This window comes from Amblyomma americanum, chromosome 1 (assembly GCF_052857255.1).
Source record: "Amblyomma americanum isolate KBUSLIRL-KWMA chromosome 1, ASM5285725v1, whole genome shotgun sequence".
Lineage (NCBI taxonomy): Eukaryota > Metazoa > Arthropoda > Arachnida > Ixodida > Ixodidae > Amblyomma > Amblyomma americanum.
Genome location: NC_135497.1, coordinates 231,047,721 through 231,119,663, shown reverse-complemented (window position 1 = coordinate 231,119,663; position 71,943 = coordinate 231,047,721). Strand labels below are relative to the sequence as shown.

Sequence of the window (71,943 nt, the reverse complement as noted above, 5' to 3'; positions counted from 1 at the left end):
ATATTCAACAAATGCCTGCTGGATATGACCGCTTTCTCCAAATAACGCCCCGCCCCATTCAATCTTTTCAATGTGGTTTCGCTGAACATGCGTTTTTTCGATTCCTAGCGCTCACTTTGACGGTGTCTCCCCAACAGCTATATCTTGCGCCCTAGCCCGCACAAGCGCGCCACGATAGCGGTCTTCTTCGAAGAGTTCAATCTTGTGTTTTATTTTTTCTACTGTGGTCCATGCATTTGCCAAGCTATTCACTTCCTTTTTCGAGAAGTCTAGCCAGTAAAGATCTTAAATTGTCATCCTCACGCTTCTCCTCTTGTCGCATACATCTTGACCTTTCGATTGCTGCTATCGTTATTTGTTGTTTGCGAAGTTCCCACTGCTGCCATATTTTCAGTTCCCCGCTCGTCTCTAATTTGGTTCCATATCTCCGCATACAACGCGGAATAATAATTTGCAAATATCACCGAGCTATATTAAATGTATGCTCTCTTGTGGGAGCTCCTTTAATATCGTTTCGAAAAACGCAAGATGTTTAACAAATAACAAAATGCCTTTTACTGTGTGTGTGTGTCAGTATGGCTACATATGGAAACTGCCAGTCGCTCGAGCACAAACTTAGCTAGGAAGATGCAGCTTTTCGCTATCGACCTCGTTTAGCCAGAGCTAAACCATCAGCAAATTTTTAACCTGCCGAGGTGGCTCACAGGTTAGAATGCTCGCCTGCTCAAGCCCAGGACGCAAGCGCTGTTCACTGCTCCGAATGCCGTGTACAGCGCGAATGAGAAAATTACTGTGTTTTTCTTTTCCTAAAAAGAGATGTGTATTTTTTTATTATCTTGGCAGTGCTCTTGAGCTACGCCATCCTTATCGTGCTGGCTGGTGCACGTGCATGGGCCGCCTTCAAACGGCAAAGAATTCGTTCGTTTATGAGGGAAGTAAAGGCGCGACAACCGCCGCCACTGACCGGTGCCATGAAAGCAGTGATGAAAAATTTGGCAGTGGCTTAGCTTGGCTATGTCAGTACATACGTAGCGAAAGCTAAGGCATAGCATGGTTAGCCTTGGTTAATCTTGATTGGAAGTCTAGGTTAGTCTGGTTGTCTAGCTATGCTGTTGTCGCAATAAAGATGACAACGGTGGCTGAGGCTCACGCGAGCTCTCCTTTTCAATCATCCGACTTATCAGGCATGCGACACAGCTGCGAAGCGAGCCGAGGCGAGCGCATCGACGAGGAACGCTGTACAGCGTAACGTCATACCAAACGGCGGCGGCGAGCCGCGTGGTGTGAGATCACGCCCGATGGCACGGCGAGTGCGCAAAGCACAGTAACCATCTCACATATCTCGGTGGACACCCGAACCGCGCTGTAAAGGAAGGAATAAAGGAGGGAGAGAAAGTAAGTGCGGTTCGGGTGTCCACCGAGATATGTGAGGCCCGTTGTGACGTCATGTGCCTTCTCGGAGTGCGGCTACGGCGAAACCGCGGCGGCTGCGTTTTTATGGAGGCAAAACGCTAAGGCGCCCGTGTGCTGTGCGATGTCATTGCACGTTAAAGATCCCCAGGTGGTCGAATTTATTCCGGAGCCCTCCACTACGACACCTCTTTCTTCCTTTCTTATTTCGTTCCCTCCTTTATCCCTTCTCTTACGGCGCGGTTCAGGTGTTCGCTGATATATGAGACATATATTGCGCCATTTCCTTTCCACAAAAACCAATTATTGTTATTATTATTAAATCGCGTTCGCGGCCAGTGAAGCTTTTGCTATAATAACGTATTGAACGCAAGCTTATGCCTCAGGCTAATCTGATAAAATAAAATTGGGTAAAAAGAATTTCGGAAGAGACGCGATGATTGAAGGCTGTGCGGTGTGCGCTGATATCTCACAGATATTATGCAGTTCTAGAAGGAAAACCTTAAGAAAAACCACTCCTTGCACGACCGTTCGGAAGTACTGCATGAAGGTATGAGGCGAGTATCTGCCTTGACCCAAGTTATCACTCTGGCTTCAGGACTGTGGATCTTAGGCGACACTATAGTCGCTCTTCTATCGTTTTGTTAGAGAGGGGCAAAGGCCCGCGGATCAATCGGTTTAGTAAAATTTCTCTTTGTCGCCAGACACCGCCTACGGTGGCACTACCGAGTTGAATTGTTGCTAGAATCCCTGTCGGATCCCTCCGTTTCTGCGTGTTTCACGCGAGGGGCGTCCACGTGAGTAGCCATGGCGCCTTGCAGTCCTTCGAAGGCTCTAGACTTCGATGTAGCCGTCCTAGCGGAGACTAGCCCGGAGACAGTCGTCCTGAGAGTAATCCGTTTAATACAGACTACAATGGTTGCACATAAGTATGCTGAAGAGCGCAAAAGCGAAAACCTTGCCCTGTTCTCATTCTGCCTTAATTTTTCAGTTTCTACTATTTTCTGTGTATGCCCCGCCGCGGTGGCTCAGTGGTTAGGGCGCTCGACTACTGATCCGGAGTTCCCGGGTTCGAACCCGACCGCGGCGGCTGCGTTTTTATGGAGGAAAAACGCTAAGGCGCCCGTGTGCTGTGCGATGTCAGTGCACGTTAAAGATCCCCAGGTAGTCGAAATTATTCCGGAGCCCTCCACTACGGCACCTATTCCTTTCTTCTTTCACTCCCTCCTTTATCCCTTCCCTTACGGCGCGGTTCAGGTGTCCTAAGATATATGAGACAGATACTGCGCCATTTCCTTTCCCCAGAAAACCAATTATTATTATTTATTACTATTTTGTGCCATTTTTGTTTTTGTTTTTTATTACGCGAGAGAGCATAGAGCTCGTTCGGACGAAAAGCCGTCGGCGTCGTAGTAGTAGTTGTAGTAGTCGTCGGCACGCACGTCGGAATTGTTCCTACCCTTACGGCTTTTATTCGGATCACTAGGAGGTGATGGTCGCTCCCTACATTACCTCATAGTGATCCGAATAAACGCTCTGAGGGAAGGAATATTTCCGACGTGCAGTGCCGGCGAATATTACTACGGCGTCGACGGCCGTCGCCACGCGCCGTCGTGGAGCCGAACGGGCCATGGCGTTCCGTGTACCGCTTGGCAATGCTGTGACACGCTGTCGCGTCCCACTCTTGAAGACGAAGCTTAAGCGTCCTCCATTTTATTTCGATTTTTATATTTTACTTTTTATGTTAATTACTTATATATAATTAACAACTTTCTTGTTTTTTATATCTGTTTTTTTGCATTACATGTGCGTTGCTTAAGAACTGTGGCTTAATCAACTAAATTCAACTTTTTTGTTTTATTTACTACACAACTTATTGACAGTTCGGGTGGACAGCATCCGCCTACAACTTCCGCCCACGCCACTCAAGAGCCTAGAAAGGGTTTCGCCTTAAAATTTATCATTGCCGCTAGACACCGGCTAAGGTGGCACTACCCAGTTATATTGTTGCTGCAATCCCTCTAGGACCCATATGTGATGGTCCTGCGTGTTTCTAGCGAGGGGCCGTCCCCGTCAGTAGCCATGGCGCAGTCGCCGCCCCCTAGAGATCTTTAACGTGCACTGACATCACACAGCACACGGGCGCCTTAGCATTTTGCCTCCATAAAAACGTAGCCACCGCGGTCGGGTTCGAACCCGGGAACTCGGGGCCAGTAGCCGAGCGCCCTAACCACTGAGCCACCGCGGCGGGGTATATTTTTGCGAGTATAGCGTTGCTTTCGCGGCAACTTCTTGCGTCTGCTGATAGTAGTTGGTTCATTTGTGATCCAGCACAATCGCTGTGAGGCTGTTGCGTCAGAGCGCCGTCGCCACATCAATTTCCGGTTATGGGGCGTCTTCGTGAGCAGCCCTTAATCTTCCTTTCCAAAGAGCTGTTTTTTTCGGGAGGTAGTGCTCCTAAGCCATCGCTCATGCCTTTTGTGTCCGCTTCGGACGGGCGCGTAAGGGTCGTTTTTCGGCGGGTCTAGTTGGTGTAGCGAAATGGCACTTTTTGTGCGTTATCTCTTATTGCGATCACACGGTGTACATCTCGGCATTCAAGGCGCAGTTCTCACATCTTGTCTGTCCCTTCCTATCGTCTGTATAATTGTCCAACGTCTACAACACATCCATTCACATTTATTCACTGTATATATTCTCCTAAGCACATTGCAGATGTGGTTGGTGCCAACCACTATATATGTGACTACTGCCCTATTTAGCCCACTTTGCAGTCACTGCTCACTTCATCGTGTTCTTTTTTATATAATTTCCACGAATAGCGACTAGCATGCAAATAGCGACAAATTCTGAGCTGTACTTGTCCGATGTCCTCTTGTTCTCAGTTCTGATATGGGCACTGTTTTCTGTACTTTCACCGCTCAAACCTTTCGTCCCAACTGGTTCGACTGTCCATGTAAGTAAACTTTTTCTAAGACGCTGCCTTGGGGCACTGTTCACCCGGGGTCCAATAAGGGACGGCCATCGCCTCGGCCCGGTCCAGCAGCCATCGCTGGCCAGTGGCCGTGTTGTCGGTCAGCCGCTCCTTGTCGGGCTTGGGAAGAAAATGGGTGCCCTTGCAGGAGTGGCCTAGCGCTATCCCTACCACGCATAGCGCGTTGACGATACGCGCATGTCTCCTTATGCACATGATGCGAGCACACCGGCAGCATGCGAAGAGACGCCTTCATTGGGCAAGGTGTAAATGGCGAATGTTTTCTTCAAGAACAACCACTTATAGTGGGCTGCCAGTTATACAATCGAAAATAAGGTTAACTTTTCGCACCGACTCAATGCTTGATGTCACATCTCGAGAGCACCACGTGCACGCCAGTTCACCTGCGAGCTGGGCTCGTTAAGTCAGCAAGACGAGCTTACTCTCAAGATCCTTACCAATTACAACGAAATCTGTTCCGTGTTGCTTCGTTTTACCTTGTGATTACACCGTTAGGCATCTGAAAGCCCTGCAGTTGAAAGTGTTGACCACAGAGCTGTGCCGTCCGCCCGAGGAACCGCAGAAGCACAGTGCGCGATTGTCTGCCACCTCTACTCGAAGCCTGTTTCTGACTGCGAACAAAACATATAAGCGGTGCTTAAAGTTTGGCCCACTGAAGAGGTGTCTCCAGTGATTTGAACATCGGTGGTGAGGGAAATAAAAGTCAGAGAGAGAGGGGGGATGGCGGACTTTTTTACACACCATTTTACACAAAGGGCAGATGTGATTCTTAAAAGTTGTTTCTTCTAGATTTGATGACACAGACCTAAGGCAAACGATTACTAGCCTTTGCCAGTGCACTCGCAGCGGTTGTGTGTTGCTTATGTGTAAACTGGAGCTGAGTGACCAGCTCTAGACTGACTCGTGATGGGAGGGCGCAGGTTTCTCTTTTCCTTCCAGCCTTTCTGTAGTGCTTCCGAATATTTATTTTACTCAGTCTAAAGGCATTAGAAAGCCTGTTAATAATTCTCATTAAAAATCACAGTGAAATTTCTGAAACGTTAGAGCAGAAATGTTCCGACCAACACTCACAAGAAGAATAAGAATGGGCTAATGGTTCAGACTCACGCAGTCGCTACATACTAGCACTACGAGTATCGGATCCCTTGTCAATAGTGGCAGGGGATCTGAGACGCAACAAGTACCCTCGATTTTGAGCTCAGCCTATAGGATAGACAACAAAAAAAATGGCTGTGGTTTAGCTCTGGTGGTGGTGGAAACTTTATTACATACAGAGGAGTTTAGGACGCGCAGGTCCTTGGGCCCCCGCACGGCCCCACTGCACTCAGACGTTAATGTCCCGGAGGATCATAACGCTGGCAGCCCGGCCTGTGGCGTTGGCTTGCTTGGCCGGGTCCTCGGAGCGCAGTAGGGTCTCCCAAGCCTCCTGTTGTGATCGGAGGCCCAGACAGCGGGAACAGACGAGCCCGGCAGGCGCCATCGAACTATGCTTGACCCAAATGTGCTGTCGCCCTGAGAAGAGGATTAGGAACGGCTCCTGGCGACTGTGAGCTGTGACGAAAGGCCTCTCATCCGGTCGTCAGGATTATGGAATGCGGCATTGCTCCCAAACTGCGCCCTCACGTGGACCGGCAGAAAGACGCGAACAAAGGCGCCGAACCCGCCTCGCTCGCTTGCACGTGCGGCCAGACAAAGCGGGGGCGGACACGGCTGATTCATCTTACCCTCGGTAATGCCCGGGGGCGTCAGGACGCATCTTTACACGGAGAGGATCACCGCCTGCTAAGCCAGCTACCTGGTGCACATGATCAACCCGTCGGGAAACACATTCCAGGACGCCCTTTCCCACGGAGGGGGTCACCGCCTGCTAAGCCTACGACCTTGTGCACATGATCAACCCGTCGGGAAACACATTCCAGGACGCCTCTTTCCCACGGAGGGGGTCACCGCCTGCTAAGCCAACGACCTTATGAACCTGCTCAACCGGTCGGAAACAATTCCAGGACCTCAAGGCGCCAGGATTCCTTATTGCCTGTGCACGTGTTTGTGGGGGCGGTGCGGTCACGGGGTTAGGGAAGAGACTATGAAGAGTGTGTCTTCCCATTGGACGCTTGATCAGCCACCGGTTTCCCTAGCTAGGTGCCTAGAAAATATCCACTGTATTTAAGCCGCGATTTGGCTGGTTTCACGGGACTCCATCTCTGACTTTTGGGTCTCCCTGCTTCTGTTGTAAATATGTAGCACTTCATCTCTGACTTTTGGGTCTCCCTGCTTCTGTTGTAAACATGTAGCACTTCATATCTGACTTTTGGTCTCCCTGCTTCTCTTGTAAATATGTAAATAAACCTTCAAGTTAACCAACCCTCCTGAAGGCTTCCCTCCGTCGTCTGCAGAGTTCATCGTCATGCGGTGAAGACCTCGGTCCCGATACCCAAGCATATCAACTGGTTGGCAGCGGTGGGATGGTCTTCGCCTGGTCCTGACTCTGGTATGGTAAGTGCGCGGTCTTTCTCTTGGAGCACTGCCAGGTTTTACAACTTTGGAAGATTGTTAGCCTAGGTAATCGAAGGTTGGTATAAGAGGCAGCCGGGGCTCCTCTGACCACGTGAGTAGAAACTTGCCGTTGCATAAATAGTCATGGACTGGAAGAAGCTGCGCAAACCAGACCTAGTTCTCGTATGCGGGGAATTGGGCATTGATTGTGGGTCGATCCGTAGAAAACCTGAATTGATTAGGGCAATTGAGGATTTCGGTGCGGACGAGGAGGAGATAGTAGAATGTTGGGAGCTAATTAAGGATGAGTGGGAGAAGGAAAGGGAACAAAAGAAGCGAGAGGATGAAGAAAAAAGGAAGCGCGAAGAGCACGAAAGAAAGCGCGAAGAGCAGGAAAGGGAGCATGAAAGGAAGCGCGAAGAGCAGGAAAGAGAGCATGAAAGAGAGAACGAGAAAAAACGGCTGGATCTAAGGATAGCTCAGGCTGCACAGGCAGAACGCACTCGGCTAGAGGTGCCGAACACAGTGGCAAGCCAGGCAGCATCAAAAATAAAAATAAAGGACCTCTTGCAACCGTACAAACTTGGAGAGGACATAGGGCTCTTTCTCGTGAACTTTGAGCGGGCATGTGAAAGTTGCGAGTTCCCGACCGAGTCTTGGCCGCAGAAACTTCTGACCATTCTTCCATGTGAGGCGGCCCAAGTACTCGCTCGTCTGGCAAAAGAAGAGGCGGCAGGCTATACTAAAGTAAAGGCAAAACTCCTAAAGTATCGCCTGTCCGCAGAGGCCTTTCGGCGCTGCTTCAGGGAAGCCAGAAAACAGCCTAACCAGTCATTTCCGGACTTTGCGTATAACCTTAAGGCAGACCTGAAGGAATGGCTAAAGGGAGAACAGGCTTACTGAACTCACGATAAAGTAATAGAGGTGATCTGCCTGGAGCAGTTTTTTGGCTCTTTGAGGGAAGAAATGCGCGTGTGGGTGCAGGACAGGCCGGGAAATAAAACCCTAGAAAGTGCAGCAGAGCTGGCCGAAGAGTTCTATGCCAAGCGCGTAGCAGAGGGTGCGCGTGCCCCCGTAAGCCCCAAAGTAGAAAAAAAATTTCCACGGATCCAGACAGGAGGGGCAGCAAGCCGCAAATGGGAGCGGAACGAGGGCCACAAAGCAGAATCAAGCAACCCCACAAAGGGGGCGACAGAAAAAGAGAGGGATAAGGCTTTTGAAGCCAGAAAGAAACAAGTGTGTTTTCGTTGTCACGAGCCCGGTCACTTCACCCACGCTTGCAGGAAGCAGGAAATCGTTCTCTCCTTGGTGGAGGCGGGCGATGAGAACATGCGCCTGCTAGAGCCATACCTGAAAGACATGCAGGTTAATGGAAAACCGTGCCGGGTTCTGAGGGACTCCGCGGCCACCGTGGACCTAATCGACCCCACGTACGTGAACGCAGCTGATTTTACTGGGGAATGTGCAGGGATTAGGCAGGTGGCAGAAGAGAATAGCGCATGCTTGCCGATCGAGCGAGTTAGAATAGAGGGCCCGTTTGGCGTTCTGGAAATGGAGGCAGCGGTGTCACGAAATCTGCCGGGAAAATTTCCGTGCCTCTTTTCAAATCGGTCGCAGCAGATGCTCCAAGAAGGGGGTCGTAGTTTCGGCGATCGAACCGTCCAGGCGCTCACTCGTGCGAAGGCTCGCGAGGTTGCAGCTGAAGTAAATCGTTGGAAGAACGAAGGCTCTCCCACGACGGGTCGGGCAGGGGCAAACCCAGGAGGCGATGCTTCTGAGACGAGCGGAGAGGCTCGCGGCAGGAACAGATGCGACGCCGAGTACAAGGACTCAAAGGGGGTCCAGTTCGATCAGCTCGTGGTGCCGCAGAAATACCGCGCAGGCATCCTTAAATTGTGCCACGGTGGGGGTTGGTCTTGCCACCTTGGAGAGAAGAAAACTAAAGGTAGGCTTCTAAAGGAGTTTTATTGGCCTGGCTGCGTCAGGGATGTCAAGCAGTTTGTAAAGTCCTGCGACACCTGTCAGCGTGTCGGAAAGCCAGGGGGTTTAAGAAAGGCTCCGATGAAGCTAATGCCCGTGATTAGCGAACCCTTCCGTCGTTTGGTGGGGGACGTAGTCGGTCCTCTAACCAGTGACTCAGTCGGATTACCGCTACCGAAAAGGGCGGGAAAACGGGAATGCCGACGGTCTCAGTCGTAGCTTTCCTGCATAATCTGGCGTAAAATGCCCTAATGCTCGAGAAAAGCTACCGTATCAATTTTTGGTTTTTGTTTTGTTTTTTTCTTGCTTCTCCGTACCTACCTCATTGCTCAACAAAAAAGTTTCTTACCAAATTCCAAACGCATGTCTTTTGCGAAGAAATGAAAAACAAAGAGGAACTAGTTTTGGTTCAGCAGACTTCCGGGCGTGAGCTGTTGGCGAGGGTTAAGTCGTCCAAAATTTGCAGCCATATTGCTCTGTATTAAAGACCTGGCAATGTTCTGAGGCTGGCTGCGTGCTGCCTAGCCGGAGGTAGGGGCTGAGCTCAGATCGGATCGCTAATGCTCCGTTAAGGACCCTTGCCAGATGTGCAGGTCAAGTGGACTGACTACTACGAGGCCGACTGGGACTCTGACGCCCATTCGTGGTGCACCGACCAGCTGCAACCACTTCGTGGGGTCTTCTTGGCGGCGGACGGATTGTTGTGATCGGAGGCCCGGACAGCGGGAACAGACGAGCCCGGCAGGCGCCATCGAACTATGCTTGACCCAAAGGTGCTGTCGTCCTGAGAAGAGGATTAGGAACGGCTCCTGGCGACTGTGACGAAAGGCCTCTCATCCGGTCGTCCGGAGTATGGAATGCGGCATTGCTCCCAAACTGCGCCCTCACGTGGACCGGCAGAAAGACGCGAACAAAGGCGCCGAACCCGCCTCGCTCGCTTGCACGTGCGGCCAGACAAAGCGGGGGCGGACACGGCTGATTCATCTTACCCTCGGGAATGCCCGGGGGCGTCAGGACGCATTTTTACACGGAGAGGATCACCGCCTGCTAAGCCAGCTACCTGGTGCACATGATCAACCCGTCGGGAAACACATTCCAGGACGCGTCTTTCCCACGGAGGGGGTCTCCGCCTGCTAAGCCTACGACCTTGTGCACATGATCAACCCGTCGGGAAACACATTCCAGGACGCCTCTTTCCCACGGAGGGGGTCACCGCCTGCTAAGCCAACGACCTTATGAACCTGCTCAACCGGTCGGAAACAATTCCAGGACCTCAAGGCGCCAGGATTCCTTATCGCCTGTGCACGTGTTTGTGGGGGCGGAGCGGTCACGGGGTTAGGGAAGAGACTATGAAGAGTGTGTCTTCCCATTGGACGCTTGATCAGCCACCGGTTTCCCTAGCTAGGTGCCTAGAAAATATCCACTGTATTTAAGCCGCGATTTGGCTGGTTTCACGGGACTCCATCACTGACTTTTGGGTCTCCCTGCTTCTGTTGTAAATATGTAGCACTTCATCTCTGACTTTTGGGTCTCCCTGCTTCTGTTGTAAACATGTAGCACTTCATATCTGACTTTGGTCTCCCTGCTTCTCTTGTAAATATGTAAATAAACCTTCAAGTTAACCAACCCTCCTGAAGGCTTCCCTCCGTCGTCTGCAGAGTTCATCGTCATGCGGTGAAGACCTCGGTCCCGATACCCAAGCATATCACTCCCAAGTCGGAAGGTGCTCCAGGCCCCGCGTTGGAGGATCCGCCGGGCAGCGGAAAAGGATATGATCGAGAGTGGCTTTGGGGTGGTGGCAGAGGGTACAGGAGGGGTTTGAGTGGACTTGGTGATAGCGCGAGCGTATATAAGGGGAGGGTAAGGTGTGTGTTTGGAGCCGCCTCCAAAGTGTCTGATGATATTTGTCGAGGGAGGGATGGGGTGGGGGGTACAGCCGACGCTCGGCTTTGCAGGCCTACGTCAGCTCATTGAAGGAATGCATGCGCTCCCGTGAGAACACCAGATCGGAGGCCGCCGGTGCCCGGTTGAGAGAACCTCGGGCTAAAGCGTTGGCAGCCTCGTTTCCGGGATTCCCGGAGTGGGCAGGCACCCATATGAGCTCCATGTGGCGGGGCGGGTGTGCGACGAGGGAGTTCAATATGCCAAATGCAGGGACGTGAACTCTCCTGCGGGCGAAATTTAGTATGGCAGTTTTAGAGTCCGATAGTATATACCGAGCCTCCTGCGCGTGATGGCTAGGGCAATAGCGGCCTCTTCAGCCTCCTCCGAAATGGCAGTAGGAGATATGTGAAGGGTAGCAATCGGTTGTAGGGAGGGGTTCGTGATAGCTACAACCGCGTCCTCGCCCGTGCATGCGGCATCCACCCAAACGGCATCCGGTTCCATGCCATAGTGTTTGTGAAGGGCCCGTGCGCGAGCTCTGCGGCGGGGTTCGTGGTAGGTGGGGTGCATATCTTTAGGGAGAGGTTTAATAAGTAGTTCGCGGTGAATGTGGTGGAGGACCGGGAGCTGTGTGGGATCCGTGGTTGGTATCCTGATTCCGAGGGTGTGTAGGATGTGTCTGCCGGTGGTGGTTCTCGCGAGACGTATGTATTGTGTCTGTCGGTGGGCCTCGATAAGGTCACTTATCGTGTTGTGTAGGCCTAGCTGGAGGAGTTTTTCGGTTGAGGTATTTAGGGGTGGGTGTAGTGCTGTCTTAAATGATGTTCGGATCATGGCATCCAGGGTGGAGATTTCTGTGGCCTGGAGTTTCGGGTAGGGGAGCGTGAAGAGAAAGCGGCTGAGGACGAAGTCATGAATGAGACGACATAGGTCATGCTCCTTCATGCCCCGGTGGTGTCCAGAAACTCTGCTGATAAGGTGGAATATCGACACCGCCGTCTGCTTGAGTTTCTGGATGGTGAGAGTATTTTTCCCTTTGTTATGGATGTGGAGGCCCAGTACCCGGAGAGTGTGTACCTCCGGGATGTACCGGTTTTTCAGTTTCACGGTTATGGGGGCTGTATGGCAGTTTCGGGTTGTGGGGCGGAGTATGAGGAGCTCCGACTTCTCTGGAGAGCATGAGAGTCCGATACTCCATGTATGTGTTTGGGTGAGGGTAGCTGCCGACTGCAGAGTATTCTCTGTCTCCATCACTGCCATGGGTGGTCCATAGAGTGATATCATCAGCATAGACTGTATGCCGAAGGTAGGGGATAGTTTGTAGTTTGCGGGCAATTGGGATGAGTGTGACATTAAAGAGGAAAGGGGAGAGGACAGATCCCTGGGGGTGCCAACCCCACTAAGAGTGTATGGATGGGATGTGTGGGAACCGAAGTGAATTTCGGCAGTGCGGTTAGTAAGGAATGCTTGAATATAGGTGTACATACGTTCACCTATGTTCAAATTGGTTTGTGGGGCTTGGGTATGAATAAGATTTTGGCGTGACGCCAGGATTGCGGAAGGGTGCCCTCCTGCCAGCATGTGTTGAAGTACCTCGTGAGCTGGGCAATCGACTGATTGTCCAAATTGCGGAGCATGCTATATGAGATACGGTCAACTCCAGGAGTGGCGTTAGAGCGGAGTCAGGAGGGCCGCTCTGACTTCTGCTTCCGTAATCTCCGCGTCGAGATTGGCATTCGGGGTGCCGGCATAGGGCGGCAGGGGGATTGAGGTACCGGGAGTTGTGTGTTCCTAAGTATGTTGATGAGTGCTTCTGGAGAAAGGTCTGTCCTGTGTATAAGGCGTGTGGCGTGGTGTGTGGCTCTTTTGGATTGCGTGGGGTCAATTAAGTGACGGAGGAGTTGCCAACTGAGTTTGGAGGACAGATTTCCAACCATACTGTCGCAAATCTGTCCCCAGTTGGACCGGCAGAGCTCCTCAGAGTGCTCAGTAATTTGTGTTTGCAGTGCGGCTAGCCGCTTTTTAAGGGTCCGATTGAGCTTTTGCCCTTTCCAGAGCTCTAGAATGCTATGGTGGGCCTCCCATAGGTGGGCCGGGAGAGTGTCGAGGGTGGGCGTATCTGGTGTGGTGTCAAGCGTTCGAGTATGTGCGGAGACATCGTTCATGAGTGATGCCACCCACTGGTCGATGTCTGTAATGGGGGTGTCAGGAAGGGCCGCCCGTGCGGCGCGGACCGCATCCCAGTTGGTGAGTTTGTGTGTTAGGTGAAGGGTCGTTCTTTTTGTTTGTACGGTACACTAACGGAGAGGATGTAATGATCGCTCCCTAATGTGTGGTGTGTTGTGTTCCACGTAATACCCGCAAGGTTGCGGCTCAGTGTCAAGTAAGGGCTGGTGGGGCTGGTGTCCGCGCTGACACTGTTGCCAATTCTCGTGGGAGTTAGAAAGTTGTTGTGTATTGTGAGGCGGATCTGTTGTACCAAGGACCAGAGTCGCCTTCCTCGTCCCGTGGTGGTGCGGTAGCCCCAGTCAGTATGCTGACTGTTGAAGTCCCCTCCGATAATCAATGGATGCTTGCCTGCAATACGATGGAGATCGCGCAGTAGCGTTTCCAATGAAGCCATTGGATGAGACGGTGTGTGATATATATTTGCAATAAAAATAGATGGTGTGGAGTGTGAATCTGGTATGATTTCTGTGATCACGCAGGGCGTCTCGGAGGTGATATGATGCGTTTGGTGTGTAATGGAGCGATGTATGAGTGTGGAAGCCCTGGGTGTATTCGTTGCGTCCGAGTGAGCAGATGTGTAGCTGGGAAGTGTTGCAGGGCATGTGTGTCCTGAAGGAGGAGGATTTAGGGTGTGGGAAGTGTGGGGAGGAGGAGTTGGAGGGGTGCGCGTTTGCCCCGGAAGCGGCGGCAGTTCCATTGCAGAATTGATAAGGAATTAGGTGGTCGCCCCGCCATACTGTAGCTTGGGTAGGGTGAGGGTAGGTGGGTTCGGTAGGGGGTTCTGTGGGGTAGGCGGGCGGGATTGGTGGGGGGGATTGGGTTGGTGCAGCGAGGGAAGGACCTGCTCTATTGTTTGGAGGCGGATATCGTACCGTGCGAGGCTCATCTCAAGGGGGTAAATGCCGTAAATGCGCGTAAATGCCGCTTTAATTTGTTGTTCGAAGCGTTGGGACAGGTGGTCGATGAGGTGATTAAATTTTGCCTCCAGACGCGCGCTCATTTCGGCGAGCTTAGCGTCCATGCGGGCCTCTAGGAATTGAAGGTCGGTTTGGGTGACGGGTGGCTGCTCTGGTGTACGTCTTTTTCTTGGGTGGGGGTGAGGTGGGGGTTTGGGAGTCCGATTGTTCCATATTTTCAGTGGGTGTTTGAGGTAGTAGCGAGGGTTTCGTGGGAGGGACTACTGGCAGAAGCGGTAGAGGGGTAGAGGTGGGGGTCTTGATGAGAGAGGTAAGACGACTCACCTCCTCTCGCAGGGCCTGTAGCTCCCGGTCACGGGGGTCCACCTGTGTGGGAGGGGGTTGAGGGCTTGCTGGTTGCTTTGAGCCTGTTGCCTGCTACTATACTCCGTTTCATACTTAGCTGTCTACGCAGCCAAGGCTACGGTGCCTGTTTGCGATCCTCGTCCGCATCATAATATAGTGCGTCAAAAATAAAAATAGAAATGAATTGACAAGCAAAGTGAACAGTAGTTGATATTATAGTAGACCGATGGAAGTGTTTTATTTTGCAAATAGATTGATTTTTCTTTTATGTTTTCCAGAACCGAGTGACGCAGATTTTTCGTTTTCTCAGGCGCCGGCTGTATCAGGTTTTCGCAGATGAGCCGGCAGGTCTGTTTGTGAAAATGGCGTCGCTGTCACCTGCTCGCTTGTTTTCTTCCCCCGCTTCGACTTAGAAAACATCTCCTGTTCGCCTCTTTTCCAAGGTGAAGTCTCCAAAGTTTTCTAAAGACTGCAAGGCGGTGATAGTTAATGTCTACGCAAGCATAAGGAAGCTCCACCCCGAGAAGACTGTGCGTGACGTTCTCGCAATTGTGGGCGAGATGACCGGAGTGAGCCCTCGGACAGTTGTGAGGTTTAAGAAAGAAGGTCTTTCTGGCGGAGTAAAATCACCGCAAAAAAGACCGAAAAGGATGGCAATATCAAGCTCCCGCAGTGTGAAGTACGACAGCTTTACGGTCAACGCCATCCGGCTCAAGTTGCATCGTATGTATGCCGGAAGACAAATACCGACTTTGGACAGTATCCTGCATGAAGTAAACGGAGATGACGATTTGCCGGATATGAGCAAAGCCACCTTGTGGAGGTTGCTGAAAGAGATGGGCTTCAAGTTCGAAAAAAGGAAACGAACTCTCGCACTCATCGTGCGATCCGACATAGTAGCATGGCGCCGCCGGTATCTCAGAGCTATCAAAGCATTCCGGAGCCAAGGGAGGTAAGCGCTTCGTTTTTAATGATCGTTCAGAGAGCGACTTTTACATTATTTGCCTACCTTCATCGCACCTAGCTGTGTACGTCATGCACTCATTTTGTGAAATCATTAATACTGTTTTTAAAATAAAATAAAAGACGAATCAAATAGCGATGACACTGAATCGCGGATGTTGCAAAGAAGAATTAGTTTCTCGCTCTTTGTTCTATTCTCCGGGTCCGTGCACCTTGGTGCCGATTATTCGAAAGCATTACATATATAATTTGTGTTTTCAATAGGCACTATTCAGTTCGAATGACGAATTGAAGAATATTCTAATAGCCATTCAAAAGTTTGTAATAATTGCATACGCGATATTTTATATTTCTATGATGAATACATTGATAACAACAAAAACTCGAGCGATATTTGTTCTGCCCCCCCCCCCCCCGCCCCGTGCAGGTGCACCATAAAAACTCAATCGGTATTTTTATCTGCCTCCCCGTGCAGGTGCATCGTATACCTCGATGAGACTTGGGTCAATGCTGGCCACACCAGGCAACATGTGTGGAAGGACAGCACTGTCAAGTCATCGCAAGATGCCTTTCTTAGGGGCCTGACTACAGGTCTGCCAGCGCCATCGGGGAAAGGAGGCCGCCTGATCCTCGTTCATGCAGGCAGTAGCCTCACAGGCTTTGTGAGCGGTGCTGCCGACTTCTTCAGAGCCAAGAAGGGCGCTTCAGCTGATTACCACTCCGAGATGGACGGCAAGTACTTCGAGGAGTGGTTTTCAAGCAAACTGCTGCCAAACATTCCTAACAGCAGCATTATTGTTATGGATAATGCCCCTTACCATAGTGTTGCGCTCGAACAGCCACCAACGACATCAACTCGGAAGATTGCAAATCCAGGCATGGCTCACAAGGAAGGGTATATCCTGGTCAACAGACATGGTACGAGCTGAGTTGCTCGATTTGTGCAAAAGAACGACGAGCGGACACACTGTGTATGCGATCGACGCACTTGCCGCAAAACATGGCCACGAAGTGTTGCGTATGCCTCCGTACCATTGCGAGTTTAATCCGATTGAGCAGGTGTGGAGCATGGTGAAAGGATTCGTAGCAAAAAGAAACAAAGCTTTCACATTGGCTGAAGTTGAGGAGCTTCTGCCTCAGGCTTTGGCACATGTGTCAAAGGAAGACTGGCAAAAATTTTGTGCACATGCTGAGCGCATTTAGATTGAAGCCTGGGAAAGGGATATAATTTTCGATGATGAAGTTGACCCAGTAGTTTTCGCCATTGGCAGTTCAAGCAGCTCGTCTGAAGAGTCCAGCTCTGAATTGAGTGGCATTGAGGAGCTGGAATAATACTGTTTTCTTTGCAGAGTTTTTGCATTTAATGTTTGTTGGTTGGTTTATGGGGTTTAACGTCCCAAAGCGACTCAGGCTATGAGAAACGGCGTAGTGGAGGCCTCCGGAAATTTCGACCACCTGGGGTTCTTTAACGTGCACTGACATCGCACAGCACACGGGCGCCTTGCTTTTCGCCTCGATCGAAATGCGGCCGCTGCGGCCGGGATACGATCTCGCATCCTTGGGTACAGCAGTCGAGCGCCATAACCAGTGCGCCACTGCAGCGCGTTTTCCATTTAATGTGAACAACATTACTAGCCTCCTTTGAGGATTTCTCTATCCGGGTGTTGCTACGGCATCTAGATAACGCTTGGATGCTGGTCACACTATCATCGAAAGTCATTGTGAAATAGTTTCTGCCCGAATTTTCAGGTGTCAGCTGAAACACGAAGACAGGTTTCCTTGTCGAAACGTTGGCTCGGCTTGCGAACTGAGGCTGCCGCTCAACCTTTGTTCAGTGCTCTCTCATACTGTGCAGCCATCTTCTTCCTATCTTTCTACCATGCATGTGTTCAATGTCACTGCTTTGCATTAAGCAAAAGTGCCCGTGTCAAAGAACTACGGAAATATTTAACGTCCAGATGACTGTTTGTCCTTTCTTCCTCTCTACTTTATGAGGTTCTCACTGTGCAACATTGCTTTGTTGGTCATTTTTTATATAATATTACTCATGTCTGGTGTGTTTTATGCCGTGTTATGCGTTGTTTTCATTTGGGTGTCTCCTCTACTGTGTGAATACCGGGACTAGGTTTTACTGCAATAGCACGGCTCCAGACGTATGAAACGTGAGCAAGAAAATTGCGTGCCAGTTATCATCGTGTTTGAAATTTTTCTTACTTGTTACTCACTTGTTCCTGCTTTATTGTGCTGCAGTTGCTTTTTATTTTATTTGTGACATTGTGATAGTTTGATCGTATTATTGAGTTCGAATGTCATAAAGCAACAGAGACTATGGAGACACTAGCACCGTAGCCGCTGAGCCACTTGTGATAGTAAGATGCCATATATGTTGTATGTAGCATCAGCAACTGCCATCGTTCCTAGTCATGTGTTCAAAGTCTTCATAATTATGATCATTTTCTGCCTTGTGCATATTGTGCTTTGTGCGTTGTTTCATTGCTGTCTCAACTCGCATTCTGATTTATCTATTATGTATAAATATTCCGAGGTTTTTAAGTGCCTTGTGGCCTCCTCTCTCTAAGACCACATGACCCATATGACTTCATTCTCTGGAACTGGCGTCACAGAAAATTCTTCACAAAAGATTTATTTAGTGCTGCCTGTATGATTAGCCTTATCATATTGTGTAGCTCACTATAATTTGTGCTCCTATATATGCTGTTTGTCCCAAGTTGTTGGCGACATTGCTCTGCTGGTCTTCGACTGTGTATGCCAAAGTTTGGCAGTTTTCATGCTTGTTCCCTGCTGAAGTTATATAGTATTTATCCCATGCTCCAGCTCTGAAATTTTGGCCTACTACAAAACTGCGAGAGCAAATGGCGCACAAGATACTGAGAGGGTGCCGTTTAATAAAAAAATGAACAATTGGTATTTGTGGACTTGTGGCATTTGGGGACATACGGTTCAATGGTTCACCTGACATCTAGCCTTTTTTTTTGGGGGGGGGGGGTTTAAAAATTGATTTCCTCAAGCATGTAAATGATCAAAAAAGTCTTGGACAAGAGAATTTTGGCGCACTGTTCTCTTTACAATACAGGCCGTACAAACATGGTCGGCCATTCACACGGCATGCACAGCAAATATCGACATATAACATTCTATAATCTGCAACACCAGTTTTCAAACCCTGGTATGTTTGGGCAGCAGTCAAAAAACTACAGTAACTCACGATCGAGCACAAACGGTTATCTCCAGTAACAAACATGATTTCTATCATTGCGGATATGTACAAATATTAAAAACATGCGAGGTGATGTTAATTATACCAGCCACCACGTTCATTCACTCTGTACTTACACATCCTTTGTGTAGAAACCCGAATTTTCGCCGTTGATATTGTTACCGCGAGAAGGCGGCGAGCTACCGTGGTTTGTGAGGAGGACGAACAGCGAGCTTTGGGACGTTGGACCCCATGAATTATAAATCCAAAACAACATCGCCAATCTATACCGCGTAGCCTCCAGATGACGCTGCCTCGAATAATTGAAGCCACACTGAATTCTATCACCCCACAATTAATGATTCATTGTGTGCAGCATGCGAAAAAATCCGTGAACACCGAAAAACAGCGCCTCTCAGCACGTCCGTTGCCAACTCTCACTTCACTTTCGTTTCCCTGCGGAAAAAGTTAACAGCACGCTTCTTATTAAAGAAGTCATTTCATTTTGATAAAAAAAGGCCACTTATATATGGCTCGCATTTAGACTTTCTATCTAGAGATTCGCCGAAAAAAGATAAAAAAAAGAACAAACCTACGCTGAGGATCGAACCTGGGCCCCCTCACAAAATGAACAAACATGCCCGCGCTTCGTACCACTCAGCCACGACGCGAGGCGGAGTGACACATTTTGTTAGTTTTTTTTTGACGGACTATAAACTTATACTTCCGTACCTTTGGCTGTGTAGACAGCTATGTATGAAACGGAGTATATGTCTGCCCAGGAAAGTTGTGGAGGTTGTTGGTCCTGGCGGCGACGAGACGATGAGCGAGACTTGCTAGAGCGACGAACGCTGGCGCGGTCCGCGTCTCGCTCCGATGTGCGGGAGGTGTGCGATTGCGGTGAAGCGGCCGGTGAGCGCCGTCCCCTCGCTTTGCAACCTTTAGTACCCGTCATGTGGGCGCCTCCACAGAGTATGCAGACTGGGGTGCATGTCGGGGTGTCCTCTCGGGGGTGCGGGATACCGCATCTTGAACAGCTGTGCGTACGCTGAAGGGTGCACACATCCGCGCGATGCCCTGGTTTTCTGCAGTTTGTGCAAGCATCCAGGTGTCCTCTATATAAAGTGCAGTTGTGGAGTCCGCCTCCGTAGGAGATGGTTCGGGGCACCGGACCCGCCCGGAAGGTGATGAGGATCGAATGGGTCTATCCCATGCGGCGTGCATCAATGATGGGGACACCAGGGTTGCCCGTGATGAGGTCTTCAAGAATCTGTGCTGGGGTTTCTTCCCAGTAGGCATTAGTGATTACTCCTCTTACTGCACCATCCGGGGGGCGATGTAGGCGGTGACGGTGTAGGCTTGGGTTCGAATTGAGATTTGTTTGATGGCGACCAGGCGAAGCGCGTCGGCTTGATGCGGGGTACTCATCGTGCAGATGTTGTTTAGGGGATGGATACACAAGTTGGTGGCGTCCGGGTCTTGGAGGTCCTTGGCTGCAGTTATCGGAGCCAGGCGAAGCTGGCGCGGTTGAAGGTCGTTTAAGTACCCCGTTGGAACGAAACACGATTTTGTAGGCATCCTCAGGCAACCGCGGCTGGCGTTGCGACCTTTGCGCCGCGAGACGCGTTGCGCGCAGCTGGGACTCTTGGTGTACTGAATCTTCAGGTCGTGAGCCGGTGGTGGCGTTCGCCTGGTCCTGGATTTTCAGTGCTCCTTTCTGACGAGCGGGTAAGCTCAGGATATGGTTCGTCCCTGGGATCGTAGTCCTTCGGGTTGATTGTCTCTCAGATCCCGTGGACATCCATACTGTCGATGTAGGGGAGGTCGAAGCAGCCTAGGCTTAGCGCACAGTGGCGCGAGGCCTAGTGCGGCAGCTGATTCGCAAAGGGCGGTTTTCGGCCCATGGGCCCACTTAGGGGGCACCGACGGCCACCAAATTTGAAAAGATGGTAGCGCTCACCTTTACGAACGGTGCAGTGAAGAGATGGGCACTGCGTGGGTCGAAATCTGGACGAAATCGCCGTGCTTGTACAAAGCCGATGCGAAGCGCATTCGCACTCGCCGGTCCCTTAGCGGTCCTCCTTAGCTCTGGTTAAACCTGTAGTGACGCGATAGCTACAACTGGCCGAGTGGAACTCGCTTAGTCGAATAGCGAAGTCAGTCTTTCGCCACTCCGTTTCTGTGGGCGTTCCTGCTTCATCTTTGTCCCTGGACGTAGATTCACTCTCTCCCCCTTCTCCACTTTCCCCCACCCCACTCTTTTCGCCGGCACGCCGCGCCACCGGCAGCTGCTCCGAACCACGTGACCAACCACGTGAAAGCCACGGCGCCGCCACGCAGCTCAAGGGCGGCCATGCTGAAGGCTCGAAGGGCTAGCGTATTGTAGGTATCCCTACAAAATGTTGCGGAACTATGCTCAAACTCAGCATGGTTTGTTCCGCCTCGCAGTGGCCGCACAAACCTTCGTGAAATGTCGTTGTCATTGAGCGTGTCATTGAGGTCGTGTTAGTGACATTTGTATTGGCGGATCACTGCGCAGCCGTCGTAAAGAAATGACCGTGAAGGCTACATGTTGTGACGATGCCGCCGCGATGCCCCCGGTCAACGACGACCTTCCCTTCGACGACCGTGCGCGGAAACTCGACACAGTCCGTCGATGCGGGAAACATTGTTGTTTTGGGCCACAACGAGACCAAGGGCACGGCGCGTCGATAGCGATCGCTAGACAGCCTCAATCACGGTGAGACACGCAGTGCGATAGCCACCGCGACGAACTTCCAACGGGACGCCTTGTATGCGGTGAATCCTTTAAACTAGTGCTTACATTGACGGCGCCTTAATCCTTCTTTATATTTTAAGACAACCCTGCAATTGTCTGCGTCGGAGAGAGCTCATACCGGCGCGTACAGTAAGAGTAAATAGCGTGAATCCTTGGGCGAATGCGCGAGGCCTCGGGTGTTTTCGTAGCATATGCAGTAGAAAAATTAATCCTGTGTGTCGCGGAACATAGTGGAATGAGATAAAAAACGCGGATACCCTGCAGAATTAATTTAGCTGCAATCTGTTCATTCAGTTATAAGGGATGAAAACTGCAAGGGTCGTGCGCCCTGCTTGTGGATGAGGTTTCTGTTGGTCGTCGGGCTGACGCTTTTTGACACATTGGTTGACGCTGCTTGTGTGTGCGTAGGATATAACTATCGGTGAGTGATCATCGGTAGGGCTGATGTCTCTGTTTTATTACACTGCTGTAGAACGTGTGCACCGCTATTTGGGGCGCATATATGCAACAACGCATACCGTTCCGTCATTGGAGGTGAAACGCGCTATGAGGCCAACACATCGAACCTCACTGCTTATGTTGTTTCCGACGGAGATATCTACGCAATACTTGCTTCTCGCAGTTGCTCGAATAGTGACACATAGCAGATCCAATAACTATGCTCACACGTTAGATGAACCAAGTGTCTCGAAATGCGTTCACATTAAAGTGACACTGGAAGACAAGTGCAATGCAAGAGCAAACTGGTGCGCGAGAAACTGCCTTAACCCTGTCGGCTATGTGCCAGGCGATATGCGTATATACCCTCGGAGCCGGAAGAATCATTAATACTGATTTCCATCGACACGAATAACGAGTTTTAGTCATGAAGCGCCTTTAGCGACCATTCCGAGCGAATTTAGGTGAACCTCGTCAGGACCCTGAGACCAAAACTTTCCGAAAAAGTTGAGACAGTGGCCGAGGCGGGCAAAGAAGAGCAGGCAAGCGCTACTGTGCGTCAAGCAGCGAAAGCAGCGAGGTTACAATGAGGACGCCGCTTGGCACGTGAAAAAGATGCTGAACTCGTGGCATGAAAAGAACAAAAAGCTACGACCGATTCTGACCGCTCGCTGTGCAATTAGAAGTCGCTGTGTTATTATCATTACAAGCGAAATATCTGGTGTGTGTTAAGGCGCTCGTAGGGTAGCGTCTTCGGAGCAGTATGCGTTGGTGGCCGGAGTTCGACCTCTGGTCGTGATCTTTTGTTCAGGTGTCCTTCGGCTGGTGGGTGACTCAACATGGTGAGCTAGCCACCTACAAGGGTTTTTGCCTTTGATGTCTTTGTCCCTGAGGGGGCTAGTCCGGAGGATGTCGTCGATGCGACAGCCTCCGTAGTTGGATTGGAAGAAGTTTACTGTGTCCAGCACTTCGGTGGACTTAATTGTCAGGTAACCGTGAAGAGTGAAGCCGCCATGGCTGCAATCGTTGATGCGTCCTGCCTCATCATCGGCAAAGAACGCGTCGCCGTCCTTCCACTGAGCCCGCAGGTGACACAGGTGACTGTTCTTCTGCCCGCCCGAGTACGAAGTGATGCCCTTGCAAAGGCTCTTTCCCCTTATGGCAAGGTGCTGCACATAAGTCGCGGCACCATGGGGTCGCGTACCACTGTCACCATCGGGACGCGGTACGTCCAAATTTAAATGAAGCCCGAGTCGCCCGTGGCTAACTACATCAAGGTCGCTGGCCACCGCGTGACATGCGATTTACCCAGTGTCTCTCATTGCTAAACATGCAGTGACCACAACAAGCTCAGCCAGGGAAACGTACCTCTCGCTACATATATACTGGCATAGCCGAGCTAAGCCACTGCCAATTTTATTCCTAGCAGTTTGCTGAAATGTGAATTTTAATGGTTTATGGGGGATTTAACGTCCCAAAGCGGCTCAGGCTATGAGGGACGCCGTAGTGAAGGGCTCCGGAAATTTCGACCACCGATGATGGGTGCTCTGGTTACGAGTGGCCAGCGGCACGTGTAACTTGTGTGAAGGCATTGGCGTGCAGTGCAGATGCATCTTCGGGAGCGTCATTTATTTTTATTTCCTGCCGGGTGTGCGATTTGCATCTTCGGGAGCGTCATTTATTTTTATTTCCTGCCGGGTGTGCGGCGTCATTTATTTTTATTTCCTGCCGGGTGTGCGGAATCGCACACCCGGCAGGAAATAAAAATAAATGACGCTCCCGAAGATGCAAATCGCACACCCGGCAGGAAATAAAAATAAATGACGCTCCCGAAGATGCATCTGCACTGCACGCCAATGCCTTCACACAGGTTACACGTGCGAACTGACATGTGAAGCCTTTTTCACGTGCTGAGCGTAAGTGAAACTCAAAGGTACAAGGACAGAGCGATGGCCGTGCAGCCAAGATCGTCTCAAGTCGCACACACAGCAGTTTTCTATGTAGCAGAAACTACGCAGTGCCTGACCTTCCTCGATCGTTTCGAGCACCTGGCCTTGTTTGATTCCCCTCCATGGAGGGCCGGATCGATTCCTTATAAAAATGGTGTATAGATTTCTCATTGCCTTGTTATAGACTCTCTGCCTTTTTATGGCTGGCTTCGTTTCTGTATACTTGTTCTATAGACTAGAATAGATTTCTTTACGGAATCCACTGTGTACAGCAGGAAAAAGGAGGAACTCAAAACACACACACACACACACACAAAGGCATGCAGCGTGTTTGTCGGCGTTGTGGGTCGACTGCACACTTCAGAGCAGAGTGCACGGCTCCATTCTGCGCTCTCGCTGCGGGGTCTTTGGGCACCAAGGCCAAGGTTGTGTGCTGCCGTGTCGACGCTGTGGTGATCCACACGCTGCCGTAGCATGCGCGATCAAGCCGTCGTACTCTGAGGCTGCGGGCCGACCTGCATCTCCGCCGGCCGCACAGGCAGCCGATGAAGCCATCAAGGAGCCCGGCGTTTCCGACACCGACGCTGTTACGGGTGGTTCCTCTGCGTCTCAGAGTGTGTGTGGAAGAACCAGTGCCTGCGGCTGAGGCGTCCAGTGATGCACCTAGCAAGCCGACAGTAAATGTGCCGGCTCTGTCAGCCTCAGTCTCTCCAAGTGTAGTACCTGCCGCTACGGATGCCGAGCCCATTGCGCCCCTGCAAGTCTCTGATGCTGGGGCAAGCCGCTTTCGGGGCCCGCGCAGCGGCCCGCAGCCAGCGTTGCCGCTTTGAGCAACAACGCCAACTTATCTGAGACCGATGGTGACGAGAGCAGCTTGTCGTCCTCGTCTTCAGTCAACCTCGTCATTGACGAGACGGCCATCGTGCCTGGGCAGGAGCCGTGGCCGCCGTCGGCATCTCCTTCGTCGTCGAGGTTTAGTGTCGGCACAAATATTTCGCCTGGGCAAGAGCCAAGGCCATCTCCTGACGCGGAACCCGTGCAGTCGCCGTCCTCTTCGACATCGAGGATTAGCGCCAGCACTTCTAGTACCCTGTCTTCAGATGTTGAGATGGTCGCTCTGAATTCGATCTTAGAGAGTCTGCATGCGTCGACTACGGACTCGGACATTTCTGCTGGTCGGTCAAGGAGGCCTCGTGCCTTCTCTGGTCCGACCCTACGGAAAAAGTGAGATGGTTCAACGTGCTGGCGTTCAACTGCACGTTTAACGCACCTCGCCTGAGAATTCTTTGCAGCTATGCACCTGCGCATTCTAATTTGGTAAACTCATTCTTCAAACGTCTAGATGTGTATTTTCTTGGAGGACGTAACGTTGTGATGTTATTGCGATTTCAACTGCATGCTCGACACGGTCGCAGATGTGCAGGGCCCCGGTACAGGAGCAGGCCAGGCTGGAATGCGCGCGAGTTGCGCCGCCTAGTCAACCAGTTTATGCTCACAGACGCGTATGTGCTCCTGTATGGCGGTGTCTTTGTGTGGACTTAGCGTCGCGGATTATCATCGAGCAGGTTAGACAGGGCGTATGTACCGACGGGCCTTTCGAGGATAATATGTGCTGCCAACGTAATGACGCTGCCACCCTCGCCGGTATACATATCAGACCATCGCCCCTTCTGTCAATCGGGGTTCCGGCGGCTACACTGTCTCCTCACAGACCATGGCGCTTGGATGTGCGCATCCTTCACGACGCCAGCACGAGAGGACTAACGCGGGCCTTGCGTTTTTCGGTTGTTGGGGCCGTGCCTGGTGTCTGGGACCGTCTGAAGGAGCAGAGGCGTCACCAATGCACCGCTTCTGGTCGAGCCCTTAGGGATCGCGTCTCAGCTGAGGTGCGTGTAGTGACGGCGAAGCTGCGTATAGCTCAGCGCACCCCGTCGCCATCGTCGCTTATGTGCGCATGTAAAGAGGAGCTTTCGGAACGTCTAACAGCGTCTTTTACGACCATCCTCTTTGACAGCGGCGGCATGGCGTTGTCGACACAGTCCAACTGCTCATCCTGAGGTGCTTCGGTTTGCGTGCCAGGAGCTCTTGTGCCCTCAAGGTGCCCCTGCTTTTACAACTTCCACCAGGGCTGTGGCCCAGCCAGTTGGCAAGAATTTGAGAGCGTTTTTCGTCCATTTCCGGGATATTGCTCAGTCGGTTTTTCTGGTTGATCGCGATGACGTTTCCGCGCAACCATTTTTTGCAGTCTTGCCGCAGGTTGTCGCTAAACTTCATGATGACATTATGGCTCCGCCAACACCAGGCGAAATCAAAAAGGCGTTAGATTCTATGAAAAGAGACTCAGCGCCTGGGCAAAATGGTCTTACTGTGGAGTTCTATTTACAATTCTGGCATATTGTAGGCCCCATTTTTCTCGCAAGTGTTAAAACTCTGTTTCACTCGGCATGTCTTTCCCGATTCATTTAAAAGAAGCCGCATTGTCTTGATTCCTGAAAAGTCTCCTTTATCGACATGTCCGGAAGATTGGCGCCCTATTACCTTACTAAATTCAGAATATAACGCATTAGCAAAATTACTCGTTCGCCGTCTACGGTCTCTTGCCGTCCCTCATTTCCTGCCACCAGGTTTGCTCCATCCCGGGTCGTGAAATACATAGTTAATCTTCTGTAATGCGATATATCCTAGAGTATACTATAGGGTGGAGCACACAGGGTCTTCTTGTTTCACTCGATCAAGAGAAGGCGTTCAACTTTTTAGAGCATGAATATATTTATGGTACACTGGATGGTTTCGGTTTCCACAGCTTCGGCAGAGTGTTAGCCTTCCAATAAAATCACTTTTACACCGAAAAAGCAGTTTTGCTTCTCGAAAAATTGTGAAATGCGGAGCCCATGCGACGCACGTCTGCTCTGCTCGGCCCCTAGCAACCATACTAAAAAAATTAAAATTAGCAATAATAACTAAAATAAATAAATAAGAGTACATTAACTGAATAACAATCAACTAGTTAATTTAGTTCAGATTCAATGAATAAATAATTATCGTTGATGATTATTACTTTACTAAGAGAGGAGGCAGAAGAACAAGTAATGCTTTCGCATTTCCGCACGTAAGGAGGCTTAAGTGCAACTTTAATTTTTTTATTTAAGCCTTTGTATAGTGTGCGACTTTGTAAGGCGACTTTTTATTTTTCTCAGTCTCTGGTTTTAGAAAATATGTTAATGATTCTTACTAAAGATTTGCGAAACGATAGAGAAGAAATGTTCCGGCCACCACTGACAAGAATAACAAATAGTTGCCAGCTTCGGATTCATGCAGTCTCTACATTCTACCACGGCATTCTCAGATTCCTTGTCGATACTAGGGGGAGGGGGCTAATACCCCCTCTAGGACTGAGAATTAGCTTGGCATCTAGCGTCTAGGACCGGGCATTGACTTGGCAGAGAATTCTAAGTGTGTCCTTTATAAAACAGGTAGAAACGTATATTGTTTATGAATACTTTTCAACTAGTAAAAAAGCAACTTTTTTATATAAGCTTAAAAAATAGTGCTGCAATACGCACTTCCAGTTACATCTATACTTTACCGCGTTATGCCCTGGCTGTCGAAAACGAAACAGAAACTAGGAGATCGAGAAACTCTCCACATATGCAAGGCATGCCTCAACTTCATCGCACAGTGTGTGTGGTTTGTTTTCAGGAGACGTTCCTGGGTTACGTGCCGACGGACGACGCGCTCAACCTCAGCGGCCTGAGCGAGCCGGTCAGCATAGCGGAGCTGATGCGCGTCGACAAGGAGTTCTGGATCAAGGAGTGCCGCGCCATCAATGCGTTCTTCGACGAGCAGGTGGGCCGCTCGCTGACCCCGGCCATCGCCGACCAGCTGGCCATGTTCAAGGAGCGCATCATGAAGTCGCCTTCCTGAGCGAACGGCTACGCGCCGCCGGGCACAATAAAGCACTTGGCGGCAAACGCGTCTGTCTAGGGACCGCCAGCTTTGCCCTAAACGAATCGACACTTTACGCCATGACCAGTTGGCACTTTAGCTTTCATGCTACGAATGCTTGGGCACAACATCGAGAATAATAACGGGCTTTTAAAATGAGGTACCAACGGCATTCGGATGATCTATTGCAGCACTCTTGTTGGCGGTGACACCGGGCTTAGTCGGCGATAAAAGGCTCCAGCTCCACGTCCGACATCTCCGGGCTCGATGCATCTTGGCTTTGCAATGTACGAACTAATTAGGAAAATATATCATTTCGCAGGTAGTTGGCAAAAGTGATAGCTTTTCTCATCAGTGATGCGAGTTATCTTTCGATGAGGTCATAAGCGGCCGGTAACAATACCCACCTCGAGCGATAAAGTATGCGAACTGTGGAGTGGCGGTGGTAAGGAATCATGAAAGAAAACAGTGGTGGGATTTTAACGTAGTTACCAAAGCATGTGTTTAGGCTGGTTGGCTCATGGTTTTGCTTTGCTGTGTCGGCGGCGCGTCTGGCGACGTTATTAGTTCGATAGTAGACTTAGTTGATGAAGACGACGTTGTGCAGTGCACAGCGCGAGAATAGGTATATTAGTTTGATAGCAGTATTATCCGAAAGAGAAGTCGATGCGCAATGCGCAGCGCCAATGTGTGTTGCAGTTTAACTGCAACACTGCCTTTCTGACTCTTAAACAATATGTTCGAAGACTACTTGTTGACCTTCTGCTCCCATGTTCCAATGCGACTGATGCCTCGGTGTGTGAAGGCAGGTGTAGGCATTTGCTCCCAGTCTCTTGACTGGTCTTTTTCCCTCCGTCTTCAAGATTTTACACCTATTTATCTCGCCCAGTTTCTAGCAGTTGTTCTTGCTCTTCGCAAGATACCCAACTCTTTATCCGCGGTAATTATAATTACGGACTTATTATCCTTATGCACTTCCCTGTCTGCGTCTACTGAATCGCAGCCCTTTCGACTACTAAAATTTCTGATCCCTCCACATGTCAAATGAATTCGATTTGTTTGGGTTCCTGGAGACAGGGGTCTTCTATTAAATGAAAAAGCTGGTGCTTTAACGAAGGCAGCCCTGAGTGGTCCGATTGTTGACCCCCTTCCAGCCAGTGCTTACATTACGGCGGCACGATTTCATACGTACACTTTAATGAAAGAATTTGGCGCATCAGCGCTTACTTCACTGGACGATTTTCAGCACCTTCTGTTCCCTTGGAGGATTACAGCCTGGCGATCCCGCAAATTTTAAGTTTCCTTCACACGAATACGTTGCCGGGTGCCGCATCTAAATTTTTACCTCTACATTCCTGGTCTTGCGATCTCCCCATTGTGTCCGTATTTTGGAGAGCCGGAAACAATACAGCACTTTCTTCACTATTGTCATCGCCACTCATCGCTCAGGAGGAGACTGTTAGAAGTTCCATTACAGAATCTCAGTTTGCGTCTATCTTCTGCGGTTGTTGTCTCTTGGCGCTTCAATGCTTGACCATACCAATGGGAATGTTTGCTCTGCCGTTCAAAATTATCTTCTAGAAACAAAACGTCTACCATCATAAGCTTTCGGACCGCCCATATCAACATAAGCTTTCGTATTTGGGCAATTCCATTTCGCAATTCCTATTATTTTTCTTTTCCATCCTTTTTTCTTCTCACTCTCTTTCCTAAATTTTAGCTTGTTAGTCGCCCTAACCACCTGCCACCACCTGTCACGGAAATTGAGTTGCCCAATTCTTTAGGTCATCTCATCCTTGCCGCATGCAATCTGCAATGCAAATTGTCACCGCCTGGTTATGGCCAATCTGCCTTGTGGGTATGTGCCATTTTGTGGGGCTAACAACAAGAACAACTCGTGATCGGTTACGGCGGTAGCGTAGTGCTCTCGTTCAGTGCCCGCCGCGGGCTCGAATCCCAGTCGCGGCAAGATTTTATGGTTACGACAGAAGGGCGGCCAAACCGTAGGAAACGGTTGGGGCTACGAATAGGGATTACTTGTAATGTGTGAGGGCACACCCAGAGATAGCGGTAGACTGTGGGAAGTGTAGCTACGCAGCTGTAGCAGCGGCACATATCAGGCCAAATTTTTTGAAAGCGACGTTTCAAGGGGCGCCAAATTCAACCCCACAAGGCGGCCTGCATAACAAAAAAAGAACGAATTAATGTTCAGTTTTTGACAGAGACAGGTATCTGAGGGTGCAAGTTCGTTGGCCGTGTTCACGTTCTAGCCTTAGAGATCCCCATTTCCCCTCAGTACGAATACTGGCGCCAGTTAAGAAGGAATCTGGTGCTTATACGTGAAAAAGCTCATAAAAATGCAAGAGTCGCGGTAAGACGCAAAAGGTATCAAACCACCTTGAAGTCAGACATTTTCACCATTATAAGGTTATATATATTCCTCACAAATTCGACGCAATTCGCAATAGGCCTGGCACGTTCGTTGAACGGTGGTCCCGGAACGCAGCTCGAGGGCACGTTGCCGCGTGGTTCGCGCCAGTGAAGCGAGCTCCGAGATTCATCATTCTCTTCGTCGAGGTTGATTAAAAAGACATCCAGATGATGTACGATGGAGTCTTCGCGGCCGCGAGCTTTTATCTTCATTTTCAAGCAATTACAGTTTTGCTTCTAAGCGCGATTTACTGGCTTCGTTTTGTGTCAGTGGTGCTTTTGCGGCAGACTATACCTCTAAGAGTCGGAGAAGTGCCTGACGACGGTCTGCCACGCTTTCACTTTTGTTGCCTTGTCTTCGCATTTTATATATAACTCATCTTAAAACAAATTTTAGGCGCTATACATCACTTTAGGCCATTCCGTGAGATTTATGCTCCCTGTTCACAGTCTGGAATCATGCACATACTCATGCAAATCTGGAAAGCAAAGACCACTTCTTTCAAAAATCTACTTGCACTGTATCGCAACCCATCTGCAGTGGAAATAACATAGTTTGGCACAGCCGAAGAAAGCCTCACTTGAATAAAAGTCCGCAGGAAAGGGCCACGTTGATCTCGAGGAAACAAATCTTGACACCACCTGCCTCAGGTACTAGTGTGGCAAAGAAAGACCCCCTTTTCTCAAACGCAGAAATAAATTATCACGTTTAGTCCTCTCTCATGAGGACTGACTAACAAAAACGGCGAAGAGACGAAACATTTGAATGTTAAGTCGAGGGCACGAAAGGACCTGCAACAACTAGCACAGTTATGAAACCAGGTATACAATACATATGTTTGTGCGCGCGAATATAGACAGCTCCTTTCCCGATCATTTCTCTGTACGCGTGGACAGTTCTTGAATTTTCTCCTTCCAAAAGTCATCGTTATCTCGATACCTGTCAAGAGGAACACCTAAATACTTGGAAGGGACATATGACCATTTTACACTTGCATGAAGCAAAGGCGCAAATGTCCAGTTCCCATGCCAAAGGCCGGCACATTTGTCCAGATTAACAACGCTATTGGTTACATCACAAAACCTGCGAACAACCGATATCGCATGTTCTATGCTCCTGTGATCGCTAAAAAAATATTCCACATCATCAGCATAAGCCAAGACTTTAATTTCACATGCTTCTAGTTCAAAACCACGAATAGAGCTGTTGTTTATTACATTCCGGCAAAGTGGCTCCAGGTACAGTGCGAAAAGTACCGGTGACAATGGGCAGCCTCGCCGCACGGATGCTCTCTCGGCAATTCTGTCTGTGAGCTCTCGATTAACAACCAGATTCGTGGTACAGTTACCATAAGCCATTTTAACCATTTTTAAAATAACTTCCCCAACACAGACAAGTTCGAGGATTTTAAAAAGAATGTCATGACATGCACGGTCAAAGGCCTTCTCTAAATCAATCTGCAACATTGCGGCTCGCCTAAAGTCAGCGTCACGGCTCAAGCTGCAATTCTAAATAAAGGCGCATCTAGCGAATGCACTCTTCCGATGCAGAAGTCTCCGCGCTTTCGCTCAGTATATCTTGGCCTAACAGAGCTAGGCCATCAGCAATTTTTTCTACTTCATTCAAACGCGGCCGCCGCAGCTGCAATCGCGTCCCGATCCTTTCGCTCAACAGCCGAGTTGTCGAACTACGAGCCACGGCGCCGATTATCGGTGGACACCCCAGCCTCATCAGGAAGGAAAATTGGCTTTCCGTAAAGAAAAGACTCAGCCGCTGTCTCATTTCCAGATGGACACCTCAACCGCACCTTAAGGGAAGGAATGAAGGAAAGGATAAAGAAAGGAGTGCAGGACGGAAGGCAGAAAGGTGTCTCGGAGGGGCGCTCCTGATTGATTTCGTTCATCTGGGGTGCTTTCAAGGGAAACCGGGGTAAACTCCATGCAATTATTGTTCTCAGTAAAATTTCTTCACTTGCTCTTAGCCGATAAGTGGACGTTTGTCAGGCAGAAAAAAAAACTCATGCCAGAGCAAAATGAATTCAATAGCTTTCCCGCCACTGAAAGCAAAGCCTGGATGCGTGCAGCGGGAAGGACCGTTTGCTGCCGTGTTGAAGTAAATGGCAGTGTAGGATTATAGCACGTGGGATCTCCGCGAAAATTATGTATCTACGAATGCAGAATATTTGTGTAATTAGGCGGTGTTTGCATAAGATGTATTATGTCTTTTCGTCTTTTCTAGTGTATAAAAACTCCGGTATCCATTGGAGTGGTCTCTTTATGGTTCGAATGCCATGGTCTTTCGATGCAGTCTGCGCTTGTTTTTCCTCGGTGTCCGCTTAATACCGAGAAAAGAAGAGTTGTAGGAGGAGATCAGATAGGCGACTAAGGTGGGAGAGAATGAAGGAAGGGAGAGCCTCCGTAGTGCAGGGCGACTTTTGAATTTCGCCCCGATCGAAGCGTGGCCGCCAAAGCAGGATTGCACGCTGCGTCCTGGGATTGAGCGGGCGAGCATTCTAATCAGTGAGCCACCTTGGCAGGTTAATGCTGGTGGTTTAGCTCTGGTTAACCCAGGTCGAAAGGGAAAAGCTGCATCTCCCTGGCTAAGTTTGTGCTCGAGTGACTGGCAGTTTCCATAGGTAGCCATACTGAAACACACACACAGTAGTAGGCATTTTTTTTATTTGTTAAACATCTTGCTTTTTTCGAAACGCCATTAAAGGAGCTCACACAAGAGAGCACATTTATTATAGCTTCGGTGATATTTACAAGTGTATTATTCCTCGTTGTATGCGGAGATATGGAACCAAATCCGGTTCGAAACGACGCGCAAACCCTGCAGATAATTTCAGAAAGCCAAATTGAATAATCATAATAATTGGTTTTGGAGGGAAAGGAAATGGCGCAGTATCTGTCTCATATATTGTTGGACAGCTGAACCGCGCCGTAAGGGAAGTGTAAAGGAGGGAGTGAAAGAAGAAAGGAAGAGAGAGGTGCTGTAGTGGAGGGCTCCGGAATAATTTCGACCACCTGGGGATCTTTAACGTGCACTGACATCGCACAGCACACGGGCGCCTTAGCGTTTTTTCTCCATAAAAAAAACCTCCATAAAAACGCAGCCAAATTGAATAAGAAATTGGTTTTTTGGGGAAAGGAAATGGCGCAATATGAGACATGCGTTTTTCCTTTCCTTATGCCAACTTTATTTCACTTCGCTTACCGCCCGATTCGGGTCTCCAACGATATATGTGAGACAGGCGTAATATCATTTCCTTATAAGCAACTTCATTTCATTTTCCTTCACTTACCCGCCGCGGTGGCTCAGTGGATAGGACGCTCGCCTACCGATCCAGAGTACCCTGGTTCGACTCCGACCGCGGCGGCCGCGTTACGATGGAGGCGAAACGCTAAGGCGCCAGTGTGCTGAGTGGTTAAAGATAATATAATTGGTCTTTTAGGGAAAGGAAATGGCGTAGTATATGTCTGTCTCATATATCGGCAGAAACCTGAACCGCGCCGTAAGGGAAGGGGTAAAGGAGGCAGTGAAAGAAGAAACGAAGAAAGATGTGCCGTATTGGAGGGCTCCGGAATAATTTCGACCGCCTGGGGATGTTTAACGTGCACTGACATCGCACAGCACACGGGCGCGTTAGCGTTGTGCCTATGTTAAAGATCCCCACGAGGTCAGAATTATTCCGGAGCCCTCCACTACTGCACCTATTTCTTTTCTTCTCTTATTCCCTCCTGTTTCCCTTCCCTTACTGCGCGGTTCAGGTATTCTGACTACCCCACAAGTTCAAAATTCCACATGCAAGCATCAAATCACTTGGACTCGTGGGCACGAGGGGCTCGAGGGAAACGAGGCCGCGGACAGTCTAGCTCGAGGATATACTAACCGAGCGACTAACCTCCCCGAACTCACCCCTCTATGTACGGCGAGCGCCTCCTCCTTCTTCGAACACGAAGACAAGTCTATCCCCCACCACACCGTAAGCTAACGGCGGCAGAGGCGAGGGAATGGCGACAACTACAGACGAACACCTTTCCTAACCTACACAATTACCACATCATCTTCCCCGACAGATATGACAGCATCTGCCCCTGGTGTGGCGGAATTCCAACAACATATGTAACATGGGGCTGCTCCGGTCCCAAGCCCCCCGAACTAGACAAACATCACTCGAGGAACAGTGGGAGTCTGCCCTCCTCAGATCTGACTTGGCGACGCAGCGAAAGCTGATATACCAAGCAAGAGCAACTGCGGTGGACATTGGAGTCCTGAATTAAGGACTCCACACAAAATCTGTATTTTCGCCTCTCTATCCTACCTTTTTGGAATAAATGTTTTCTACTACTACTACTACTACAGGTGTCCGCCGATATGCGATACAAATACTGCGCCATTTCCTTTCGCCGAAACCGAACTATTTTATTCCGGAGCCCCCCATTTCAGCACCTCTTTCTACCTTTCTTCTCTTAATCCATCCTTTATCACTTCCCTTACGCCGCAGTTCAGGTGTCAGCCGTTATGTGAGACAGATACTGCGCCATTTCCTTCCCTCAAAACCTTTTCTTTTCAATTTGATGCGATGCCGGCAGACGCCTTCCCACTTGACTGAAGGTCAAAGTTGAAGGTCAAGGTCAAATTTAAAAGTCGAGATAGTTGGTGTAAAAGCCGCTGGAGTCGCTGCTGCAACTGACGTCATGTGTCGAAGCTGACTACCACCAGTTATGCTAATGGTCTGACCTCTACCTACATTCAAGTTGAAACTTGCGGCCCCGCTGACGGCTCGAAAAGCGGTCGTAGTGAAGCTCGTCGTTTCAAAAACTGCAGTCTGCCTCGTCTCCGTTAGTAAAGGTGTATGCAAGAAATGGACCGCAGGAGAAGCGTGGCAGATTCTAGGACAACTCGTAAGTTGCCGACCTTGGGTATCGGCAAGGTTACTAGCTTAAGAGAACTTCTTGTTAGGCTAACAGGTAATCGATCATTGCAGTTTAAAGGCGCCAAAAACCACACGCACAGACACGGGGGAAGAGAACGGAACAGTTGTGAAACCCGTTGGGAAAACCAGTTGTGAGTGGCGCTTTGTGCCTTTCTCTTCTCTCTCGCGCGCGCGTGTGTGCGTGCGTGGGTGGGTGTGTGTGTGGGTGTGTTTGGGGGGGGGGGGGCCTTTATATTGCAATGAAGGTTCCGAGGCTGTTCGACACACTGTCAGCTTCTCCCGGTGCTGTTCTATGAGGTGAGCAGAGCACCTCTTCTCTGCGGCTGCTTTCGTGCGGCTTCAGAAGGCAGACGCTTCTCTTCCATCTGCATAGCGAGCGATCGCAATCGGTCGCCGACTTTTGTTCTTTTCATGACACCAAACTGACCCGCTTCCCTTCGTGTTGAGCAGCGTGCTTGTAGTAACCTCGCTGCTTTCGCTGCTTGACGCGTCTTAGCGCACGCCCGCTCTTCTGCCTTTGCGACGTGTTAGGCAGAGTGGGCCGCCCTCTCTCCTGCGTGCGAGGCTACATAATGGAGCCTTTGCGACACGGGCAAGCCTTTCTCTCTTTACTCATCCCGCTCCACTACACAGCCATGACTGCATAACTACTGCCACCTATCATTTAAAAGCGCAGAACGAACGGATAAAGCATGATTAATACGATGGGCCTGCCTGTCGCAAGTCCTAACCACTTACAACAAAATTCTCAAGTGAGTACGCGCCCGGATGTGGTGTGGTCAGAATGCGGCAACGACCAGGCAAGAATACGAAGAGATCAGACTACGCACAAGAAACGGAGCAACCATCCCGATAGTGCACATAATTATGGTACTCGGCATGATAATCGAAGCCAACGGCGTCAACAGCGATACGACCACTAAATTAAAGCACAAGACGGCTAACGCCATGCGAATCCTCAAGAGGCTCACTAGCAGAAGAAACGGAATGAGGGGGGCGAGTCTCATTCGATTCATACTGTTGCATTTGGGTTGCAAGCCCCAAGGGTAGCGTTGGCCTGGCGGCCTGGGGCAAAGCTGGAAACATCCGAAGGTCCCGGCAAAGGAAGAGTCGACTGGCAACAGAACAACTTGTTTAATTTGGCATCGCAAAAGAGCAGCCGGTCAGGGCGACCACGTTACTCGAAGGAAGGAATCGAAGGCTCTCGTTGGCGTCCGGGGCAGCCCCCTTTATACCCACGGAGTCGAGGGCAAGAGGGAACGGCTTGGGAAGAGTCATCCGATACGGCGACGCTTGAACATGTTCAGGCGTGACGGGCGCGTCCGCCAGGCCGGCGCCGGTCAGACCTCCTCGCCTCCCAGTTGAGGAGCTCCTCTCCCCGGCTGCCGCGCTTTGACAAGCGTGGGCAAAACAAGCACACACACACACGCACGCACGACGACACGTGGCACTGAAACATGCCTGGACGCGCTTGGCGGGAGGCGTTGCGGCAGCGATGAACGAAGCCGCGGCGTCCGTTGCATCCGCGCCGGCTATACCGCGCGTCGTAGGTAGGCGAGACGTAACAGACCGCCCCGCCGGGAGAAGGAGATCCCGATGGTCAGGGGACTGCATCCGCTGTCCAGAGGGATGTCGCTCGATGATGCTCGTAATCGAAACCGATCGTCCCTCGACGTTGCTTGAGCGCAGCGCACAGAGAAGGCCTCGTTCTCGGGTTCAGGATCACATAGGACACTGTAAAGTCACTTCGGGAGAGTTGCCATTTTTGTGCTCGTTCCCAGCAAGCGTTAGAACTACGCCGAAACGCAACCGCTCAGTCAGCAAGCACGAGACAACCCTCACTAAGCTCTGCCAGGCTCTTTCCCCTTTTATACTACTGCCTAGTTCCTTACAGTAGTCAAGCAGCACTCAGAACGCGTCCACAAATTGGAAAATTGCACTAGAAAGCACATAATCACTTTGAAACACTAAACAAAAGCAATATGTTAAAAATCCTGCCTCAGGAAGAAAACATCAGTAACCAACAACTTTGAGGCGGATTCCTACGTTAGGGGCTTCGACTTAAGCCATCGGCGTTACCGTTGAGACTCCCCTTTTTGTAACGCACCTCAAAGGAATATTGTTGCAAAGCGAGGCTCCAGCGCAGGAGGCGGCCATTTTTGGGAGATATGGTCTGCAGCCATTGGAGAGGGCAGTGATCCGTCTCAATGATAAACCTCGAGCCGGCTAGGTAGCATGACAATTTCTGAACGGCCCACACGAGACACGCACACTCTTTCTCGGTGGCGCTGTACGCCTGCTCACGACAGGTCAGCTTACGACTAGCATACAGGACGGGGTGTTCCACTTCTCCATTGTCCCTTTGGCACAGTACAACGCCCATGCCTCGCTCACTAGCATCGCACTGAACAACGAACCCTTTTGTGTAGTCTGGCGATCGTAGCACAGGCTGGCTTATTAGGGCGCTCTTTAAGGCGCTAAAAGCTCTTTCCTTTGTCTCGCTCCAGACGACTGTTTGGGGCTCTGTTTTTCTTAGAGCATCCGTCAGGGGAGCCGCGATATCGGAGTACCTGGGGATGTACCTCTGATAGTAGCCGGCGACACCCAAGAACGACCGAATATCGGTCTTCGTGCGCGGTTGCGGGAAGTCTCGCACAGCGGCCACCTTTATTTCAGAGGGGCGGCGACGACCCTGTCCAATCACGTGACCGAGGTAGACAACCTCGGCCTGTGCTAATTGGCACTTGGGAGCCTTGACTGTCAAGCCCGCTTCGCGCAGGCGGGTTAGCACTGCCCGCAAGTGTGCCATATGCTCAGACCAGGATGCGGAGAATATCGCTACGTCGTCTAAATACGGTAAAGCAAATTCTTCCTGTCCCCGCAACACTTTGTCCATGAGGCTTGAAAAGCAGTATGGCGCGTTCTTCAAACCAAAACTCAAAACTTTAGGACGGAATGTTCCCATTGGTGAAATGAACGCCGCATACCTACTAGCCTCCTCTGTAAGTGGAACCTGCCAATAACCCCTGACAAGATCTAGGGTGGAAATAAACTGAGCGCTACTAACTTTCTCAAGGCGCTCCTCGATGTTAGGGATCGGATAAATTTGATCCTTAGTAATGGAATTAAGCCTGCGGTAGTCGACGCAAGGACGAGGTTCCTTGCCCGGTACCTCAACTAAAATCAAAGGGGAGGTATAATCACTCTCACCCGCCTCAATAACACCGAGCTGTAGCATTTTCTTTACCTCAGCCTCCATAATATCGCGCTGGCGGGGTGACACCCGGTACGCCTTGGATCGTACTGGCTCTGGGGAGGTAAGTTCTATATCATGAGTAAGGACAGAAGTCCTACCAGGCCTCTCAGAGAACTGACCTTGAAACTCTTGTAAGAGTTGGTGTAGTTCGGTTTTCTGCTCAGCCGACAGCGGTGCTTTAATGATTAAGTCACTAATGACCTGATCAGTGTCTTCCCTGTTCGTCACTGAGCCTAGTCCCGGAAGCTCGACCGGAAGCTCTTCTAACTTTCCCGTGTCGTGCATTTCATCTCCAGTACCTGGTGCCTTCAACGCTACAGGCTCAATTTTATCCAGTTCTGACGTGCTCGGAATATCAGCTTGCTGCGCCTCCGACCCTTTCTCATTGCTCGACAACGTCGGCCCCGCAACTACCGCCTTTGCAGCGAGCTCCCGAACTCTTGGTCTGGTTAAGGCCTGAACGCTAGCCTCACCAAACAAAAGCCCCTTCTCGCGCAGGAGGTGATCGGACCTGTTCGAAAATAGGTACGGGTACTGGGGGGGCAGCCTAGATGACACTACGGCCTCCGTCTCAATTGCTCCGAAAGGTCCTTCAATAACCACTTTTGCTACGGGCAGACACACGCTGTGAGCTTCCACTGCTTGCTTGATCCATGCGCACTCGCCCGTGAACATATCGGGTTCTACGTAAGAGGTGTGAACTACATCCATTGTAGCTGCGGAATCACGAAGCACTCGGCACTCTTTCCCGTTCACGAGGAAGTCTCGCATGTAAGGCTCGAGAAGCTTCATGTTCTCGTCAGTGCTACATAATGACAAACACACGACTTCTCTTTTTGTTTCTGGACACTGCGCCGAAAAGTGACCCGGCTTCTGGCACGTGTAACACACGCGCGCTTGCCTCCTCTCGAACCGCTTTCTGCGTTCGGCTTCGGCTGCCGCCGTCTCCTTACGTTCGGTCGGACTGCTTTCACTCGCATCCGCACTACGCGTGTCCCCCCATGCTCTCATGGGTGTGAACTTCGGCCTCTCAGACTTGGAGCCAAATTCACCCTTTTGACCGTCCTTAGCTCCGCGAGCCCGACGCGTCACAAACTCCTCGGCTAGCTCGGCGGCTTTAGCCACTGTACTAACGTCTGGCCTATCCAAGACCCAGTACCGCACGTTCTCAGGTAACCGACTATAAAACTGTTCCAGCCCGAAACACTGCAGAATTTTCTCGTGGTCACCAAACGCTTTCTCTTCTTTGAGCCACTCCTGCATGTTTGACATAAGCCTGTAGGCAAACTCTGTATATGACTCATTTCTGCCTTTTTCATTTTCCCGAAACTTCCGACGGAACGCCTCCGCTGACAGCCTGTACTTTTTTAGCAGACTTGATTTCACTTGGTCGAAATCCTCTGCCTCCTCTCTCTTCAAGCGAGCGACTACGTCGGCCGCCTCGGCGGGTAACAAAGTGAGCAAGCGCTGTGGCCACGTTTCCCGAGAGAACCCCTGCTTCTCGCACGTTCGCTCAAAGTTAACCAGGAACAAACCAATGTCCTCTCCAAGCTTAAACGGCCGCATCAGGTCAGTCATTTTGAACGATACCCGTTCTCCTGCACCGTGTGCCTGACTTCCATTACGAGCGCGTTCCATCTCTACCTCGAGACGCTTCATTTCCAAAGCGTGTTGACGGTCGCGCTCTTCTTTCTCTTTCTCTTTTTGTTCTTTACGTTCTCGCTCCTCTTTCTCTTTTTGTTCTTTACGTTCGCGCTCGTCTTTCTCTTTTTGTTCTTTACGTTCGCGCTCCTCTTTCTCTTTTTGTTCTTTACGTTCGCGCTCCTCTTTCTCTTTTTGTTCCCTCTCCTCAATAATCTCAAGGCATTCCGACAGCTCGTCATCCTCAGCCTCCAACTCAAGAATCGCCCTTAGCAGTTCTGGTTTTCTGAGTTTGTCTGAGACATCAAGACCCAACTCTCTTGCAAGCTCCAGCAATTTCGGTTTGCGCAACGACTTCAAATCCATGGCTGCTCCGAATGCTGCTTTCTCTACTGCCTACTATTGTCTTGCCGCAAACTAACCCGGCAGCAACGACAACCACAATTACCAGCTCTGTTTCTGACACTAACAAAAGCCTGGCAAAACTCAGAAGAAGAAAGTCCCGCACTCACCAAACCTCGCAGCCACGAATTCAGCGCAGTCGTTCCGCTGCAGGCAACCAGTCATCACACAGGGCTCGTTGCACTGCTCCCGGATGGTCGTTGTGCTGCTCAGCATACAGTTGACCGCATATCTTCGCTGCTGGCCTCCGTTGTCGGGATCTCACCGCTGGCAACCAGTTGTTGCATTTGGGTTGCAAGCCCCAAGGGTAGCGTTGGCCTGGCGGCCTGGGGCAAAGCTGGAAACATCCGAAGGTCCCGGCAAAGGAAGAGTCGACTGGCAACAGAACAACTTGTTTAATTTGGCATCGCAAAAGAGCAGCCGGTCAGGGCGACCACGTTACTCGAAGGAAGGAATCGAAGGCTCTCGTTGGCGTCCGGGGCAGCCCCCTTTATACCCACGGAGTCGAGGGCAAGAGGGAACGGCTTGGGAAGAGTCATCCGATACGGCGACGCTTGAACATGTTCAGGCGTGACGGGCGCGTCCGCCAGGCCGGCGCCGGTCAGACCTCCTCGCCTCCCAGTTGAGGAGCTCCTCTCCCCGGCTGCCGCGCTTTGACAAGCGTGGGCAAAACAAGCACACACACACACGCACGCACGACGACACGTGGCACTGAAACATGCCTGGACGCGCTTGGCGGGAGGCGTTGCGGCAGCGATGAACGAAGCCGCGGCGTCCGTTGCATCCGCGCCGGCTATACCGCGCGTCGTAGGTAGGCGAGACGTAACAATACACTCTTTCGTCACGAGCCATACTGAGTATGTCGCCGCATTCCACAACTGGTACAAGAGAGAAGACAAGATCTACGTCTCCATCCGCAGGGTGTACAAGATAGCACCGGGTCTACCCGAGTCCACCAGCAAGCACCGCTTGCTCCAGCTCGGGCTTCACAACACGCCTAGCGAAGTTGCCCAGGCGCAGCGCACTTCACAACTAGAAAGATTAGCGGGCGCGAGAGCCGGACACGCCAGATCATGGAAAGTCATTGCGTGGCATCTCGTTGATGCCACGCAATACGCAGAACGCTCGCGATTCGCGGTTCCGGTCGTCGTATCGAGTGGCAAAACGCGCATAACGGCCAGTGTAGCGTGCGAGCGCGCAGAAGCAGAGAAAGCGGCGATGGCACTTGGCCTCACGGATCCGGTTCTCTGCGAATCGCGACAAACGGTCAGAAACTTCGCCAAAGGATGCATCTCAGAGAAAGCGGCCCGAGCCCCGAGCAATCGACAAGCCCAGCGGGAGGCAGATTTTCAAACCAGAATTCAGTCGTTCGCGGCGCACATGGGACAAGTATCGAAGACATATCGCAACCGAAACGAGACGGCACACACCAATACGCGCGCGCTCGCGAACCGCGCCAGCGACCGTCGTCTAAGGGACAGCGCCTAAGACTGCTTGACCAGCTAGAACGAAATTAGAAAGGCCCTCTGCCTGGCCCGCCGAACCTTCCCTCCGCCCAGCGATAAGCTGGACAGGGCGCTCGCGGCGGCCCTCAGACAACTGCATACGCCCACATACTCTAACCCGGAACATTGCCACAGGCTCTACCGCGGCACATACCCGATAAATATATGCAAGGTCTGCCACACTGATATAGCCCCTTTAACTCAGATGCTCTGGGACAGTAACAAAACCCCGCACGGTGCTAACTCCGGAGCCCTCCCGCCGCGGTGGGCCGCTGCCTTGCGCAGTCCCAACCTCGGTGACCAACTCGGCCTTCCAGCAAGCCCGCGAGGCGACGGCGATGCAGCACCTCGACGTCCCCACGTGGGAGACATAAGGCCCCGTCGGAGAAAGCTCTGCAGGGCTAGACATAAAGTTGTTACCAAGCAAAGTACGGCGCTGGCCAGATTCTGCTAGCCAGTGCCACACCGTCTTGCGGAATGTAAAAAAAAACGAAAAAGAATGGCCTAACTTGGCTAACCTTGAAATTCAGCGAAAAGCAAGCACGTTTCGTATAAGCTTCTGAGGTGCGTCCATGGCGGCTCCGCTACACGCTCGCGACAGCCGTTTTATGTATAACCACACGACCACGTGGCTATAACGTGTATCACATGGTATTACGACACCCCCATCGGGTGTCATCGCGCAGCTTCACATCACCCCATCGGACCTTCTTAAGGTCAAAGGTCAACCCAAAGGTCACCCTATGCCAAATAAAAGTGGGTCGCGGTCAGGAGTAAAGGGTTCGACACCACAAATGCACCACATATGGCATTACATGGCTATTCTTGATTGGGCTGAAGGTCGTTCAAGGTCGTTGTGCTGCCTACCAGAAGACTGCTTTACCTAGCGTAGTGAAGCTTTTCGTTTCAAAAAAGATTGCTGTGCAGGCCGAGTGGTTTGAGGTGCAGGGAAACGAAGGTGCTATGTTTACATCGCCGATGATTTGTATCCCGCTAGGCTCTTGTTTTTTAGTTGTGTTGGGTGGCATATAGAAAAATATTTTTCGAAAGATTTGGAAAGGCTCGACATCAGGTTCAGGACGATGTTCGCGTAAGATCGCTGAAAATTGGAGCTAAAAGTGTTTCATGACTAAAACCCACTACTCATGTTGAAGGAAATCAGTGCTGAGGATACCGCCGGCTTCATGGGTATATGCGCATATCGCCTGGCACATCCCCGACAGCCGTGAGACAGTTTCTCGCGCACCATTTCGCTGTTTTATGGTTCGAAAGCTTGGCACTTGTCTTCCTGCGTCACTTAATGTGGACATCTTTCGGTACACGTGGTTAATCGAACTTGTGAGCACAGTGCTTGAATCTGCTCTTTGTCTGTGTTCGAGCAACTGCCAGGAACCGGTCTTCCGTAGGCATCACACTAGAAAAGAACATACGAAGTGACGTTCGATGTGTTGACCACATATTGCATTTCACCTTCCGTCAGGGTATGGTATGCGTCGTTGCATATATGCACCACAAATGGCTGCTCACACACTCCACTGCATTCTAATAAAACAGACATTCTTCTTACCAGATGATCACTCACCGATAGTTATATTCGACGCATACGCACACACGCACTCTAAACAGAAAGCAACAAAAAGGGAGTAAGCTGTCATCTAGTGCACCCCTTTCTATGGAAGGGAGTGTGATGGAGGACATCTTCCCTTTAGCTCCCACATAGACGTATTCGTGCTTAGAGTGCAGTGCCATTCACTGTATCAAAGCGCGTTAACCCGGCGATCGGGTATCCCTTGCTGTTTTCAACCACTGCAACTGAATATGGAGATTTCAACTAACTTAACTGCCCAGGGTATCCGCGCTATTTATGGCATTCCACTAGATTCTGCTATACAAAGCATTTATTTTTTGCTGCAGCTGTTAGGAAGACACCCGCTGCATTGCGCGGTTGGCGATGGATTCAGGCTATTTACTCTTAACGCACGTGCCTTTCTGACCTCTATCCTACTCCGGCACTAGCGTAGTATTCTTGAATTACAAGGAAGGAAAGTGCCTTCAGTATAACCACTGGTTTCAAGGATTCACCGCATACAATGCGTCCTTTTGGATGTTCCTCGCGGTGGACGTCGCGCGGTGTGCCTTATTGTGCGTAGCGCCGTCTGGCGACCGCCAATCACGACGCGCTGCGGTCTTTGTCTCGCTGTGGTCTCGAAAGCAATTATAGCCGCGTTCACGGACTGTGTTCGGCAAAATTCTTTTTGTCGTCTAACTATAGGCAGTGCTTAAAATTAGGGGGTGCCTTGGCGTCTAAGTTCTCCGACCAATTTTCACAATGCATCTGAGACTTCTTGAGCTTGAACGCGAACAAGGAGACGATTTTTAATCTTGCGAGCAGTGGTCCGAACATTTCTTCTCCACTGTTCGGAAAACTTCGCTGTTATTTTTAGTAATAATCAATAACATCTTTACTGATACCTGAGACTGCGCAAAAAAAAAAATCCCTAACCACTACTGCAAGGCCGGAAGAAAAAGCAAAACACTTGCCATCCCATCACGCATTCAGTCCAGAGTTGGCCACTCAGCTCGACGCTACACATGAACAGACAACAGCGAGCACACTGGCAAAGCCTGGGAATCGTTTGTCTTTGCTCTTTGTCATAAACTCAGCAAACAGCGACTTTTAAAAAGCACTCATCCCCTTTTATAAAATTGTGTGTTAAAAATGCCGCCAGCCGCTCTCGCTCTTTTCCTTTTAATTCCCTCACAACCGCTGTTCAAATCACTGGAGACTCCCCTTCAATGGGGCCATACTTTAAGCCCTGCCTATGTGTTTTCCATGTTGTCAGAAACAGCCTTCGGGTAGAAGTGTCAGAGAATCACGCACTATGATGCGGCGATGCCACGGGGGGACAGCACTTCCAACTGTAGGGCTTTGAAATACTAAACGGAGCAATTGCAATGGAAAAAATTACACTAATGATTCGCGAATGCGATATCAAATGAAGAGTGTTAGCTAAGTTGTTTGAAGCAGCTGCATTTGTTCCTGTGTGTACCTGCCATACAAAAGCTGTCTATCAAAGAGCAGAAATCTGGAGCACGTGCTAAAAACCAGTGCAGAGTGCACTTAAAGTCTTCAAGTCAACTTTATACAATGCACCTGAAAGCATCTACTTCAACCACTGGCCAATGCATGTTAACATTTGATAATGTGCTGTGTGCAAAAACTGCCACACTTGCAGGAGCAAGTTTTGCCTGTACATCAAAAAATCTTAAGACATGTTCTGACAGCTCATGGAACCAACTGCAACTAAGCAAATTAGCTATGACCCCTAACCAATGATTTTGCACAGGAAAACTTCCATCAAGCTTCCATTTGCATGAAAGCCCACTGTATAATCTAAATGTCAGACTGCCAATTTGCAAAGGTGCAGATTACCAATACTACTGATAATCTGCAACAAGATTCTTGTTTGGCATTTCATTATAGCATGGCAATATACTCTACACTGCATATTTCTGCTCATCATCGATCAAATTTTTCTTGCATGTTTCACCTCTTTCTATGCTAGGAGACACTGGTCTTCTCACTTCTGCACTCACCAGGCATGCACTAGCGCTCAGTGCATTAAAGTTTTTGCCTTGAAAGAGGCTTATGGGCATAGTAATGAAAATGAGCTGAAAACACCACTGCACAGCGTAAATAATTAAATACAAATGATTTTGCAATGCCAATTTCAGCCTATGTCAGTGCCAGCTTTGGAGTGCACTTGATCAAGTCACGGCCAACAAGGATTACCACATTCCCGAAGACGTTGGGAGTCACTGGCAAGCACTTGTTCCTGTGAAACACAAGGTTCAGTGATGCCACAATAATTGGGGCAAGTGTACCTTCACGCAAGCAGCTACTTAAACAACATTCAAAAATCAAATTACATTCCACTCAACACATAGAATTGAAACTTGCTAGAAGGAATATTCATATGTTGAAAAAAATCGTATTGTTTGCTTGCATTTGTAATTTTGTTTTTGTACCCTTCAATATACGAACCAGATAGAATGTCATCTCTGTGATGATGATGAATAAACCAGAGATCTTAGAAGAGCAATCACCTATAAGTGAGAAACATGCACCTTGTGACATTTGTACGAAGGTGCACAATACAGATATAGTGCTTTCACGAAATTGCACCTTATATATACTATTTACAAGACATGATGCATCCATGTGTGAACAAGCTTTTATTTGTTCTTCAATAAAAATTTTAAGAGGTGGTCAACAATAGCTAAGCTTAAGACTTATATTTATTTTGCACACTATGCATAAAACCAGCTAAAATTCCCAGCTGATTAGCACAATTTGCCATGGAAACTGATCAGTCATCTTGAATAAGACACATGTCTAAATGTGAATTTATAAACTGCTCTTGCATTAATTGCCCACAGACAGGACACTCAATCAGAGCTAAAACATTTCCGGCGCTCACATTTGCTGTGGCACCCACGTCTGTATGAGTGAGCAAAGATGACGATGACGTGCTTGCTTCATCCAGCTTTCCAGAGCGCTTTCCTTGCTCTTTCACTGTCACATCAGCTGCTATTATAACACAGTCATCATCAGACTCGCTGTCAGAGCTGAGAAGGTCCCTTATGAACTTCATTTTGGCAGCACTACTTTTCCTGCTGGTTCGCTCTGCAGGCTGTGTTTTCTGGCCCAGAAAATCTTTCAGTGTTGGCTGAGTTAAAGGTGATGGCTTCTGTGGTGCGGGTTTCACTTCTGTCAAAGTTACGCACTTGTTCAATGACTGGCCAGGTCTTGACACTGCAGAACTCCCGGATGTTGCTTCATTCGCTTCAAAATTGTGTATCTGGCTGGAGACACCTCCCAAAACACAGCTGGATTCCACAATGCTCACACTTCTTGAGGCGCCTTCTTCAAGAAGCCGAGATTTGGTGGAACAACCACCAAGCGTGTGGCCTTCGCCAGTGTAGGGAGCCACTTGGGGCTGCTGCATATCAGAGGCACGGTGTGACAGGGTATGTACATTACCGGGCAGCTTCGTCATGATGCCAGGAAAACTTGAGACATGTTTTGGACGGGTGCCTTGGTGACCTTGACTATCAGGTACAGAAACTGCTGACTTGAAACTGTGTGGGGGTATGAGTAGGGTCCTGATGTCTGCTCCATCCATCAATTTTGGCTTCTTCGCAGCTTTACACGAAAAAAAAGATACATTTATAAAGCATTTCACTACAAAATAATGTCCGGTATCTACACTATGAAAGTTGGTAAGGAAGATAGTTGTTGATGACCAAGCAAGAGAGCCAGGCATGCAGAAACAGTTTGCAGGAAAATACAAAAGCTCCCAATTCACAGTAAGCAAATGAAACAAAATGCGAGGCCTGCTCACCATTCTTAACCGGCAAAGTGCCATCCTTTCGCTTGCCCTTACTACCTTTGGGGTCTGGCTCACGTATCTTGGTGAAGGTGCCACCACACTTGCGCTGGTGGTCAGCCCACCATGGATCCTTCTCAGATGGTGGCCGGTTCATGGCTCGCTTGACAATGCCAAAGAATGGCAATCGATGCTGGCAGGGGCCATTACAGCGCCACCAGTGGGTACGGTAGTTATCCACCTCCTCATGAAAGTTGTGGAACACCTGGCCAGGATAAAAAAACATGAAATAATGTGTTTATATTTTCACTGTCTTTAGAACAACACAACAAGCACCAGAAGTGGGAACGTGGCGCAACCTTTTGTATAGTCTTCATAATGCCTCCATTGTTTAACAGAGCATTAATGAACCCGTAGAAGCTACATTGAAATAATGCAATGTTACCTGAAACTCAGCAATACTATACAGCACTTAACAAGGCTGGGCCACTTTCACATGTGACTGAATAACATTAGATAATGCCTTCAAGTTGCTACAAAGGCAAATGCTACAACCAAGGCAGATCCATGAAACTAAATAGGCCAACTCACAGTGATGTTTGCTCCACTGGCTTTGTTAATGCGATCCATGTGTTTATGAAATTCTGGTCCGTGAGCATTGTGATCCTGTGCGCATACACACACAAAAAAAAGCAATAAATTATGCAGTGCCCCTGAAAGAGCTGCTACAACTACCAGGATGCAGAAGGACAGAAACCAATTAACAAGTGCATTATAAAAGGCAATGGTCAATTGCAGATAAATCTGCAGTGCCCATGTATGCATGTGCACACACAAATTACTCCCAACCTACTGCCCACATTTCTAGTTATGCAAGTTTCAACAGTCAAATGCAATGCAACCAAAGAAAGACATCAATGACAATGCTAAACTGTGATAATACAGAAGCATGTCGTCATTTGTGTTGCAAACAGCTTATAGATTGTGCCCTACAGAACTGCACATTACTGTGCCTTTGTTGCAGTCAGTAAACTATAGGACAGCAACATTAACGTGAATAATCAATACTTCTCCCAGTAACAACGTTGTTTGTGATGGAAAAGCAATCACAGAGATAAAGAGAGGACACAAAGCCATATTTGATGCTGTCAGAAGCTGGGTGAACAGTTTGCAGAGCACACAAGCGGTTACCACAGCTCGAGTACCAAAGCCCACTGGACAGAGAAAGATAAGTCTCCCCATACAGGAGAAATGCTTGATCACACTACTGGAAAGCTAGACTGATATAGCCATATAAAGTGTACTATTTGTAGCAATACGAAAGCAACATGCACATTATGCTTGAGAAGGCATTCAATCTTCACCTTGTAAATTGTACTGAAAATATTTTTTCAGGTGCTTTGCCATAAAATGCTTCTGCAGAAGGGCCGCTCAACAAAATTAAGCATTTAACTAAATGTATGAGGTCATTTTCGCACTTGATACTCTCTTTATGAGCTAATAATGCAAAGAAAGAGAAAAGTTCTGAAGATGCCAACAACAAAAAAAAATTTTACCTTGAGGACTTCTCGCCCTTCTTGCAAAAGAATGTACTGGCAACAGATGGGCTAACATGTTCCAACCCGAAACGAAAATGGTTCAGCTTAAGTTAAGGACAACGCAGTGAGCAATGGAAAGAAAAATGATAGGTGTAACGTTAAGAGAACGGAAGCGGGAAGAGTGGGTGAGGGAACAAACGCGCGTTAATGACATCCTAGTCGAAATCAAGAAGTGGGCTTGGGCAGGGCATGTAATACGAAGGCAAGATAACCGCTGGTCCTTAAGAGTAACGGAGTGGATTCAAAGAGAAAATAAGAGTAGCAGGGGGCGAGCAGAAGGTTAGGTGGGCGGATGAAATTAAGAAGTTTGCAGGCAAAGGGTGGATGCAGCTGGCAAAGGACAGGGTTAATTGGAGACATGGGAGAGGCCTTTGCCCTGCTGTGGGTGTAGTCAGGCTGATGATGATGATGATGATGTTCCGACCGTGTTTTTCAAGGAGTACTATTGTTTATGTGTCATATATTACTCAATGAAAACACAGTCTACACTGTTGGATGAGACTACTGCAGGAATGCATGTCTATTCTATCTTCACAATATCCTCCTCTTCAAAACTCAAGCATGACAGAGCGAGGCCAGGCAGACAACTTTGCACATGGCAGCTGTCAAGTCTTTTCATCTTAAACCTTCGTCCTCCTCTTTATGAAAGCCCATAAGAACTATCAAGGCTATGGATGCTAATGTCACTGGTGACTATGACGAGCGACATTTCTACTCAAATCAAAATTCATATAACTACCTTTCACCAGTGGGGGAAAAAGTAAGGCAGACTCAAAAGCATCACTGAAGAGAAAATATTAACCAAAAACTGCAGTTTCAAATGCTACTTCTAAAACCAAACTGGAAATAAATGACTGAATTAATTCATCAAGAGCCCCATCTAATCTTTCGCATGAAGAATGAAGGGATGACACAGACCCTGTGGCTAACCTGCTTGATGCGTAGACATCGGCCATCAGTGTTTACATGCACTGCCTGCATGCACTCTGTGAACACGTCAACTCTTGCACATTTCACCTTTTCACTCTGTCATAAAGCACTGAACTGCTGTTAAGTCAATGCATGCGAGATATTACGGAAAGAAAAAAGCTAGAGAGCTGTACAATGGGAATTCGCTCACTTAGATTTCGACTCCCAGGGAACCAAGAATGTGATCAAGAATTTCAACTGCATGTGCAGTACCTTTTTACAGCCTCTGACAGATGCTTGAACCCATTGTTTCTCTTCAGTTGCAGTCAATATTGCAAGGGCATCCTCAAAATCACAGAGCTTTCCCAACTTTGAATATCCAATCTACCAACGATTATACATTCATGAGCACATGTCCCACACCCACCACCTACCTCCTTATATATACGTGGTAGCATTTCTACTATCAGGTGATCAACTTGGTATGCATTAAGTTTTCAAAACGCATGCATTAAAAAATGTGACAAGAGAAAACAGAAGGGTATGATATGCACACTCCATACAACGGACAGGCCCAAGCCACCCAGCCCCAGACACAGCAATACAGTAAAATCTCGTTACTACGAACATCAGATTAACGAAATTTTCAGATTTACGAATTTTTTTTAAATCCCCGCCAAAATGCCTAATGCCTATACTTTCAATGTAAAAACTTTCAGTACTACGAATTTCAAATTACCGAATATTTCAGAATAACGTATGTAATTTAATCTCGCATTCGTCGCAAGACGGTTCGTTATTACGAAGTTCCGTCGAAGTTCCCTACCAAATCCCTGAAGCTGACGCCTGTCATCATCATCCGAAGCATCAGCTATGCGCGGGGGACTCGTTGCAACGGATACAGCCCCAGCGGTATCGCCATCACGCGAGTGTCGCGTTGAATGAATATAGGCTAGGCGGCGCAAGCTGCCGCCCGATACAAAGGGTAAGGCCATTATCGTCCATCCAGCATGTGGTCACATACTGCGCAGTAGTCTTAAGCCTATTCAGCGCAGTGTCATCACGTCGACAGCGAACGTTAGGATCTGCAAAGTTATCGGCGCTGTGATTGTGTTGTGCATTAGCTTCGCTGACAATGAGTTCTCCTGGCCCCCGCGTTAAAAAGAAGCGACACCAGTTTTCGTTTAAAGAAAAAGCAGACATTCTGTCGCAGCTGCTGGAAAAAAGCAAGCGGACTTGTGCAGGGAGCTTGACAATACACCGTCAACAATGGCAACGATGCTCAAAGATCGGGACAATATCATAAAACTACATCGAGAGTTGCAGCTGGCTCCCTCAAGAAAACGTCTGCGGCTGGGCAACTACCGTGGACAGTGACTTATGTGGACAGCGACTTTCGAATTATGTGGATAGCGACAGCGCGGCGGCTACATCCGTGGAGCTCACCACCGAAGACATCGTGAATCAAGTGCGTGAGCAAGAAGAATGTAGTAGCGACGAAGATGATGCCGACACTGGATCAGCACACGAAGAGGAAGAGATTGTTTCCGGTTCGGATGTCCTAGTCTTTCTAGAGAAGACCCGATCATTCCTCGAGCACTGCAAAGATGTCCCCGATGACGTGCACAGGAAGGTCGAGGATGTAGAGGCGTTCGCCCTGCAGCGCTTGTCGTCTACTCGCCAGAAGAAGATAACAGACTTCTTTAAGCAATAAATTGTAGTTAAACTGTGCCCAGCGTTATCGTTTATTATTTACTTACCAACACGTAAATCTGCTGCAAAGGTACGTAATTTTAGTTCTTGTTATGCATTACTGACATGAAAATAATGATTTTTCAGTACGATATTTCAAAATAACGATTTAAATTCGGCGGTCCCGTGAAGTTCGTTGTAACGAGATTCTACTGTATAAACTACACAGGAGTGACATGGTGTAACATGATACGAGAGAAGCCAACAGTCCTTAAAAGCACCAAAAACGGCACCGTTTTTTCTAATGGTGGTGTCAATTGATGTGAGTGAGAAATGGCATCGCTATTGTACTGTACAAGGAGATGAGAAATGTGCAAAAAAATTTGAAATCGACACTGCAAATGCTCATGCTGTATCCCAACTCAGCCTCAAACTACAGTCGACGACTGATTTTTCTGATTCTCTAGGGACCGCAAAATTGTCCAAAAAATAGGGCAGAAACACGGCACCTCGTATGCTGTGCAATGGCAGTGCACGTTAAAGATCCCCAGGAGGTCTAAATTATTCCGAAGCCTTCCACACGGCACCTCTTTCTCTTTTCTTTCACGTCGACCTTCCTTCCTGCCCTTACGGAGCGGTTTGGGTGTCCACCGGGATCTGACACTTACTGCGCCATTTCTTTTAAAGACCAAAAAACCAATTTTTCCGAAAAATCAAATTTCACCAAAAAAATCACTATACCATTTCCAACATGCCCGAGGAAGGGGTAGTGATGTGCACATTCTGAAGCTCCTCATGATTAAATCTCGGCACACGTCGCGTACATAGACGACGGCGGGCACCCGTTTTCACGAGCTCTGCGTACGATGGCCGTACTGCCTTCGGCAAATCGCCGACGAACGCACGGGTTGGTACAAAGTATGGATGCGAAAGCGAACCCGCCGCTGCAGGAACTGCGCTGCGCCTGCAGTACGAAGGACCCACAATGACGAGAAGGCGAAGATGGCGAAACGATAAGAACCGACAAACGGCCGAAGCAAGCGCTCCGTCGGCGTTGTTTTTCGTGGTTAGGCCTAACGACTACGTAGAGCCAAAATCGGCACCATAACCAGCGATATGCACGCTGCGGCAGCTTGCGCATAATGAGATGTGCATTGCCTGTCAACAAAACACCAGTTGTTCACGGTTTTACGATAGAAAAATCAGGGCTGCGCTGAGTGTCGCCGTGGGTACACTCATCTCGCTTTGAAATGCACCATCATTTTCTTCCATGTTCGCCGTGTCTCCATAACGCCATACGCCATCCATACACTTCGCTGCCACCTCTTCCCGTGTTCGGGACGAAAGGCTCGGCATAGATGATTTTCGCGAGCTGCAACTACTGTACCAAATTTGAAGCAGCGGACAATGTCCAAGAACGGTACGAATTCGAAACCATGCGGGCACAATGTGCCGACTCGCGGAGCATACCAGCACCGCCATTTAGGCTTGAATTTCGTTTTGTTTGAACAAGTTTTCGATCTCCCGTGCAGTTTGATTTAACGAGGTTCCACTATATACATTAGATAGTGTTGTGTTGGGTTTTATGGCATATAGGCAGCTAAGGCCATCATGCGCCAAGCTCAAGGTATATAATAGGTTGTTTGTAGAATGTTTAGGAATATGAAAAATCGTCGATGGTGTAGATGGCCTAAAAATATTAAACTGCCTTGTAATAACAGAGAAGACATCTGGAAATAGCTAAGGGTAAAAGCCGCAGAGAAGGTTAGGTAGCCTCAGCAGCTATCCTTGGCTGGCCAAGGATCCTGAGGTTCCCTACCAATTAACTAAAAAGCCTCAGCTTTCTTCTCAGGAATGAGAAAGTGGCTGAGGTGTATCATGTACTAAAGCAAACCAGTGGTTCAAGGTTTACAGTTTTTCAAGTACCCCTGCTTCTTTTAAAAAACTAAAAACAGAATGTATGTTAACAATGGCATTATCATTTAAGAGCAGTGCTGAATGAAAAGAAATGCATTCATTACAAAATTGAGTAAAATGCCTTTTTCTTAGTGTGTCCAGTCGCACACATGAAAATAAAATGTGATTAACTGTAAGATCATCTCCGCATTCGCAAATAGGTTTGTCTTGCTTTGTTAGCAGGAACTTGTGTGTAAGGTGCGTGTGACCTATCTTGAGACGGCGTAAAATCACATCCTTAAAACGTTCCTGGTGCACACGATTTAAATTCACCTAAAACAGGCTTTACCAAGTGTAGTTTATTATTCACTTCGCCTTTCCATTCCGACTGCCATTTTTCTTTTAATTTACGCTGTACTAAGTTTATGCAATCCTTAAAAGGTATATTTACTTTTTTTATTTCCTTGCCACGAGCTTTAGCAGCACAGAAATCTGCCCTCTCGTTGCCTCTTATTCCAACATGCCTGGGAAGCCAGTCGAATTCTTTGTTTTGTCCTTGAGCTATGGCTGTTACAATCTTGTGTACGATGTCATCAAGAATCGGAGTGACTGCATTTCTAGGGTGCAAAGCTGTAATTATGCTGGTGAGTGTGTAAATAATACTGTTGGTAAGCTTCTCGTTTTCTATTTTTTCTACGGCCACACAGACCGCGTACCATTATGCAGTGAAGATGGATGAGCACTGTGGAAGTCGTCCTGTTTTCTCCTACTTCCCTCGGACCACTGCGCTCCCTACCTAAGCGTCTGTTTTTGAACCATCTGTATAAAACTGCGTGAAACTACTGTATTTTTCTTCAAGTGCAAGGAATTCTTGTACTGTATGTTGTTGCGGAGTTTGCTTTTTATGGAGCTGCATAAGAGTGAGAACATAGATTGCAGGAAAATTGTACCATAGAGGCAGTGGATCTCGTCTCCGAGCAATGTCAGGTAATGCATCTAGTATGCCGAGGTTTTGGTACATCTCTTCAAAACACAGGAGGAGTGGCCTGATAGCGAGCAGTTTGTTGTTAAACAGTGTTCTAGATAGGCACTTTGTGACTACTGGGTAAAATAGGTGTTTGTGCAGTGAATGAATTTTTAAAATGCATGAGCATGTGAGCATGGTTCTATCTGTAAGTGACGGTTCGTTGATTTCTACATACAGACTATTTGTGGGCGACGTTCCGTAAGCATCAGAGGAAAGATGCAAACCTAAATTATGTATCGGATCTAGTCGTTTCAGGTGCGAAGGTCTCGCTGACCCGTAAACAATACATCCATAGTCTAAGGTGGAGCGTACCACTGAGCGATAAATTTGTAAAAGACATGTCCTGTCAGCACCCCAACGTTTATGTGACAGTACTTTGAGTATATTTAGGGATCTGGAGGCTTTCTTTTTCAGTGCGTCAATATGAGGCAGGAAATTGAGTTTTTTGTCAAAAATTATGAGCAGAAATTTATGCTCATTTTTGACGGGTATCTATGTTCCGTTCAGGTGTATGAATGGGTCGGCTTGTATGCCTCGTTTCAGCAAGAAAAGGACGGCAACTGTTTTCTGCGTGGAAAACTGGAAACCGTTCTGATCTGCCCATGTCACCAATTTGCTCATTGGCAACTGTATTTTTCTCTCACATGTTGCTACGTTTGAGGGTGAGCAGGCTATTTGAAGATCGTCAATGTATACTGAATACACGATGGACATTGGGATTAGTTTACTTATGGAATTCATTTTTATAATAAACAATGTCGTGCTTAAAATACACCGCTAAGGAACCCCGTTCTCTTGAACGAAGCTCCTGGGCAGGGTTGATCCCAGGCGTACTTGAAATGAACGGTCGCAAAGTCATTGAGGCAGTTTAACATCCTACCGCGGATGCCTAGGTCACCCAGGTCGCGGAGGATCCCAAATCTCCAGGTTGTATCATACGCCTTCCCCATATTGAAGAAAACCACAAGCCAGTGCTGTTTGTGTATAAAAGCTTCTCTTATTGTGTTTTCGAGGCGAACTAAATGGTCTGTTGTTGAGCATCCCTTTTTATAACTGCATTGGTGGACATCAAGAAGTTCGTGGGATTCAAGGACAAATGTTAATCTTATATTAAGGACACTTTCGAAAGATTTCGCGAGACAGCTTGTGAGGGCTATTGGCCTAGAGCTACTTGGGGAAGTTGGTGGTTTTCTAGGTTTCAAGAATGGCACTATGATGGCTTTCTTCCACTCTTTAGGTATTTTTCCTTCTGTGAACATTTTGTTAAAGAAATTCAAGAGTGCCTCTATGGCAACCTGGGAAAGATGGGCAAGCATTTGATAGTGTATCTGGTCGGGTCCTGGAGCAGTTTTTTTGCCGGCAGACAGTACAGCATTGATTTCATGGAGAGTGATTAAATTGTTGTATTGTTGGTTTGCACCTCCACTTGTTGGAAGTCTATGTTTTTCGGAAATACTTTTGTATTTCAGGAAGGACTGCATATAGTGAGATGAACTAGAAACTGCAGCAAAGTGTCTGCCTGTTCCCCTATGCTTGTTTGTATGCCAGGTGTTGTCAAAAGAGGAATCGTGAACAGTGAGAAGTTGCCATTTAATATCCGAACCTGCTCCCACATTTTCATTGATGTTACTTGACAGCTTATAGATAAAATGTAACTCTGCCATGAAGCTTTCTCGGCACTGCGACGGACGTACCGGGCTTTTGCTCTTGCCTTTTTAATACGTACGAGGTTCTCATGTGTAGGGTACCTGCAGAATTTTCCCCAAGCTCTATTTTTTTGTTTTTTTGCTTCCTTGCATTCCTTTGTCCACCACACTGTGTTTTTGCTGCACCACTCCTGAAGACTAAGGAATGGCTAAGTGTGCGGCATCAATTATACAATTCGTGAACATTTCATTTATCTCATCGATGCTGAGGTTTTCTAAAACTATATCTTCTAAATTGGCTTGTGCTCTAAAAATTTCCCAATCTGCTAAATGCAGCTTCCAACGTCGCGGTTTAGTTGGGATTATTTCTGGCACAGATGTCAAACTGATTAATACAGGAAGGTGATCGCTGCCATATGGGTTGTCGATAACGTTCCATTTAAAATCGTTAAAAACAGATGGAGAACTAAAAGACAAATATAAACACCTCATATTGCCCGAGGTTGGAGAGCAGTATGTGGCCTTTTCCGTGTTTAAAAGACATATATTGTTTGAGAGAATAAAATCTTCCATTGTTTGCCCCCTAGAGTCGCAGCGCTTGCTTCCCCAAAAAGGGGAGTGAGCGTTAAAATCCCCAACTACAAGACATGGCTCTGAAGTTCATCAATCAGTTCTTGTATGTCATGAACTCTTAATGTAAAGCGCGGAGGAATGTATACGGAACGGATTGTTAGTGTTTTGTAGCTGACGATGCTGACTGCTACCGCCTAGTTTTGTTTTGACCTTGATTTCTTGAGCAGGGACGCCGCTTTGAACAACAATCGCGACGCCTCCTGAGGGGAGAGTCTATTTGCCTGCTCTCGATCGCGTCTAAAAGTTTTATAATGTTTTAGGATATGTACATGTTGTGGACCAAGATTTGTCTCCTGAAGACATAAAACTATGGGTAACATTGACCCTAAAATTTGTGTTATGTTAATGTAATTCTGCATATGTCCTCTGCAATTCCACTGTATTAAAAAAGCCATGTTTATGTTTTTGAGAGGAAATGAAGGGGGATTTACTTATGTGGTGGGCCCGCTATGAGGGGCCTGTCTTTTTTCCACTCAAGAGAGCTGTTCTGCCGCTGTAATGGAGGCAGAGTGGGTGTTGTATCCATCACCTCCACAGAGGTGCTGGAGGATCGCGAAGGGTCCGCGGTTGTGTTAGTTTCAGGCCTCTCCTGACAGGGGGAGGTCCTGCGGGACGCCGACCCATGAACCAGCGCTCCCTGCTTTGAGGGTGGCAGAGCAGCCTTCACTGTCCCTGCCTGGGGCGTAGAGGGCCCCGCCATCGGCTCGATGGAAGCGGCCTCGGCAGGTGCCGGAGTGTGATGCTACGCCCCCGTGCACCACATCAGCGAAGTTGGGCTTTGCTGTGAAAGAGAATGTGTTGGTAAGTGCAAAACGCCTCCTTGCTTCTTTGAATGAAATGTTTTCCTTTGTCTTTATGGTAATTATTTTTCCTTTTTCCAGGACAGACACGCCCTAGAGTACGCAGCATGGTCCCCTTTGCAGTTTGCGCAGCGCAGTTCTACGTCGCATTCCTCAGAATGGTGGTCTTTCGAAGCGCATTTCGCGCAGGTTTTGCGGCCGCGGCAACTTTGTGAGCCGTGGTCAAACTTTTGACAACTGAAACATCGGCGGGGATTGGGTATATAATGTCTGACATTGACTTTCAAGTATCCAACTTCGATTGTTTCGGCCAAAGTACTGGTGTTAAATGTGAGGACCATGTGTTTGGTATTTATTTCTTTGTTATCCCTGCGGATTTTGATTCGGTGAACGTCGATTACATTCTGGTCGATGAGCCCTTGAAGCATTTTGGCTTCTGTGAGATGGATAAAGTCAGATTCAGAGATTACACCTCGGAGTGTGTTTAGAGATCGGTGGAGGGTTATAGGGACAGAGATGTCCCTTATAGATGCAATGTTTGAGAGTTTGGAACACTGGATGCTGTCGCGCAGTTCAAGAAGTAAGTCGCCGCTGGCCATTCTTGAGACCTTGTAGCCAGGGCCCAAGGCATCGGTTAAGCATTTTGCCACAAGGAATGGGGATATTATTCTTGCTCGTTTTCCGTCACTTTCACTGTGGATTATGTGGAACTTTGAAAATGTTCGTCTCTTTTTTGAGAAAAAATCAGCTGCTTCGTTCCGCCCTCTTTTTAGAGAGCGATCAGGTTTAGAACGAGGGGGACCCATAAAAAAATTTAGTTTTTCGGTCATGGTGCCAGCCACCCACCATGGAGCACAAGGGGACGGGACAGGAACTTGCTAGCAAGTCCTGCCCATGCCAGCTGTACACCCTAACTATAACCAAATATGACACAACACAGGGCAGTTGGCCACACTAGGTTAACCCTTGCCGCCTATGAAAAACGAAAAAACCGAGAAGGGAGGAGGAGACAGAAAAGTTGTAAGAAAGATGATAGGAAAGTGAAAGACGGAGGGGAGGACAGGAAAAGGGGACTGCCGATTTCAACCGATTGGGTCAGGCCGGAGGTGCCGTCTAAAGGAAGCTGGGGCCAAAGTGGTGTGTTGCCTCTGCCGAGGGGCCTTAAAGGTCCAAACGCTTGGCATCGGCTCAACCACCAGGATCCCCTTTTCCCCGGACACAGCGATGCCACGCACGGTTAGGCGCGGGTGCTCGGGTCAGTGGTGATGCACTGTTCACCATCATCCATCATCCCCCTGCGGGGGATGTCCCTGTGGATGCTCGGGAACCCGTGGTGTCGCCACTCACCAACGCCTGCAAGCTGCAGACGCACCCTTGCGGGAAATATACATTATATGGCTTCTTGTGCATTGACTGCGAGAGCGAAAGAGGTTCGAGCAGTCAGTTGCAGAGCACCCGGAATTTCAGGTGCCCTTATACATTGGCTCTATGTGCCATGTCGTGGTGCCGCAATAAAAACCGAACAATCAAGAGTCCAAATTTTCGGAGTTGACTGTAACTGCATATATGGCAGTGAGCAGTAAGAAGCGCAGATAGTAACGAAATACAAGTGACATGCATGCAGGCCGAACGGCAGGAACTGGAAGTGTGGGAGTAAGGATAGCCTTTAATTTGAAACAGAAGGAATGCTACAGAAAACAAAACACACATGGCAACAAAAAGAAGCAGGAATGAAAATTCTACATGCTTGAAAGGCTCAAAAGAACTGGCATGCATGTTGACAACATTGCCATAAACAAGTGCAAGTAGCCATCTCATTCTTCCCTTCTGGAATATAAACAGATAGCCTTCTTTAATCTAGGCTTCTTTTTCCTGTGAATCCAGTGTTCGTTTTGAATAATGTTCCGCTAAGGCAAAGATGCAAAATGTGCTCATACCATATCACAGAAGGTGAAAAAGTGCCCAAAAGTGAAATCGAACTGGCCCGCACTAACTTGTGGTGCCCTCTTTGCGCAGTGACACAAAATAGTCAAACTAGGCCCTCTATGCACAGCTGCGCAAGCTAGTGCTTGCAATGTGAGTGCAGCATGAGAGGTTGGCAGTTTAATACGTGGGGAGAGAGGCTATGGCGATGGCCAAGTGATCTAAAGCAGCAGCAAGTGAAGCTAATCTGTTTGCGCCACCATGGGTTTGAATCCCATTTGAAGTTATAGGTATAGTAAGCTTTTTAACTTTCTTGGAGGCTTCAGAGACCAACACTGATGGACAGAAATCGCTGCAGTGGGGGTTCTAATGCTAACACATTAAAGGGGCTCTCAATAAAGTTGCGGTATGCCTGGGATGCTAAAGGATGCCGCTTCAGAAGTATCCTCCAGCAAGAATTTTTTTAATGCATTTTACAGAAGCTTAGTTATTTGTAGTCAAAATCTCAATTTGAATGGCTTTTGAGCCTTTTCCTTTCCTCTCATCACTTTTTGCATATTGAAAAGGTTGCTGCTCCTCTGCTGACCCCATCGCAGACACGCATGGGAATTTCCCGGGAGGCAAGGTTCCCTCTGCTGACCCTTTCGCAGACACGCATGGCAATTTCCCGGGAGGCAAGCTTCTTGATCCGCCACAGCGACGCAGCTGACTAGCCGCGGCCATAGTAGCTGCGCGACGTCTGAAAGAATCTAACTAATAGCCACCTCTTCGCCGGCATACGCAGGAGCATGAAACAGAGGAGGGCGCGAGCATGAAAACATCGCCAGGAAGGGCTCACCAACTTTCGTGCAGGATTGTGGGTTCTTTGCTTTGTGTATAAGTGTATTATTATATAAGGCATAAGATGTTCATGACAACAAAATGCAGTGGTTGAGTGAGTTTATGTACTCTCCTCAGAAGATGTTTCAAAGCATCTTTGAAAGAAAACCACACAAGACAGGAACTAAACTCACAACTGCGAGGTTTCAATCTTGATGCACTACTATCACAACAAACAGCGGCAAAAGTGCACTTGTAAAAAGTATGTTGCTGCGTTTGGGTATGTCATTCTCTAGAAGCACAAGCAAGTATGGCAGACGCATTGTCTGTTGTATGAAAATATGCCAACAGCCCAATCAAGAATACCTCTTTATTGGGCTGCCGTAAAATAGGCGTCTACACCCATACACGGTCACCTGGCTTGTATTGTGCATGGCAACGGTGGAGATTGTAGCGTCAGGCGTAGAATTGCTTTTGGTCCGTAATGCGTAGCCGAGCGACTCGTAGAGCTCCTGCACGCTGCAAGCAGGCGGTGACGTCAAGGTTGTCCTCACTGGTGACGTTTGGCAGCATGGCATCAAGCGTTGTCGTTGCTTCCTTGCCGTAAATGAGCCTAAAATGTGTCATATATGACTGGTCTCCTCAACTGCGGTGTAGTAGACAAACATGACGTAGGAAAGGAAGACATCCCAGGTCTTGTGTTCAGCTTCGGCGTACATGGCGAGCTTGCCTGCAATGGCTTTGTTCAAGCGCTGCGTGAGGCCGTTCATCTGTGGATGGAACAGGGTCGGCGTCCGACGGTATCTATACTGTAGCGCAGGTTGGCTTGCGTTAGCTCCACAGTGAACGCAGTTCGTGTGTGCCAAGCAGTGAAAGAAGGAAAGGCGAAGTACGCGCTGTAGTCGGAATGGGTGTCCTAGGCGGTTTCTTGGCTATCATCGTTTTTCGACGTTTCCTTCAAAAGTCGCTTGAGCGAGCGAGTCTTTTGTGCTTCGAGAATGTAATCAGGCTCACGAATTGGAAGGCTACGGCTCCTCCTTGGGTCCACGAGCTCAGGCAGCAAGCAGTACACATAAAATTCTTTCAGCCGCGGCAACATCTCGTCCTCCCAAAACGATTGATTCCTGAAAATCACCTCAGTGCTGATGCCCTTTTTGGTCCACAACACAAACAAGCACTTCTTACGGCGAGCAATATTCAGCTGTCCTCGTACTTGGCACCAGTAATTATTGTCTTCAGCTGCAATCTCCCGTTCTTGTTTTCCTCACAGCAAGTTATATTTTTGGCGGAAACTCCTTCCAGAGGAGTAAGATCCCTCGCCGAGTACGGACACTTGACTTTAACAAGAACGTCCTCCCCAATGAGTCCGTCCGGGGAAGCGCCAAGAAAGGGGTTCTCCTCGTCAACAAAGAGGCCACACTCGTTCACCACGACGTTGCACTCATTCTCGATCTGCTTGAGTGCTAAGCACTCGTGGTCTCTCCCATAGCGAATCGCTTCAGAAGTTATTTCCTTGTACAGGATGTCGCTCTGGGCAAGCGCAGAGAGGCTGATTTTGTTACTAATTTGGACGTCACGCGTGGCATATACGGCCAACGCGGAAAGAAGGGTCGTTGGCTTCATTTTACAAATAGCACCAAACAATGATGCTGTTAATCTCTTTCGCCTTTCGTTTCCACAGAGTGGATCCACTCTGCTTTGACATTGCTCGCTGCAGGTCTTCGATGTTGGTTGCTGATAGCGAAAGCGATTTCAGGAAGTTGTCGGAAGCAGATTGAAAAGCATTGAGCTCCATGTCTGATATGGCGTAATCAGCATCGGCACCAATATGTCGCTCTTTTTCTCTGTGCTGGCAGCATGGAGTGGTTGATATCGTCTTTTTCGGTAGCTTTCACTTTGAATTCCTGCTAGAAGTTAATGCCTTCACAAATGATGCTGTGCATCCTCCAAGCTGCCCTCCCGAAATCCTGCTCGCGATTTTTTCCTCATATGTTCCTCGGCAGTTGAGCGATAAGGAGACTGCAAAACACCTTGTCTCGTAGGATCCTTTCAAGGAATAGTTTATCCTCTTTCCTCCTACAAATTTTGCCACAATGGAATTGTAATGCTCGGCAGCAATGTTATCGACGTCCATTATTAGGCTCGCCGCGTTTGCAACCACTCTGCTCATGGCAACACAAATTTCTTTAAAGATGCCTTTCTGATCTATTTCAGGAAATATATTTTCTTCTCCCGCTTTGCTTCCGGAACAGAAGTAATCAGCGCATTTGGCGTGGTCTCCAAACACATGATTTGGGCCGTTTTTTATGCCATGAGCAAGACTGTCTATTTTTTCAAAAAACGATGCATCTTCAGAGCTCCTAGTTTTTATTGCTGTTGCAACTCCATGTCGTAGGTGCACAGCTGCTTGGAGAATAGTTTTTTAATTTAGGAGGAATTCTTTCCAGCCGCTTCTTCTGAGCGATCTCTCTTATTTTTGCTGCGTAGTTTCGAAGTAGGTGGTTTCTGCACTCAATTTTTTCAACCCGCTGGTTGTCATACGGTGCTGCTGCTACGATAGATCGGTAAGAGCTGGAATCACCATCAGCTATAAGCTTTGTATATTTGATGCCATGTAGCTCAACGCTTTTCTTGAAGCCTTCAACAACAATAGCTTGCTCCATGCTCGTTGAGCCTCCCTGCCAGTTCTTGTGGCACTGATGCTGTTTCGGAGTGACATCTTGTGGAGTCCGACCACACATTGCGCATATCTTGTTTTTCATGCCAAGGTACAAGACTTTTCCAGTTCTGTGACCAACGATAGCAGCCTGAAAGAGTGAGACCAATATTAGTCATGAAGCTGCCCCACTGGCTGCAATGCTAATCACAAGAACATATAGGTATTTCAGCTTATCATGCCTGCGACTCAAGTGCTACTTTGTAACTACCTCTAGGCAGTTTGATGCCTTTCGATCACAACAGTACATAGCCCTGTTTTCATGCATATTCGATAGTCTTTCTCCCTGCTTGTAGTGTGAGGCAAATACTCTGTTTTTCACAAAATATTTATCACTAAACAACCGGAAAAAGATTATAATTATTAAACACTGTACGTTTTCACGTATACAAAGGCCAACTCAAACACACATAACATCGCTGACAGCATTTTTGTATTCACATTTCTAATCACTGCCTACTCGCCCTCTTCGTTGACGCTAGCACTGAAACTAGTTTCAGAGAAATGTTATGAAAGTGCGGGCCTTTTACATATCTCTCCAATTAGCCGAAAGAACAAGTGTAAATATTTCAAGTACAAAATACAGCGTTTTTACCACTATGGCAATTAAATAAATTTGTGCACTCACCACGTCTGACGAAGTGTCCTATTTGTTCTTGTAGGATCTCTTTGACCACGCACCATCTGCGATGACTGCTATCATGGGTATACCGTCACTGTCAATGTCACCACATTCTCTTGCCAGCCTTGCCTCTTCTGCGCCCGCTCTTTTCATTTCTTCCCATGCCGCTTGATTCATAATGTGGCCAACGTTGTCCCCTATTTTTAGGTAAGTGTCCGATGACATTCTTGGGATGTTCATAGATGTAAGCAGTTCGTTAAGGTTTGAGGAGCCACAGCCAATTGACATTATTCTGCACACCGCTGATGTGTTTATATCACCGCAGCCGCTGGAAGCTTGTACGTCAGGTGGCGGGTCCGTGTGGATGACATCCTTCCTTCGGCACATCTTACATACAAGAGTCAACGTGCTTCGAAGACCTTGCTTTCTTTCAGACACACAGTCCATACCCGCTAAAGTGCAGTTGAAGGGAACATGGAGGGCGGTTTTTTGCAAGCTGCTCAACAGGTACTGAAGGCTAACAATCCGCCGCCCTTGAATTCCAGCATTTGCACTGCCGTTCTTTACTGTAATGGTCGCGGAACCTCCATTAGCAATATCTTCGTCGCACGATCCTGTTGCGCTCATCGCTGAAGATGACAGGGCACTTCCTGGCAGCTCTGATTCTTTGATGAGGGCTTCAACGTCTGCCGGCCTTGGGTTGTGCTCGTTGACTTCAGGGAACGAAGAACCTTCAGCAGGGTGGCCAAGGTCACCACCATAGCGAGAAGAGTGTCTTTTGCTCGTAGGAGTTTTGTTTTCGAGAGCTTGCCTCTTTCTGGTGTTCGCAATCAGTGCACCTGCACGCTTACGCTTCCCGTATCTGAAATTCTTTGATGCCATTTTCTGCTGACTTGTTGCCTGCTGGTATTCAAGCCCCTTGAGACAAATCTACTGCTGTCTAGACAGGGGTCAAAAGTATGGCGCACAAAACTGCCACAAGATGATGACCACCGTTAGAACAAGCCAAACACTAAAGCCTTCTTGGCGCTGAGAAGTGGAAGGTGGGCGTTCGGCGCCGCGAATGATAGTACGAGGCTAGGCAAAGTAAGCTACATGCTGTCACTGCACTCAAGGAAATCCTTCTGTAGCTATTTAAGGAAGGCTACGCGGGAAAAAAGACCAGTTATAAGGCCCTGTGCTAGGAGCTCCTTTTCTTTCCTTTTATTTGGGGCTGACTGCTTAGGTGTTCAGCACAATGGACCTTTTTCCTGTAATGTCCTGTGGACGGGCTAAGTCTCTTCTTCCGCCATTTTAACCGACCACACCAATCTGCTCAGACGAAACCAGTAACAGGACAGCAACAGGATGATCTCAGTGCTTTTGCAAACCACACATCTCACCCTTTTACCCAAGTCTGATTTGTTCCGTAGTGAAATTATATGCAGTGAAGGAGACATGAAACGAAGTATTTCAGCAGTAAATTAGTTACTGAAGTGACTATCGCCCAAAAATAAACTGAAGAATTCGGCGACGCCGATAGCAACAAACGTGCTCGGTGGTCATCGAGAAACCTTCAAGATAAGGCGCTAAAAACAACTACAACAACCCAGAACAATGTTGAAATAGTTGCACCTGGCTGCATTCCCTCTAGATAACGCTGATCGCATCTCGCATAACAAAGTGATATTCCCGCGCGCCAACGGTTTTGAACTCGAACAAACAAGTATACAACAGTTTCGCGGCATTCCTTTTGTCAAAGAAGCATAGGCCGGATGCTTAAACAAAAAGTAAGGTCAACAGCAGCAAAGACAATGCAAAATAAACACTGGCAGCGTAAACAATGAGAGCCCAAAAAGCTTTTCACAGAGGCCTCGTCATCGAATCGGCGTCCACACTCGTACACGGTCACCAGGCTTGTATTGCGTGTGGCGACGGAGGAATACGCGGAATACGGAATAGCCGGCCAAAGTACAGAAGGGGAAGTGTTCCAAAGGTGTGTCAAAAGATGACTCACACTCATCTGTACTGGCTAGGCTAAACCAACACTGCTTCTAACTACAGGCTGTATACCCCACCCTATCATTGTAAATGTATTTTCGCAGAAAAGGTGCAAGGGAGCTTAGGGGGACCCAAACCGGAAAACGTACTTTTCTTTGTGGCAGCTGAGTGGTGGGTTAATGGAAAAAGGTCCATTCTGTGACCACCACTTCTTGAGATGGGTTATTCTTTTGTGCTTCCCTCTACCTGGTTTGGCAGGATATACACAGAAAGTTCTGGTCCCTGCTTTTTGTTCGCGGAAGAACTAATACCTGCGTGTTGCGGTCGAGGAGATGTCGCGGTAGAATTTACACACCTGGAGGGGTGATAGAAGTTCCCTCCTTTTTTGTGGTACTTAAGTGCTGCCATCTATCGACAGAAAAAGTTCACATCTGAGTTGCCTCATAGCTGGTGAGCCCTCCTAAGTGCATCCACAAACTGAGCTCATGGAACATTTAGTTCATTCCATGGAACTAGCAAAAGAGTCACCAGCATGATGTGAAAACCAGAGATATGTTTATCATATGCCCACACAAAGCATGATGCACTATGGTTATATTATGCATAACAGTGGTTTTTTTCATTGTAAGTTTTGCACCACATATGGTGTGCAGAGGCTGGCAAGTAAAAAAACACGACAGAAGTGAGAGGATGTGCACTGTCCACTTTTTTTTCTAGCAATTTTTCCACAAAGAAAAAAAGGCGAAAGAATGAAAAAATAACACACCTTGTTGTTGTTGGTCACAAAGAGGTAGGCATGGATCATTTCATGCTATAACAGAATAAAACACGTAAATTAGTATACTAATGCAAAACAGTCAAGCTTACTTGCAGTGGGCTCGACACAAACCTGACAGTCAATCAGATGGCGTTCGCTGCAACCGAGTAGTGTGGCTCATTCTTTAGTTGTTCGTTCTATCAGATTCCTTTTCATTGCCCTAATACATATTTTGACAGAAGCACCACCCCTGTTCGCAATAACCAAGCATTCGTTATATCTGCGGCCATTATAAGTGGGCTTGACTGTATTTAAAGAATTTGGGGATTGCACCTGACAGCACAACATTGCACTGCTACTCAAGACTTTTCTGAATGTATATCTAGACAATAAGTCATACACACATTTTGAAAGTTACACTGAATGGAGTCAAAGTCAACAGTCACAGAAAAAAATCTCACAAGGAAGCAAGTGTGGTGCCTGAGCATGTGAGCTGCCATGCCTGTGCCATACTTACATCATCATTTGTATTACTTACAGCCATACTTAGCCATCATTTGTAATCCTTTATATGGCAAAGTTAACATCCCCCCCCTTTGTAATTATACACATCAAAATATTACTAGGTACATGCTGCAGTGGCTAAGTGGCTATGGCACACTACCCCTGGCACAAAAAAATCAAGACTGAATCAATGCTTCAATAGAAGCAGAAAGTCATGACCCAACCCTTGCTAGTTTTTTCTGAACATAGCAAACAGTGCATACTTGAACAGCATGTCACATTAACAAAGCAAGCCGGCTGCTAACAGTGTGCTGCTTAGTTGCTCCAAGTTTACAATCAAGCACAATGAAAAAACTGGGTGGCAGGATCACTCATGTCTACACATCCTGATGGAGGCAAGTGCTCACCAGCAGCGTTTCCACAAGATCCTTTCTGGGCCGCAACTTAAGGAGAGGCTCACTGAGCTTCACGGTGCACAGTCCACCCTTCCCTTCATATTGGCACAACCCAGCACAGCTGAAATGCATACACAAGGTCACGTTTCACTTCACGCTCTAGCCATCAAGACAATGCAAAGGCTAAAATGCTTAGGCCGAGAAAGTTGCTGCTGCTCTCAGTGACTTGCATAGCTGGCTGTAACTCCTACCCTGAATAGCTAATTCAACTTAACCTGCAAGCATCGTTTAGGCAGAAAATAACTAAATGTGCATTAGCAGTTGTAAAGTCGTCCATAGACCTGTCTAGAGCGCCCAAACTCTGTGCCATCTGTGCTGGATGGATGGAAAAGGCTGAACCCTTTAAATTGGGCAGTGGTTCAAGCCACCCAGCCATGACTTGTGAAATTTTACTCTTGTCTTGATTTTAGCCACCAATCAGATAACCTTCGTTTGGTTACTTCTACCCACTTAAAATCTACTTTTCCTTCACTGTCCTTAAGCCCCACTGCTTTGCACTGTAGGGTGAAGTCCTTTACAGAAAAGTATCAAGTGTTCAGCCATTTCCTCCTCCTCTCCGCACGCAACGCACAACGTGTCTATCTCGTGGTACCTGGCTCTATATGTCTTAGTCCGTAAAACTCCCGTCCTGGCCTCAAACAACAAAGAGCATCCCCTACAATTATCACAGATATTTTCTTTGGCAATTTCCTGCTTAAAGATCCTGTATGTTCCCAGTGCCAATTTCGTCAGCATCCCTGTTTTCTACAGAGCTCTCTCTGTTTCTTTGACTTTTTTCCTAAACGATAATTGCCGATTTGCCCCCCTACTGCTGTCCTGATATTTGCTTGTCAATTTTCTAGTTCGCTTTCTCCATTTCGTGTCCCCATTCCTTATGTACAGGTATCTGAAAACTTTCCTAGCCCACTGCTTTTTCCCCATTTTTCTCAATCTTTCCTCAAATGCTATCTTACTGCTAGCCTCTCTGCTCTCGAAAGACGCTCATCCCATATCACCCTGTACCCCCTGATTTGCTGTATTTCCATGTGCTCCCAAAGCTAACCTCCCTACTCCCCGTTGTTTAATTTCTAGCCTTGCTTGAACATCTGGCCTCATACACAGGACCGCATTACCGAAGGTCAGGCTAGGGACCATCACCCCTTTCCAGATCCCTCTTACCACCTCATACCTATTGTAATTCCACAGTGTCCTATTTTTCATGACAGCTGCATTCCTACTAGCTTTATTCATTACATATTTTTCATGCTCTGTCAGATACTCAGCACTGTTATTTATCCACACCCCAAGATACTTGTACTCATTCACAACTTTTAGCCCGAACTCCTGTATTCTATGCTCGGCGCCCTCTTCATTAAATATCATGACTGCAGATTTTTGCTTACTAAACTTGAAACCTAATCTATCTCCCTCTGTACCACAAATGTCTATCAACTTCTGCAAACCTTCCTTGCCGTCAGCCATTACCACATTATCATCTGCGTACATTAGTCCTGGTAATGACTGTTTAATCCATTCTCCTTGCCTGAAAAAAGAAAGGTTGAAAACTAGTCCGCTCGCTAATTTTCCGCCCCCCACGGAGCTTAAGCGCCTCTCCAGCTTGGTTTCTAACCCTTGCAGGTACAACATGAACAACAAAGGAGACAGAGGACATCCTTGCCTAAGCCCCCACTGTATCTCTATAGGCTCTGATACATTTTTTTCCCATTTCATAAGTACTCTGTTACCTTTATATATATCTTCTAAAAGATTAATTACTCTATCTTCAACATCCAATGTGCCCAGTATGTCCCACAAATCCTCTTGAATAACGATGTCGTAGGCTCCCCTAATATCCAGAAATGCTAGCTGCAGCGCGCAGAGCGACGTCTAGCAGCAGCGCTTGATTCGAGATAGCGCATGTCTGATGCTCAGACCATAATCAGATATACGTTCTCTAGAACAAGGCGCTGCCCCTAGACATTGCTCTGTGTGCTGCTGAGTGCAGACAGCATGGAGTTCGAACGCTCGACAGGTCTGTTGATGAGTGTACAATCTGTGCGAAGCGTAGAAGACAAATGTTATGGACCTTCAGATTACAATAAGTACTGATAATGAACAATGAATTAGTACATTATCAGTACTTCAGTTTGGGTACAAAAGTGAAAGCTTGTTGAACAATGTCAACAGAAATTTATGGAAGTACTAGCTTCTAAAAAAATCTTTAAATAATGCAGATTAGCCATATTAGAGGACAACACCCTAAAAACAAAACTGCTACTTTGGTTTTGTGTTTAGTAAATTCAGACAACAGAATGCTCACAGCATCCACATGGCACTCGCAAACCTAAATAATTCAGAAATTCATCAAAGCATAAAAAAAAGTCATGCTCACAGGGTCATGCGCCAGCTCCAGCACACTGCAACATGGTCCAGCTTGCCATAAAAGTAGGCCTCATTAAATTCAACAAAAAGTCTGTGCACGTCTGGGTTTGGGTCGTGTAGCTCCCAAAATTCATCCACCACCGAGAGGTCTTTTCGTAATGAGTGAGATACCTGCAAACCAGCGCATCATAGACAATCAGACTAAGTGAAAAAATTCCAATTTCATTATAGCAGTGCTAAAAATGGCAAGCAAGTTGGTATGGTTACAGTTAACTGCGCAAAAGGACGGAACACGGATAAGCGCCGACCTTCAAATGAAGCTTGAAGCAACGCAACCGTTATTGAAACAAAGAAGTGTGGTCAAACAGTGGGCGAAAAAAAAAAAGTGCAATAGCATCGCATCTTCATATTTTTTTTTTACTGTACAGCCATGCTACGTGACTAACAATATTGCTTGACTCACACTTTTACTAGTAACGCTACAACACTTAACGCTTTGTGGGAACAGGGCAGAGAAACAAATGCATGACGCACCGCAGCGTCTCGTGCATGCGAGTTGTTTCCCTGCGTCCCTGTCCTGTTTTTACATAGCTAAATGTTTCTAACACGTCCTGCTCAGTTTAGGTCTGTTCCACTCTCAGTATAACAAAAGGTGACTAGAAACGTTCATCGCTTTGTGGGAACAGGGCAGAGAAACACAATGTGTTCATGGTGTGTGAACAGCACAAAAAAGGCAAGGCAAGCGCTGACTAGCAACTGAGTTTATTGAACGAAAAGTGGTAATATATAGTGAACGTAAACAATAAAATATATAAAAAATGCAAATGCGAACCGCTGTACAAGAAGACAGCAGTGCTGTTCTACCATAAGAACAAGGTGACCCGAGAAATCATGGAAGCATATCACATTCATAATCTAGCAGAAAAGTGCATCAGCAACCTTTCTGTGACATTAAGTGGCAAGGAAAGTCAATATCTGGACTTGCACATGGCATAAGTTGTTCACCCCCTTTTGTCGTTTTCCATTTTTTTTGTAGTTTATTGTTTACGTTCACTATATATTACCACTTTTCGTTCAATAAACTCAGTTGCTAGTCAGCGCTTGTCTTGCCTTCGTTGCGCTGTTCACCCACCATGAATGCTTACCAACTCGCCCAAATCTCAGCTTTACTCAAACGCAATGTGCACAAGACGCGAAGCAGCGCTGCTTGTGCATGTAAATTGCGTTTTACTCCGTTCTTGTCCCGTTTTCCCACTGTTAAACGTTCCTAATACGTCTTGCTCAGTCAATGACTGTTCCACTCTCGGTCTCACAAAAGGTAAACGCCGATTTGCCTGCCATCCACAACACTTGTCCATCGCAGTTACACACACGCTGAAAGACTTCTTGTCAAACGCCTTCAGTGGTTTTGACATGTGGTGCGCTTCGGACATGATAGCGTAAACAAAGCATCAAAATCTATGCATACATTAGACACACAGTACGGTTAACATTCTGCTCGTATGTACTATCGCGAAGGAAAGAAATGCGAACGCGGCGCCTACGCGTTCCACGGTTCGAATTTCTTTTGATCGCGCTTTTACCAGAAAAGACGTTAGAGTCGTCCTAGAATGCATCACAGACGACTCTAGTGTCTTTTCGCTACCACCGAAGTAAAAGCGTGATGAAAAGAAATACGAACAGCGGAGTGCCTAGTCTCCGCTTTGTTCCCGTTTCTTTCCATCGCCCCTGTACTTGGTTTCACGTGCAAAAGTACTTCCGACACTAGAACCTGCACGTACCACAGATGTCCCTGCCGGCTTCTCGATGCTCGGTTCATTCAATTTCAGCAAACTCTCGTGATACTCATGTTCTTCGGTGATTTGCAGCGCAAGCTGCAGGCTCAAAAGAAAGTCTTCATCTTCACTAGCCATGCTCATTGTCGAAATGCTGGTCGGCAGAAACACTACACGCTTCACATAAGCCAACAATTGCTGTTAATATAATCGGCCGTGGACTGCGCAGACCGCACCACCGCGCACTACAATCGAGCCGACAAACTACGCGACTACGCGCTACAGCTTGCCTGCCACTCGAATAACTGCTGCTGCATGCGCGCGCGCGCCTTCTGTTCTGCGCCTTCCCCAAGGTAGATGCCTTCCCAGCCTTCCTTTTGCCTCTATGTTTAGTAATGCTAATCCTAGAGGTATGCACGACCTACATGGATAGATAGCTGGATGGATGTTAGAAGCGTTCGCTAGAGTAGTGGCTAGTGCCGCTCACTGGAGTCACTGGCACTGGTGAGTCTACCACAGAGTGATCAGTTGTGCCACCACGCCCGGTATTCTTTCTTTTTAAACCAAACTCTACTCAGCTTGTTTTCCTTTTAAAACCATAGAGTTCCTAAATATTACCTAGAGAGAAATCTGGCGCCACCATCTCCAGCCACCGCGGAAATAGGGCTCCCAAGCTCAAGTTTTGATGGATGTATGGATGGATACGGCTGAACCCTTTAAAG

The 71,943-nt window shown here is 48.2% G+C and overlaps 1 protein-coding gene across 1 annotated transcript; it reads right to left on the bottom strand.

Moving 5' to 3' along the window:
- Positions 1-45,939: 45,939 nt before the first annotated feature.
- On the bottom strand, positions 45,940-71,580 carry LOC144114769 (DNA-dependent metalloprotease SPRTN-like). Its single transcript, XM_077648720.1, has 7 exons — positions 71,228-71,580; positions 69,457-69,617; positions 67,038-67,146; positions 66,136-66,180; positions 47,700-47,774; positions 47,124-47,373; positions 45,940-46,924 (listed from the first exon to the last, which is right to left on the bottom strand). The coding sequence occupies exons 1-7, from the start codon at positions 71,363-71,365 to the stop codon at positions 46,089-46,091; spliced, it is 1,614 nt and encodes a 537-aa protein (XP_077504846.1). The 5' UTR covers positions 71,366-71,580; the 3' UTR covers positions 45,940-46,088.
- Between the last annotated feature and the right edge of the window lie 363 nt (positions 71,581-71,943).

Excerpts from the sequence above, each read along its gene's own strand:
- LOC144114769 (XM_077648720.1), bottom strand. The coding sequence starts at position 71,365 with ATGAGCATGGCTAGTGAAGATGAAGACTTTCTTTTGAGCCTGCAGCTT. Across the intron at positions 69,618-71,227 it reads AGCCGGCAGGGACATCTGTG|GTATCTCACTCATTACGAAA; the intron begins GTACGTGCAGGT and ends GCTGGTTTGCAG. Across the intron at positions 67,147-69,456 it reads TGGAGCTGGCGCATGACCCT|CTGTGCTGGGTTGTGCCAAT; the intron begins GTGAGCATGACT and ends TATGCATTTCAG.